At 38.8% G+C, this 72,089-nt stretch overlaps 1 protein-coding gene and 1 long non-coding RNA gene across 14 annotated transcripts; one reads left to right on the forward strand and one right to left on the reverse strand.

The window, feature by feature from the left end:
• Positions 1 to 1,830: 1,830 nt before the first annotated feature.
• Positions 1,831 to 16,847, reverse strand: LOC111922972 (uncharacterized). 13 transcript variants are annotated; one of them, XR_015286231.1, is made up of 4 exons: positions 16,160 to 16,226; positions 12,121 to 15,595; positions 11,646 to 11,761; positions 2,156 to 9,723 (listed from the first exon to the last, which is right to left on the reverse strand). It is a non-coding gene; the product is annotated as an uncharacterized LOC111922972 (long non-coding RNA). The 13 variants fall into 13 exon arrangements; XR_015286227.1 differs by having other exon boundaries at positions 2,156 to 10,472; XR_015286221.1 differs by having other exon boundaries at positions 2,156 to 9,405; positions 9,546 to 11,761.
• Positions 16,848 to 16,994: 147 nt separating this feature from the next.
• On the forward strand, positions 16,995 to 29,987 carry GPR37 (G protein-coupled receptor 37). Its single transcript, XM_023918568.2, has 2 exons — positions 16,995 to 17,773; positions 28,177 to 29,987. The coding sequence occupies exons 1-2, from the start codon at positions 17,090 to 17,092 to the stop codon at positions 28,993 to 28,995; spliced, it is 1,503 nt and encodes a 500-aa protein (XP_023774336.2). The 5' UTR covers positions 16,995 to 17,089; the 3' UTR covers positions 28,996 to 29,987.
• Positions 29,988 to 72,089: the final 42,102 nt, after the last annotated feature.

The raw sequence follows: 72,089 nt of genomic DNA on the forward strand, positions 1-72,089 counted from the left end.
TCCTTTTGGCTAAACTTGAACATCTTGGTTCCGATTTCACTCATGGTTATTTGCTTCAGTAAAAAAAAAGGAAAAATAGCCTGGAGGTAGTGGAACAAACAGGTGTCAGATCAAATGTCTGATCAGTCAAATCCTTTCCTTTTTTGTATGGTTTTTCTGGGTCTGGGAAATGCCTGTTTAGAGTGACAGGTCCTGAGTTCAAGCTAGAAACAAATACCTGAATCTTTGAAAGGACCCTCAGGAGAGCACCAGTAGCCAGCAGAGCTCCCTCATTCCCAGGGAGTCAGGACTGCCAGGATTGCAGCTCCCCATTTCAGAGAGCAGCTGACAAGGTTTCTCATACTCTCCATCCAAATCATTTCCCTTTCCCATCCACATTAAGAGTTACATTGTCAGTCCTGCTCAAAAAGGGCTTCCTCCTCCCAGTGGATGCACAGGCTGCAAACTGCTCAGCCGCTGCTCAGCCACAGCAGGTTTCTGTGGCACTGGTTTTGCCCTTGGTGCTAGAGATCACTTCTCAGTGAGTAGAGAGTGGAAGGTGCAGGAATGCCCAGGGGAGCAGAGATGGGGGCTATGGTCACTTGCTTCCCAGGAAAGTCCTAGCCCTAGGATGCCAAGCAGGCTGAGTCAGGTGTCTGAATGACCCCAAGCAGGGAACTGAAGGTAGGTTGTTATTTCCCTATGGAAGCTACTAGTCTCTAACCTGTAATTCAAAAGATGAGCGTGTAAGCCCTCATTTTTGGAGCCACTATTTCTTCCTTTGTTTTCCTGAAATTCCCACATCCCTGATACACGAAAGAAAAAAAAAAAAAAAAAAAGCTCACTGGTCTGGAAATGGTCATCTTCTGGCCAAGAACTATAACCGTTAGAATATAATTGAAAAATTGTCTGCTACTACCACAGTATCATCAACTTCCATTGGTTTAGATGAGTCATTTAATGCACTGCTACCTGTCAGCTTCAGAGCAACTTAAATCTCTTGTCCCTTCAATAATTAATTCTCTTTGCTGCTTCATTTCTTCAGCCATCCATTAAAGCTGCCTCAACATTCACACTGCATGCTTCTCACTCATCTCTCAAATACCTGTTGTTGCCTTCTGTTAGTTACAGCTATGAATTTCTATACTGCAGCAAATTTGAATAGTTCACTTGATATCTCATTGTTAAACACTTGAGTTGCAGCTCATCAGTTTAATTTTTATGCTGCTACAGCAGGACTGCTGAGTTTTCAATGGCAGTAACAGTAGCATCCTTAGAAGATTTTCAGAGATGGTTACTGCTAATGGTACTCAAACTTCATCAGTTTTGCAATGAAGTGAGTATATTTCTTTTGAATTGACAAAGCACATGAAACTTTCTCTTATTAAAGCACATGTCAGCAGACGTGGTTAAAACCTCTCACTCTAATTCTGACTAAGGTGCTGTGGTATTCAAAAAGCCCTTGTGCATTAATGTGGTCTGATCCTAGGGAAAGAGAAGAACATGTTACTCCTCCCTTCACATTTTACTACTATTTTTATGTCAGACTTCTTTTCCTTAATTCTTTTTTCAATGATGACAAAACATCTTAGGCACAAAAAATCAACAGCATAATCACTGCAAGTAGGAGCATCTCCCAGTAGCCCTCAAAGATCCTTGATTACTTGTTGAGAGGTTCTCTATTTTCAACTTTTTGTAGCCTCAGGAAAAAGAGAACAAAAACCACATGTAGAATGAAAAAAAAAAGACTTTACTGCAGGTGTATTCTGTTCTCTCACAATTGTTCTCCGTTATGATCTGACTAGTAAGAAATGCCTCTACCCAAATTAAGCTGCAAAGGAGACCATATGGTGAAGTCAATCATATGGAATTTATTTAACAATAAAATGTGATGGGGAGAGAGAAAGAGAAATAGAAAGGGGTGGGGGTGGGGTGGGGAAAGAGAGGCATCAAGCAAAACATAGTCAGAACCTGTGGATCCAGCAGTGTCTCATTGGTCCTTCTTCATCCTCGGCTTCTTTGTGGTGGGGATCCTGAGGACATTTAACACTTTCTGCTATTTATAGATTTGTAGCAAACAAAGGAATTAGTGCTCATTGGTTACACAGTTCTCTTAATATATTGGCTAATTTTTTCCCTCTCTTCTAATGCTAAACAGTCCCATGTTCAGTGTATCTTTTCTTTTGAGTTGGTGGGTTGTGAGTCAGTGGGTTTCTGGAGTTGGTGGGTTGTGAGTTGGTGGTCACAGTCTCCCCCCCACCAGAATTACCTTTCACTCAATCTGGGCTAATTTCAAAATTTCAGCACAGTTGCTGAGTTGGGTTTCCTTGTGTTCCATAAATTCTGCCATTATCAGTGATACATTCCTCTCCCTCAGCTTTGTTAACCTCCCCCTTGGTCTGAGATAACACCTGGAAAACAGTGCCACCTTTACCTTCTCTCAAGCTCCTGTCATGGTGCTTAACTTACAGTCCATGTTTCAGGTATGCATGGAGGGTACTCATGGGGGCTTCAGTGGTCTTTGGTATTCACAGGCACCATCTCTCCCATAAATTGGGACACTGATATGTGTACCAACAGTTGCTTCTTTACACGGTTTGCCACAGTGGGAATTTTTGTCTGGATGTGTTACCAGGAGATGCTAGGCAGACCTCATCACCAGAGCCAGCACCATCCTGCCACTCCATTCTGTGCTTATCCCATGGCAAAGTCCTTCTGCATCCTAAACCGTGTTTGAGACAGGTAACTGTGGTCCTTAAGTGCTTGCACTCTCCTGGCTTGAACATTACCTTTAAGCAAACTAGAACAGGCTCCCTTAACATCTCAATCTAAAGCAAATCCTGTTTTCTGAGGCTGCTCCCATAGAGGCTGGGAGGTCTTTGTTGGAGAATTTTATAAACATGCCTCACAAGTATCTGCTGGAGACAGTTGTTACTTAACCCAGAAAATTGCTGGAGAATGAGGTCTGTTTGAAGATCTTTCTTCAGACCCCAGATCTAGAGAAGAGGATACTACAGTGATATTCCATCATAGCAGTTTAAGACAAGAGTGCTGTGTCTAGTCTTCCCTTACACTGTCTAGATATTGAGATGTCAGATACAGAAATATTCTGGTAACAGGAGACAAAAAAAGAGCTGCTTCTTCACTTGTTATGATTATATGTGGCAGGGGAAATCAGCAAGAAAAACTAGGAATTTGGGTGTCTCAGTTATACAGAACCACCCATGAGTGACACAACATGTCACAGCAGAAATATGATAGACATATTTCTGAAAAGGCAATGCAGCATTCATAATTTTGTGTGTGTTTGTGTGGGGTAAGCAGCTTCCTTAGAAAAGAAAGCACTGAGGAACATGCTAATGAAATGACATTACCATTCCTAAAAGTCTTGCCTCTCTGAGCTGGGTTGTCTGACTTGACAGTGACTCTCTATAGTAACAAATTACTGTAGACAGTGCACAGTTGGTACCAAAATTTATCACCAAATATAATTTTAGAAATTTGCTGTGAAGCACATAAGTAAAAAAGCACTAGTGTTCTGAAAAATATGAATTCAAATATAGAAAAATATGAATTCAAATATACTCAGTAAAACTTTCAGCTGGAACACTTTGTTACATGAAGGTACAATATATTTACCCTGTGGCTATTCTGTGAATACACAATTAACATAATAGAATTCTTATATTAATAGGCATAGATAATTTTCTCAATTGTTGTCTACTTGCTCTGATAATCTACCAAGCTATTAGTCCATGTCAGTCTGATATGCTAGGCATTCCAGAACAAGTGGACAGAAATACATCAAAAAGTGGTAATCAGAAACAACAATGTGTTAGATTGAAAACGTAGTCACTTATTTAACATGCTGGTCCATAAAATACTAGCAAGGCTTCCCTTATTTTATCCATGATGCTGTTTCAAGGAAGTGCTGTAGGAGATGTTAGCATTCAGACTTTTAAACACTTCTCGCTGCAGGCAAGGTTCTGCTGCTTCTCCTTCGTGCTGACAGCCATGGCCCCTCCCTTCTCCTTCACTTTGTGAATACCAATCATTTAGATGCAAGAAAAAGATCTTTAGCAGCATATATGGCTGAGATCAAGAGGCATTTTGCTCAGAAGGGGCTAGACCTTATATCTGACGTCTCACAAGCCATTTCAGTGTGTTTTCACTGTAAGAAGCAGGTACAGGGTGAAGGAGTTGCTGCTATTGGAGCCTTTGCAGTTCCAGCAGGGCACACGGAACAGCCTTTTACACCTGTGCTGCAGTGCTCACCAGCATCACCTCCTCTGATTTCCCCTGCATTCCTTCCTCCCCTGTCCCTGGTGACTAACAATTGCTATCATCCTTACCAGCAGACACACGGAGAGAAAAAACACTTCTGTCACTTGCAGAGATAAAAAACAGCCCCAGCAGAGTAAGATTTCACGGAAACAATAAAAGGGAACCTCCTCTTTCTTTGCCCTGTTGCAATACATTTCGTTTCTGCTTGAGAGCTTCCAAGGGAAACAGGTATCAGCATTTCATAGTGATCAAAACAATAGATAATTTCCTTAATTCTCTACCTAGGAACTTTTCAAGAAAATGATATAAAAAATCAGCAAATAACCCTATTCTATTTCACCAGTTTCTAGAAAATAGAAAAACTCTAGAATTAAATTTGAGGGAATCATCAATTACAATCGTCACTACCTGGACAGTTCCTCAAGAAGTTCAGTATTGTTTAGTTTTCCCCAGGATTCTTAAATAAATAATATATCTAATCCATAATATTTCCTTTTAGCAGACAGAGGAAATGGCTGGTGTTTCTAAAGCAGTTCTCCAGAAGTCTTGCTCACTGCTCATTTAAAGGAACTGCATGCAAGAACCATGTGCTTGGAAGCGCATGCAGGTCCAAACAGCATCAGAACATTGTGCGCCTGATTCTTTGTAGGTGTTTTGTGTCAACCCACGGGCCTAGAAGTATCAAGAAAATTAGAAGACCAGAAATAGTCATTCTCTTGTAAATAAGGAGAAAACAGTGGCCAGTTGAAGAACTTATTAAACAAGCTCTCTCAGAGACAGCTACTGAGCTTGTATTTCCCAAAATCTTACATGTAAGAGCATCCTTCCTCTTCCAGCTGTCTGAAAAATAGGAGGTAACTGGCTCTGCTGGGTAATTATGTGTCAGAATAAAGGAATCTGATATGTGACACCCTTCAAGGCTCTTTCCCTTTCCCATACTGTAAATACCAAATCTCTAGGTGAGATCATTACTGAACACAGGACAGAGTATTACCAATCATGCTGATGATGCAAGATCTTTTCCTGGCTTTGTAGCTGCAGGGCCTGATCCATGGGAAATTTTGAAAGACAGGTAACTGAACGCATCAGAAGTTATTAGTGCCCTGTGTTCTACTTGCTCTGATAATCTGTGGAGCTCAGATGCCTCAAGAGGGTACTCAGGAGTCTCCAGCCTATTGCCACACTGCACACACTGACAGAGCCTTTTTTATTATTTTATTCAGTTACATCATTCCAAGACCCCATCATAGGGCTCTCAACAGGGCAGCTGACATCATTGCAGCTGTACATTATCTCAGTGTGATGGGCTATTGTGACACATTAGGCCCACCAGCAACTTTTTTTTATTTTTTTTTTTCATCAGCTGCTGCTTATTATTCCTAAATCTTTCATCAGGCTACGCCTCAGCTATATTTAAGAGATATTCACTGAGCTCTAAAGTGGTGTGACTCTGTGCTCATACACCACCCACTGCTGAAAGTTTCTACCACTGAAATGAAGTCAGCTGGATAGCTTAATTCTGTTATGACAGCCCTCCAGAATAAAATTCCTTCTACATCACATCTGTTCCCATTACCCATTCCCAGTGTTATGAATTTAGACTGAAAATATGCCTCTACTTTCTTGGTTTTAACATTAACATACAACACAAAATAGAAAGTGTGACATATACTTTAATAAGTGTATGACAGAGCATGTGTTTGTGTGAAACAGTGCATGTGCATATGTGTAGTTACAACATACAGGTTATAAAAATGTAATTAATATTAAATTGGAATACACAATATGTAAAGAAAGCATTTCAGGATATCAGTGTTTTGCATTTTTGTATTTCCATAATGATTTTATAATTATAAATTAATATAAATAAATACATTTTATTATTAAAAATATGTGTAAATTTTCTATTTGCCTCTTCTGTGTGCACAATTGCATTCCAAATACCATTCAAGACTACAGACTCTTGTACTCTACAGATGTCACAGAACATGCAAATATTTTATTGCACAATGTGCATACTGTAACTTGTGCCCCATAGGGTATTTCCTCATTAATAATATAAGGGCTTGATGAAGATGTTTAGATTTCATTTGATTTAATTTATTTTTGATAGCATAGCAGGAAACCTAGTGTGCAGGGGATAACCTTGATGGATTTGCTATGACAGATTTGGTGCTTATAAAATCTTCTACCCCACAGAAATCTGTTTTTCCTGCAATGATGGCTCATGGGAAACTCGGATCACTTCCATCAGCAACGACGCACTGGTAACATTACTGTATTCAGATGTGGAGAACTCAGCTTAAGATTTCTACACTGAACACAGAAAAAGGAGGGTGTTTACTTGGATGGACTCAGAGCAGCTGCTGTGCATTACTTTCCAGCACAAAGATACCTGCAATATTTATATATTTTTTCCTTCAATTTTTCCAGCCTTCCTTCAGAGTTGCTCAGTCAACTCCCTGTATTTTTCAGGGAATAAAGCTACTCTCATCACCAAGAACACTCCAGGGCCTTCTGACAAGAAACCCCTTCCCCCACACATGGCCTCTGAGTCTCACATCTGTCTGTCTGAAGTCATTAATCCAAAGACTTCTATGGAGGCGGGAATCTCACGCTAACAAGCTGGCAGCTTGGGCTGTGCTCTGTTTTCTGGCTCTGGCTAAAGCCTTCCTTGCAAGAGGTTAGAAAGAGCAGCCCTTCATTTTAAGCAATGTTCCAGTGAGTGACTCGAGCTGAATGATGAGTGCTTTTCAGACAGGCTCAGCCTGAAAACAGAAGGATCTTTACAAACATAATAGCTCAGCCCTTTCCTATTTAAAATATTAACTAAACATGTTTTGAAAATTCTTCACATAAATCACTGCTGCTGCTCCTTACCTTTATAGGGGATGTGGCAGAAACCTTAGCTCACAGCAACACACAATTCAGCCAGGCTCATATATGATACATGTGTGCCACATGAAATGCATGTGTTTCACTCTACAGGAAGCTAACATTTTGCCAGCACCCAGATGAAATACAGTTTTACAGTGGATGCTAAGGGGAAAAAAAAAGGCATTATCAAGAGATAATATTCATTTCACAATTAGACTTTAATAACCCTTAACTTTCATTCTGGAATGAAAGGTAGAGAGAAAAATGATTGCCATTAGCTTTCTTTCAAACCACAGTCATTTGAAAGGGTATTCAAGATTATTTAATTTGGAAATTTGAATTACTATTTTTTAAAACAATTGCAATAACCTCTTCCAGCCAGTAATATATTTTTCTTCCAGAAAACATATGGCTTTCTCTACTGTTCAGGCTTCCACGGAATTAAGTTCTTTGGGAGGTCAATAACATATTTCTAAAGCTCTTTACAGTGATCAGACTGGATCCTTGACCTTTTTTCTCTGGTCTCCTTGTGCTATGAACTACATATATTAAAAAGCAGCTAAAACAAGGCAAGTGAGTTTTCCCTGATTTAAGAAAGTTGCTGATTGCCAAACATCATCTAGCATGGCTCTGTGACACCTCTCAGGAGGAAAGAGGGCTGCAGATGACAGTCCAGGGCACTATTTCTGTGAGCATCCCTGAACCTCAAAGCATTTTTAGAAGCTTTAGAGTCAAAGTAGCTAAAAGGAAATTTACTTTAACTCTCTGTATCTTTGCTGGCCTGGTGAGCAAAGAACAGCCACAGCCAAAAATGTGTCACACTGTACAAGTAATTTACTTACCACTGAAGTGAAGACATTTCTGCTACGGGAAATGACCATGCTCTCAGTGTCAAGATATTTTCAGTCTTGTAAAAAGTATCCCAGAATTTATTACTGAGCACAAATAACAAGTGCCTTCTAATGATATTTTACTTGACAGACACATTCTGGTACCAAAGGTCATTTCTTAAATTAGGGTATTCACTGATGTTTTTAAGAGAAGAATATACTAATGCATGCAGTAAACTGAGGTTTACACCTATACAAAGAGAAGTGCTGATGCTATTTCTGTAGAAAAAGCACAGCCTAATTTAACATCACCACAGGCAGCTTTTACCAACACCCTCAGATGCCTTCTGTGGTCCTGGACATCTGTGATTCAAAAGACCAGTGACAGAAGAGCTGGCATCCCTGACTGCTTCTTCTCCTTAATGACCTGCTGACATTACCAGTGACTTTATACTATGTCCTCATTAACAGATGCTGGCAAATTGGAACAATGCTATAGAAGGCAAGGATTTCAGCCTTTGAAACAAATATAGATTTTTTTTCTTTAATACAGTATATCTACAAGAAGTTGCAGAAATGTTTCTCACAAGGTCATAACAAAAATGCACAAAAAGTAACCCACCAGCTGCTGAGATGCAGTTAGCTGATCTTCTTATTCCCTGTCATCCTTCAGAAGCTATCAATTCATCATGGAATACAGAAGGGGGAGAGAGGAAAAAGAAAAAAAAATAGGAAAAAAACCCCAAAGCAAATCAAAACAGAGAAGAGAACCCTAAGCCAAAATACGACATTTGACAAATAAGAGTGTGATAAAAATTAATTGTCTACAACTTGGATCTGACCTTAATAGCGAACAAATAAGTCATGAAAGGGAGAACGTGTATGACATTTATCATAGTTTTAAATAACTCTTCTCCCTAGGGTGCTGTGATTACTTATGCAGACAATACATACAGTGGCCTACTCTTCAGGAAAAAGATGAACTGTAGAAGAGCTGTTGTATGAGCAACAGAAAAACATATAATCTTGTGCTTAACTTGAATATATGAATATTCCCAAAACTGGGGAATCTCCAAATTCCTGCAGGATGACTTGGGCAATGAAAAGGAAATATATTCTTACAGTTACAATAGACCTCTGTCAAAGTGTTCAATGGCTCTCAGGATAAAGCCAAGAACAAGTTAATGATACCAAAGGGGATTGTTAAAATATATAAAATTTATGCAAACATGGTTCAAATGTAGGGCTACTTTGGTGGGAGAGAGGTAGGCAAAACTCACGTTTCCCACATGTATTTCTTATTTGTTCTCATTGAAAGCAGGTTTGACTGAAAACAAGTTTCATGGTTTAGTCACAGTTGGCAACACAGCTCCTCACTCTCTCCCAAGCCTCCTTCCCTGGTGGGATGGGAAAGTGGATCACAAAAAGGTGCAGCCTAGGGGTTGAGACAAGAGCATTTTACTAATTAAAATAAAGTAAAATATGATAATAGTTACATAAGTAATAATAATGATATAAAACCAAGAGAGGAATAAAACCCAAGAGAAACAAGTGATACACAAGACAACTGCTCACCATCCACTGACGAATGCCCAGACCATCCTCAAGCAGCTCCCAGGAAACTTCTCCCAGTTTCTACACAGGGGTGATGTTCTATGGTACCAAACATGTTCAGGTCACCTGTCCTGGCCATGCTCCCTCCCAGCTTCCTGTGCAGCTCCTCAACACCAGAGCAGGAGCCAACTGAAAGGTCCTTGACTCAGGGTAAGCAGTAATATGCAACAATTAAAACATCAAAGTGTTAAAACAACGTTCTTCTACTAAATCCAAAACACAGCACCACACCAGCTTCTAGAAAGAAAATTAACTCTATCCTAGCCAAAATCAGGACAAGAAAAAAATTGCTATGGATAGCACAAAAGTAAGAAAATCAGTTGTATCCAGTCAATTAGCCCATGTTAAATGCATTCCTGAGTGCACAATGAAAAGAGTAAGCCCTCAAAAACTATCTGTGAAAAGTCATATGGAATAGGAAATATAGCCTCAAACATCAATAAAGGGAAGAAGTGTGCTTTATTAAACAAGGAGTTTAATTTCAATCATATTCTGTAATGAGAAAGAAAAGAACATTTGCTGAGGGGAAAAAGAAAATAAACAGAAAAAAGAAACAAAACTCATGACTCCAAAATACTCTTCTAAACATTCAAAGGATAATGGTACAATGAGCAATAAGCAGCATGGGTTCATAAGGAACACGTTGTGCCAAGGAAACGTGATTGCTTTTTTGATAGAACTGCAAAAATCCTGGATGAGAGATACACAGCATGATTTTAATAAAGGATTCAATACAGTGTCTTACTAAATCTCCCAAAATGAATCCAAATTGCTTTGGACGTAAGCACTGTCATGTAAATTGAAAACAGGCTGAAGGATCACAAACACTGGCTGATGAGAAATGGCAGCAGATTGCACTAAGTTGTGGGCAAGTAGGCAGTGGGTCTCCTGCAAGGTATGAAGTGGTTTCTTATTTTAATAACTTCATTAATGAGCTCAAAGAAAAGGTAAACAATATGTGAGTTACCTTGACAGATGAAACAAACAACTGAGAGTAATGTGAAAATGGCAGGAAATAAAAACCTAAAGTCTAAATTAAAAAAAGAAAAAGAAAAGTAAAGTACCAAGCTACTGCATTGAAGAAGGGAAAGCCCACAGCAGAAAAAAAACAAGCATCTTCTACACTCAAAGCAATGGCCTAGACTTAGCCTAGCAATGAAGGGGTAATTAATATATGCTATTTATGATACAAATGTCTGTTTGGAGTGCACTTCATTGGACTCACAAGTTAATGCATGTCCAAACCACATATTTAGTAGTTTAATGTGGCACAGGAGAAAAATCACCTGCCTGACAAAAAAATGTAAGGTTTTGTTAACTATTAAATACATTTTATCATATCAAAGTACAGAAAAATCTTGAAATGCACATGTAAGGGAGACACAGGGACCATAATACCAGGAGATAATAACAGGGACTATGGACAAATAATCTAAAGATGTCTGCTCCATGATTCCAAGGGACGAAGCAGCACCTATACTACAGTCTCTCCCTTTTCCATTCTATTCTGTAAGTTGTTCTTCTTTTCCTCACATTCTCTCAAGAGAATACCTTCTTCCTTACTCATGACTTTTTTTTTATCTGCTAGCCTTCTTGACTTCTCTCCCTCTTTGTCTTTCAGAGTCTTTCTCAGCTCCCCTTCCTCTTATTTTTTAAATTTCTCTTTACAGCTGCACAAGGCTGCTTAAAACTAGCTACTGAGATGCCACTCAACTACCTCTGCCACTCTGAGACACATGTGATCACCCACTCTTGGCTGGACTGCAGGCTGGATGAGAGGAGGTGCTGCTGTGCTGGGCAATCTTGGCCATCCCAAGGACAGCAGTGCTGCCAAAACCTTTTGAAAATCTTTGGAATTTGTCACAATGGCTGCAACTAGAAATGGTGGAGCTCCCATTCTTCCATCAGTTTCTCCACAACAGCCGTGAAACCTTTATTATGGCCTCAAAGATCTTCCACAGTTCATAGAGCATAACTGAGAAGTTACCACAGTTCAGATCTTAATTTCCCTGTAACTTCGGGTTTGCATTAAATAACAAACTAGGGTAAGCAGTGACTCACAGGAGCAGTGGTTGTGCTGAGTATCTTTATCACAGTGGCAGTCTGACTTGAAACTTTGAACACCAGTTTGTGCTTTTTAGGGTTTATGGCTCCAAATTGGTTGAAACAGTCAAACTCTAGTAAATACAGAAAAAAATATTTTGTATAAAGCAGCTAGTAAAATTAAACAAAACTCCAGGCAAACAATCAAATTAACAAATATCTAAGAATTCTCTGAAACACAATGATCAAAAGAATTTCACCACAGTGGATGCTTAAAGAAAAATCTCTCAGGCTGAACATGACCCAACACTTTCAAAGTCTGTAAAGGTTTAAACTGTGTCTATATGACTCTTGTTGCCTTTTGACATTTCTTACCAATTACAGAGTGAAAAACGCAGATAAGCTTTTAAGAAAGAAAGGTTTCATTATTTTTTTCACTGATCTAAATTTCATTGCCAGGCAAAGAAGAAAAAAAGAAGTCTTTGCATCTCACCTTTAGTATTGAGATCTTTACTGTCTGAGCACTTTCTGTACAGAAACTTGTGAAGATGATCAGAAGAATATGATGCTAACAGAAGAGACTGAAATAGAATGAATTGTTGAATTTTTGTGGATGCACATCACACATTGGCTTCACCCTCATTTCTTAAACTATGTTCTAACAAGGATAGATAATAGTTACTTTCCCACAGTTCTACATCATATAAATATAACTTATTCTTCAAGTCATTCACCATGAAAAATTAATGACTTCTCAATCCCATGATCACTGTTGGCAGTCAATACATCACTCGGCTTTTTGGATAAAAAAAGGACAGAAAAGCAGCAATGCGAGTATCAACCACGTCACAGTTTTCCATGTAACATATATACTTGCTTTTTTATTACTAATTGTAATTGAAGAGTTGCTGAAACTTCTCTTTTAAATCAAGGATAACTTATCAAGCAAATCCATTTGGACTGTGTGACATGAGCACTGACATATATTCTTTAAAACAGAATTCAAACTTCTGCAAGTTGAAAAGGTTAAAGGGAAAAGCATTATCATTTAAAATGTGAAACTAGACAGAAAGAGCAATCTATACTCAGGAGCTAGCAGGTTTCCTACTAGATGTCAATAAATGCACAAAATACTAATTAAAAGAAACTTACAATATTATCATTAAATTTAAAATTATTTTAAATTTCAATTGCAAATTTTTCAGCATTTGTTTATTGTTATGGAGCCTGGCCCAACCACATAGGAAACTGAATTCAACAAAAAAAATTCCTCTGGTTGATTAAACTATGTTTATCTGTCTGAAATAAAAAGCCCAATGATACCAGATTACAGTAATCATGTTCTCTTCAAATTCAGATTACTATAACAGAATACATAACAAAATCTAGTGAGGTGTAAAAAGACAGCATAAACAAATCTACCTCTTTCAAAAACAAAAAAGTTGTCCTATTAAATCTGCCTAATGGAGAAAGAAGAAATGAGTGTAAAGTCGCTAAGCACACTGTAGTTCAAAACCAAAAAGACAGAAGTTGTTTAGGGAAATACACTCTTTCTTCTTCAGTGATGAACTGCTGAGCACTGCTAACAGTATTCTGGGCTGCACCCAAAGTGTGGCCAGCAGCTTGAGGGAGTGGATTCTGCCCCTCTGCTCTGCCCTGGTGAGGCCCTACCTGGAGTGCTGTGTTCAGCTCTGGGGACACCAACATAACAAGAATATTGGCCTGTTAGGACTAGTCCAGAAGTGGGCCACAAAGATAATTAGAGAGCTGCAGGCCCTCTCCTACCAAGACAGGCTGGAGAAGAAAAGGCTCTGGGTAGACCTTAAAGCAGCCTTGCAGTACCTAAAGAGAGCTGGAGAGAGACATTTCACAAGGGCATGCAGTGATAGAAAAGGGAGAATGGCTTCAAAAAGAGTAGTTTTAGATTTGATCTCAGGAAGAAATTCTTTACTGAGAGGGTGGTGAGGAACAAGTTCCCCAGAGAAGTTGTGGATGCCCTGTCCCTGGAAGTGTTCAAGGCCAGGTTGCATGGGGCTCTGAGCATCCTGGTCTATGGAAGGTACACGGCAGGAGGGCTGGAACCAGATGATCTTGAAGGCCCCTTCCCACACAAACCATTCTGTGTTTCTACGAACCCTGAGGAGAGGCAAAAAGAACAGCAATAATCCCTTCTCACTGAAACAGAATAACATGTTCAGTATTACTTATTCAGGTAATGAATACTGGAGATGTCAGAAAATCCAGCAGTGCAGGCATTGAAAGCCTATTGATTTTTTTATCATAGATGAAATATCGTAGAACACCAACAGAACAGAATAAATGTATTTGGAAACCTTTCAATTTTTATTTTTTTTTTTTTCATGTAGGAACATGCTTATTGGTGTTCCTTTTATAGATTTTGGCTGCAAAAACATCTATGAATTTCAGTTCCCCCATATAACAGAGAAAAATGTTTTGGGTTGGGTTCTTTTTTTTTCTTTAAGCATGTTATAAATATAAAAGTCTGCTTGTGCTTTTCAAGATTGTTTCTAGGCTGATGCATGAATTCGTAGAAAGACTGTCAAAACATGTACAACTTCTTCAGCAGAGTTGTGAAAGCCTGAGTGAACTGTAGGCTGTATCAGAAAGTAATGGAGTAGGAGCTTTATCCTAAAGAAATATCGTAAGAAGTAACAGAATTATTTGAAAACATGGGACAAATGCATCATCAGCCTCAAAATACCCCACAATGAACTCCTTCCCTAAAAAAACTCAAACAAACAAAACCTCAGAAATTACATGGACTGCAGCAAAATTTTAAATAAATATTTTGGACCAAAGATATTTGAAAAATGTAATTTTCAGACACTAACTTTCAGTATTTAACAGAGCAGCAATAGTAAACATGACAAATCAACTGTTTTAAAGACCTTCTTAGCTTGGCTGAATACAATTGACAAAATCCAAATTTTCTGTACTTGCTATTCTTTGCAACAAACAAAATACTGAACCAAAAAAAATGTGAAAAAGATAATAGTGTATAAGACTTTTCTTTGTCTTCAGACATATTTTTTCTCCATTACAAAGCATGTGATAGGCTGACACTGGAAAACCTATGCATACCTCAGTTCTTATCTCACCGTTACAGGATCAGTGATGTCAACCAAACATTGCTTAACCTTCTTCTTGATGATCCATATTTTTGCAGAAGTATGTAGAAGGGCAGTATGTCTGCTGGCTCCTGTCTGCTTCTTTCACATAAAAGCCAGCAGCAATAATCCCCAGTACCCTTTAAGAACAAGCAGTGAATTTATCATATCTACTTGTAATGCCCTTTGGGACTCTTCAGGAAAGAGGCACTGTAAATGTAAGCTCATTATCATCATTAACTCCTTTTATACACCAGCTGAGCTCAGAAGGAACAAATGGAAATAAAATGTAAGGGGAAAAAAGGTTAAATACATTTGCCATTCTCTTCTTTTCCTGGTAGATTTTAGCACTTCCCAGTTACTTTTTAACATTCATAAATACCTTTATTAGACTAGACTTATTATTTATTAGGAATTCTTAAAATTACCTTGGTCACTTTTTTTCATGAGATTATATTTACATTGCTGAGGAAGAAGAAGGAAACGGCTTGACTTGTATTTAGGGATCGGGAACACAGCAGTGCCTAAATTACTGCACACTCCCATAAGCTTAGAAACACTACCGTTTCCACAGTTACACCTCACCTAAATGAGAACGGTTTGATGAAAGGAAGAACTCTCTGTTTATCCTGTTTGTGTTTTCTGGGTAACTGTCACGGACATTCTTCAAAGGAAAAATAGCACAATACCTCAAACTGCTTCGTGGGAAAAACATTAAACTTTTAAACTAGTTGGGCATACTTTACACAAAAGCGCCACAAAATGGCAACTGGCACGGGCGATGGAGAATCCTTAAGCGCACTTACAGACTTACTGCATCAAAATTCGGCAAGCTGTCACCTGAACGAAATAAAAATCAGAGAAACAAGAAGAAAGAACTATGAAGTTTATCCGACAGTACAAATGCAAGAAAAAAAAAAACATACACAAATGCCCACAGCAGGAAAGAAACCTGTGGAGACGCTTCTGATGCTATTCTGATGATGTATGAACACCACCTCCTTCGCTCAGCCTGCTGCTTCGCTTTGCGCTCTGCCAGGGGAACACGCTCCCCTTTTCCCCCCGTCCGCGGCCTCTGCCCCCGCAACAAGGCGCCCTCACGGCCCCTCTGCCGCCCACAGCTTCCCGCACCGCCTGCCAGCCACCCTCCGCTCCCACCGCCCGCCGTTCGCGCCGGGGCGACACTCCTGGGGCCAGGGCAGGGCGCTTTGCTCTCCTGTGGCTTCCCTCGCTCCCGCTGGCACCCGCGGCCCCGGCAGGGCAGCCAGACGCTGAGACCGGGGCGCGCCGGTGGGCTGCGGGCAGCGGGGATACGCCAGCAAGCGCCACAGCCCTGCAAGGAGAGCTCGGGGGCTGGCGGGGAGCGCAGTGCTGGGCCCGGCCCGGCTCGGTTCGGCTCCTCACCCGCGCCCGGTTCGGCTCCTCACCCGCCCCTCGCCCCGGCCGCCCCGGCGGGCGGTGCCTCGGCCCCGCGGCTCCGCCGGGCGGCGCTTGCGCACTGCGGCCGCCGCCCGCCCGCCCGCCTCTCCGGCGCGCCCCGAGAGCCGCGGCGGAGCCGGTCCGAGCCCGGCGAGCCGCACCGGGCTGAGCGGGGCCGGAGCCGCGGGGAGGCGGCAGCAGGAGCAGAGCCCACCGTACCGCGGCCCCTGCCTGCACGGGCGGCCGTGGCTGCCGCCCCGCTTCACCTGGTGCCCGCAAGACTCGGGAAGCGAGAGCAGCCCCGAGGGGTCGGTCCCGGTGCTTGCCCGTCCGGCGCCGGCAGCGTCCTTTGTTGCCCCGGCCGCGCTCGCCGTCCCCTGCCCGCGTGCGAGTGCTTGGGGGTGCAGTGATCGATCCCGGCAAGAGTTTTGCAAAGCTCTGCAACACCTTGAGCTGCGCGCAACAACCTGTGTTCTCCGAGGTGCTGGAGATGAGGAGTTAGCGTTCGCGACCGCCCGGCGAGGGGAGGTGTTTTCCTCCAGGGACCTTTCCTGACCCGTAGAGCCACCGCCTGCCCGCGGCGGCCAGAGGACGCAAATGGGCAGCACGAGAGCGGTGCGGCTGCTGGCGAGGAGGCAGCGGTCCCGGGAAAGGGCGGAGCGCCGGGGGGGGTTTCTCCCGGCGCTGCACTCGCTACATTAACTCGGAGCGTCGGAGATAGCGACACAACTTTCCGGGTCTGCTCCGGGCGTCGGCGACAAGAGGCTGCTCGCCGCTCCGCTCGTCGCGCCCCCGGCGCCGGCCGGGTGGGCTGTCCCCGGGAGCCGGGTGAACATGTCTCCAGCTCCCAGCCCCGCCGAGCGAGGCGGCCGCCGGGTCTGAAGGAGAGCGGGTGAGCCCCGTCGCCTCCCGGCCATGCGGCCCCTCCGCTCTCCCCTCGCCCTGCTCTGCCAGGTGCTGGGCGCTTGGGCCGCTTGCGCCCTGGTCCCGGACCCCGTCGCAGCCTCTGGGCCGCCGGCACCCCCGCAGCGCGCCCGCTCGCCGCCGGCCCCGCCGCCCCTCGCCCCGGGCCGGAGGGCGGGCGCGCCGCTCCCCGGGCGCGGAGCCCTCCCTCGCGGGGCCGCCGGCGGAGCGGCGGGGCCGGGCGGCAGCTGCGCGCCCCGCGGGGCGGCGGGGAGCGGGCGGCGGCGGGCGCGGAGCAGCGAGCCCGGGGCGGGCGGGGCGGGCGGACCCCGCTGGCTGCCCCTGAACGGCTCGGCCGGCGGCGAGGGCGGCCGCGGGGGCCGCGGGAACGCCACGGGGCGCCGCGCCCGGCTCCGCAACCCCTTCTACCCGCTGACCGAGGAGTCGTACGGTGCCTACGCCGTCATGTGCCTCTCCGTGGTGATCTTCGGCATCGGCATCATGGGCAACATGGCAGTGATGTGCATCGTCTGCCACAACTACTACATGCGGAGCATCTCCAACTCTCTGCTGGCCAACCTGGCCTTCTGGGACTTCCTCATCGTCTTCTTCTGCCTGCCGCTGGTTATCTTCCAGGAGCTCACCAAGAAGTGGCTTCTGGAAGACTTTTCCTGCAAAATCGTCCCGTACATCGAGGTAATGTCCGTGGGTGGGGATACGCGGACCCCGAGCTCCTTTCCCCGCCGCAAGCCTGAGCCGTGTCATTGCTGCCGGCCCGGGGATGTCCCGTGGTTCGGCTTTGCTGGGTGCTCTGTGGCGGAGCGGCCCCGTCCCGGCGCCGCAGGGACCCGAGTCCAGCAGCGGGTCCAGCGGCACCGGCGTTTCTGTGGCTCCCGCTGAGTGCGTCCGGACCCTCGTGCGACCTCTGCCAACCTTTCCTTGTTGCCTGCGACTCTGAAAAACAGAATCTCAGAACTAGATTTCAAGTTTTTTTGCTTTATTTAATTTAGTAAAGTGAAGATGAAGTGAAGATGAGGATGAAGGGCTTGAGGAGATCTCTTGTAAGGACGTGGTTGTAAAAAGGACCATCAGTGGGATGTCTGGGCTCTTATATTTCAGCGTTCAAACCTCACGTTTATTTAGCTGCTTTTTTGGGGGGCTTGTTTTGTTTTGTTTTTTGGTTTTTTTATTATTATCTTTGAAAGACACCAGCTCCGTTTAGACTGCAGCTTCTTGGCAGTTGTTCAGAGGCTCTGTCAAAGAAGCTCTCAGACAGCTGGCCACAGTCCTGCCGGCAGTGCTCAGGTTGGCTGTTTTATTTATTTACTGGAACTGAACACTGAGGCTTGCTGCTAGGGTGGTAGCCTGGAGTTCTGCTGGCTCTCCTGTATTCCTAAAACCTTATGTCCAACATTATTCTGTAATAGAGAACTGAGGAAACAACTGGTGGTTCTCTTGTCCTAAGAACGAGCTGTTAGGAAACAAATCCAATCAAAAAACCAACCCCCTATCCCCCTCCCAAAAAACCTTCAAATACCCAATCTGTTATTAATTCAGAGAGTATCAGTTTCAGCAGCACATTAGTACACAGTAACACAGAATTACCTGTCAAATGATACTGCAGTATTTTAAAGTGTTAAGAAAGGTGTGTGACCTGTGTAGCCATAAAGTTGACACTGTTTCTTTCGTCTGTTTAGTTTATTACTGTGGGATTGGACAAAGGGTGGAGCTGTGCTACTCTTAGTTGAATTCTAGGCCAGTACTATACCACTGCATTTAAAAAACTCAGAGTACACTTAATTGATTTGCATTTAAGAAGACATGATGCAGTAAATATATATTTATTGAGAAACTGATAGTGCTTGAATCCTTTAAAATTCCTGAAATGGATTCTGGGGCTGCTGTGTTAACCAATAAAATAAGTAGCAGCATTTAAAAAGTAACCATTTCAATTAAAATAGATAGCCTAGTTTGTGTTTCAAGGACTTTCATGTGACATTTCATGCTTCCTAACCCTTTTTTAGTGCATCCACATGCAAAGTTGGAATAATTCTTTGTAATGTCAATTCTAATTAAAGATCAGTAGTTTAAATTATTTGTGTTGCCACACTTGCTCAAAATTAGTTGCTTATGCTTTGCAGCTTTGGGCATTAAAGAGTTTGTCAAATTGAGAGTAGTTTAGCTGAAATGTAGTTGTTGAAATTCAAAACTGTAATCCTGAAAAATATTCAGCTGCTGCTATACCCCATTATAATTTAATGTTACCTTGTTTTTTCACTTTAAAGTTCTGTGGATGTCAAGAGTTGGTATTATTCAAGAACTGGCACCAGTCCAGTCAGGATGAACCAGTAGCTTAGTCCCTGTGTTAGGCTTAATTATTACTGGTGTCTAAAAGTAAAGCATTTTCCTTGTCCTTGAGGAAGTATAATTAATTTAGTTCTAAGTTACAGTTATAAAGAAGTATAGCCTTAGGGTTCTGTGTTGCTCCCAAAATTGTATATTTTTTGTTCAGAGATCATTAAATATAATACTCATGTATGTAAAGTATATTCATCACCCTGAGAGGAATAAGTAAAAGGCTGGATTTCCTTCCCTGTAAACTGTGGCAATGAGTGGCAGATACTGAACACTAGTGGATCATGACTCTCCCCAGTTCACTTGGAGCCTGGAAAGATGGACACTGTCCTATAATCAGGATTTGACCCTGCTGAGGCAGAGAAGGCAGTTAGAGCAAAGGTTCAACACTTTCCAAGTGTTGTTCTAACCTCAGAGGCATTACACATTGACACTGACACCACCAGGAGCAATGCAGGTGTGTAGCATGGCATGAAATCCATCCCATGCACGGCTGCTGCTCCTTGCTCTGTCAAGGATTGTTTACAGAAGTGCATTCATCTGACAGCTGGACAACACTCTCTCTTCCTTTGTAACTCACCTGGGCAGGCCCATCTCCTTCTCACACGGTGGGAGAAGCTCCTTGAGAGGAAAGCTTGGACAGCTATCTTCAGGAGAGGTTTCCAGACCTTTGTGGAATACAATTAGAATCGTCTTACTGAAGATGGACACATTTTAACCTCTTGTCTGTGTTTTCTATAAGTTTGCATAGTGTGTAGTTCTTTTAAGTGTCTCTTGGTTCCATCTGTTCTAATCTCTTTTTTATTTGTTTGTTTGTTTGTTTTGTTGTTTTGTTTTGGTTTTTTTTTGCATATGCTGTTTAGAGAACTACATGTCTCACCCAGGTTTATAGATCCAGAAATACCTCAGGCATCAAAACCCCTTATTGGCCTGAATCTTCTGTCATACCAGCTTTTACTTTCAGAACTAGAGAACAGGGAATGGCTGATTATCCACAGCAAGTGATGTGGTGATCACAGCATTTTAACGTAATTCAAGCATGCTTTGTGTTGTTTGAAGTGATCCCAGAAAAATACTTAGAGTTTTCTTAGTTCAGCCTCTTGTGGCCAATTGGTTTTTATTTGTGCCATTTAATGGATATGGTGCAGAATTCCAACAAAGCATCTGTTGCTAGTGATAACACATATATACACACAGTCCAGGGAAAATGTTTTATGATATTTTGCTGCACATTTGTGTAGGTAAAGACTGAGCTTCCAGCAGTGGAATGTCTCCACAAATTTAATTTAAAGGGAAGTTTACCTAATAAAGATCTTCTGTGACAAGTACATTAAGTAGTCATTTCAGCCATATATAGTATCACAGTATGGCCACTTGTAACTACTACTTTTGAGTGTACTGAAAAGGAATTGAGAAGGGAATTAGAGCAACTGATGCAGCTACTCTGCCTGTAAGGATGTGTGGAGATGTGCTTCTCTACTGTTTTAATACTCTGCTCAGTTTCTGCCACTTTTCTGCAGGGTTCAGAAGTCTAGGTTTTGGCATGCGTGTCTGAAGTGTTTACCTGCACGCTGTGTTTATTTTGTCTTTTATATACTTTTGTCAGTATTACTCAGAGTCAGGAGACATGAGGTAAATGACAATTGAAAAACAATGACTATGGCTAATTCCTGCTGATGTGCAATCCTTTTGGTTTTGTTCAAAGCACACATGGAACAATATAGTTCCAGTTTCCCTACTTAGATTTATTCTAGGCCTTAATAGAAATATAAATGTAGACAAAATCTGTACTGTTACTGTATTTTAAAATATTTTACAGCTGTTAGTCATGTGACATTGTGGGTTTTTTTATTTTAATGCTGAAAGCTGGTAATGAAGAGATTAAATAAATTGTTTAAGGCCCAGACCAACTTGCACAAGATGAAAAATGGATTCTGTCAGGTAGGACTAGAAGCCTTCTTCCAGGCTTATGAAAGAACTTTGCTTGAGTTGTGTGCATTTTGCTCTTGGAAGTTACATTGGAAGCTTTATGTGTTTTAGGAGGTCACATTCTATGCCAGCAGATTGAATCAAGCTACTTATGCCAAGTAAGGATTTAGAATTGAGGCATGGTCTAGCTGAGGGTTTGCAGAGGCTGATTTACCATCCTATGCAGTCCAGCACAGAGCAAGAAGTTGCTGAGGCCAATGGATGGTACACAGCCCTGCATTCAGTGCTAGTAAACATGAGCCCCTCTGCCTTTCCCACACACCTCACAAAGAACAGAAGGATAAAGTTTGTGGTGTCCTCATCTGGACCATGTCATGCATACAAGGCTGGTGTGATTCTGGAGCAGGCTGACAGTAAAAGCCTTTGAAATCTGATGCCAAATCTCTGCATGTGCTTTTGGCAATGAATTTGTGGCATCATTCCTCTTTCTGGTAGGGAAGTTCCAGCTCAGGAAAGTTATCACAATTAGTATTCTTAGTGGAAAGCATAAGGATTGATTTGGACTGAAATACAAATTACTCTCTTTCCCTGGAGCTGATCCTCCAGGGCAATTTGAGGTGAAGCTTTTTCCCATTTCTCTCTAAGACTTGACAGAGGTAGGTAAGAAGCGCAGACAGGGAAAGTGGCCGTTCTCTGCCTGTTCCAAAGCTGTCAGAAGAGATCCCTATTTTAAATTTCACTTGAGGGAAGCAAATACATTTTTTATGGGAGTTTATAAAAGCTGTGTATTATCTGTCTTTTCTGTGTCTTTTGATGTGCGGCATTTTCTTTTTGTCTCTTCTTTGACTCTAGTCAGAGCTGTGCTCCTGAACCTCCAGTGAGTCGTCTGGGTCATAGGCAAAGACACTCAGAGATGTTTGCAGTTTCAAAGCTTCATCATGAGAGTTTTCTAGGGCAATGGCTAGATGTATCTTCTGATACATCTGGGCAGAATATCTTCAGTGCTTACTACACAATAAATAATTAAAACAGAAGTGTTAATATATCTCTGCCCTTTAGGTATTAATGGTTCAATGATAGTAGCTGTCGTGCTGGTTGTTCTGTCAGTCTTTCTTTTCTCTGTAAATCCTGCCCTTAGGATCTTCTAAGTTCTTGCTTTTGGCTAAACTTTGTATGTGGCATTTCAGCATGGAAATGAATATGTGTCAGAGTAGGTTTAAAATTGGGTCAGTAATATTTAAGTTGCATATGTGTGGAGAGGAAGAGGCAGCACCTGTGATCCCAGCACTATTAACTCTGCTCTGAACACTAGCATGTCATTTCTCTACATGACAGGAATTTTCCTGCAAAAAGAGGAAGAGGTAGATTTCTAGCAGTAGTTTCATACTGCTGCTATTAAGAATTTGTGCAGGAGTCCCTTGTGTAGTGTGATGAGAACTTGATCCTCAGTGGAGAGTAGCACAGAAAAAAGAAAAAATAAATAATTTTACATTTTTGGTAGTGTGCTAGATTGCAAATAAGAAAATGAACAAAAATGAAATAATTTTGTGGGTTTTTTGTGATATTTCCAAGCCCCTGGATAAGCATGTCATGTACTAGGGAGTAATTCCAGTGTCCTGATAGTCTGCTTTGTCTTCCAGCAGAACTCAAGAGTGGTGCGTGGAAGTGGATTTTGATTCTAAGCAGTATATCTTATACAGTATATACAGAAATATATCTTAGGATATACTGAAGAATAAATATCACATAAAGCATGTGTGCTTTGTGTCTCCTTGGTGTGAATGTTGATAGTGCTTCAAAGGAAACAACAGTATTGTACCTGTTATTCCATGTGTGTAGGATCATCTTCATAACAGTGGATTTCAGAATTGTCATCTTGTCTTTTAGACAGGTGATACAGATTTTTATTCAGGATGCATAAGTTAATTGCTAATGTCAGAGCTGTACCCTGGCCCCAGATCTTCTTAGCCACTGAATTATTCTTGCCACACCACAGCAGTGTTTTTACTGAGTGACTTACCTGTTTTAATGTATGGAGCCATTAATTTTTAATCACACTTCTTCTAAGAAAAACAGATACATTTTTCCTTTTTTAAAATAATGACTCTTTTTCTTGGTTTTGTTCTGGTTTTTTGGGTGGGGGGGAGTGGAGTGGGACATTTTTATTAAAAGAACAGAAATCTAGGTAAATATTACATATTTGTTTGCAATGGGTTGTTCTTTTATTTTGCAGGAGTCTGTTCTTATTACTGGACTTTGTGCTGTAAGTGTAGAGTAGCACAAAAAAAAAAGTATTACAGTCTGTGCTAAATTTATTTATTTATCTTAGGCAAAACTGATAAATCTACAGGAGTCCCTCTGGTATGTTGCATTAACATGTTTGAAAGCTATGAAGTTTTATGTTGATGTGTAACACCCATAAGAAAATTATGAACTATAATGGCTTGAGGAATAAAAAGTCATTTATATTATATAACAGGAATGGATATACAGAGTCTATGGGGTATCACTGATAGTTCAGGTGTGGATTGGGTGGTAGCCATCAACCTCTTCTGTAGCTTAGCTTTCCTATTTTAATGGGGAAATGTTTTGAATACCCATCTTGTCTTGTAACAAAGGAACGAAGAGTGCCACGTAGTTTTAAGAAATTGTTTGCTATCAACATAAAATATATGTATTTTTTCTCTGTCTGAGAAAATTCAGCCTCAGCTGGTAGAAGGGGTCTACTTCTTATAACACCTTTATTTTAACTTGTTCAGTATAAACTTAATCTACATTGTTTCCACTCACTTGCCCATCCCAGTGGTCACTCTCATTTCCAACCTGGAGTTGCTGCTGGCTGTTTTATTTCTGTTCTGTTACATTCAATGTCTTTTGGTTTAAGTAACTTTTGTATCTCATAATAGATTTTTTTTGTAGATAGCATAAATATTGCTTCTTGCTCTTTGTCTTACTGGATGGAATGACCCAAACTCTCTTTTATATTCACTTACAGAATTTGGCTTTTCACCCAAGTCACCTTTTCTGATTTTGTTTCTGGTTTTCGTTATTTTTCACTAGAAATTAGTGGGACAAAATTGAGTCTTATTTCCACAGCCATAACTCACTGTAATACATCTACCCTGCTCTGCTGGTCAGCCAGAGGCTCTACTCCTGGAGGCCAGGGCCAAGAGCTGTGGGACCACAGCCAGGAGAAGTAGGGCAGGACAGGAAAGGCCTGGGAACATTTTGGTAATTGTTAGAGTTTGTGAAAGGGGAACTGGTATGTTGGAAGGATGGACAAGAGAACAGCAATTATGCTGAGCATTTCATGAGTTTGCTATTGTCCTCTGTGGCCTCAGTTCCCCAAATCAGTTTTGACATAGCTGACTAACAGCTGGTGGGTGAATGACCAAAGGTTTATGCAGTGTCTTGAAGGGGTATCACGGTGCCAACTAACCCTGTCAAGGCATTTAAAGAGCAACAGTATTTAAAGAGACTCTTATAGCAATAATGTCCTTCTCTGTGTGTGTATTCTGCAGCTGGTATTCCCTTTAACAGCAGTTTTCTGCCCAAATGGTGTAGATATCTCCTCAAAGCAGGGGCTCCTTCACTTCCTCAAAGCAGACTGATGGTTGTTCAGCTGAAAATTTGGGGACTTTTCTGATTTCATGTAGTAAGAGAAGGTTGTAAAATGATGTCATCCTGAATGTCTAGAGACTGCAGGAGAGTCTTCGGTGGACAATATGGAAATAAACCAGATATCCAAGTGATAATCAAAAACTACTGAGCCTGAGTTGCCCTTACCTTGCCTCATTTCCCACAGATTCCCTGGTATTAAACTTGCAACAGCGTATCAGACACTCGGCTGTTACAAGAAGAGTGCCATTAAACTCCATGCGGCCTTGTGCCACTTTACGATTTGTTAATTCGTGCTTTACCTTCTCCCTGTCAAATTAATGATCTTAATTCTGTAGTTATTTCAAGGCAATATAACACTAGAAAAGAAAACTTGTTGGAATTTTTTAGCACATTCAGCTTAATTCTAATTATTGGTATGAACACACCTAAACTGAAATTGTGTGAACATGCAGAATGCATGTCCCAGTTCTCACCCATAGGTTTTGAGCAGCACCCGTTGATTTTGCTGGCTATTACTCATAGTCTGCTGTGTGGAGTAAGTAATCCAGCCCTTGAATTGCTCTTCTGCTTTTAGGCAAGTCAGCTGGAGTGAATCCGTGATCATCTGCCTGAGTATTTTTGTTTGGTTTTTGCAAGCTTTTCTGTGGCATCACTAACTCCACTAAACTGGAGAAAATAGGAAACTGTTGCTTGTTCCAGGGAAACACCGGCTTTGTTAAGCTCGTTTCATCAGTAAATCCACAGGAGGGTTTTCCAAGCCACCTTCCAGTATTCTTAGTCGTTTCCTCTTGCTCTATTTCCCTGTTTTAAACCTTCAAGTTGTTGGTCAATTAATGTGACAGGAACCCCGTAGGTTATGTTTGTTCATGGCAGACATGTCTTCTTTCATTAGTCCAGCCCTAGCAGCTGCAGAGTTTTAATGTCTCGGGTGCTGTGTAACAGTCTGTTTGCAATGAAGTGCTGAAGCAATACAAGTGTCTGCGTTGGGGTGAGGGGGGAGGCTCAGAGCTGAAAGGGAACATCTTAATGTACAGAGACTCAGGTTTTCTTCTGTTTTGCTGACTTTTATTTCAATCCCTATTCTTTTCCAGATCTCAGTTATTTTCCTGTCTCTTATCATTGTAGCAAGCTGAGTCCTGACCCTTTTGTTATTCATGTTGCATGTTAAGGCTAAAGGTTTTGCTGTCACTAAGAGCTTTGAAGACCACACACACAATTAAATGTTTTGGAAGCAAAGTTGCTAATCTTGAATTGAAAAATCTGACTCTCAGCTGTGATACGAGAAAATCATATTTCATTATCGAAGTTTATCAATGTTCATCAAGATTTCCCTGTAACTATTTTTCTTTAAATGTTTTTATTTTTTTGCTATATTTACCAAGCTTTCTTTGAATCTTGGCAGACAATTTAACTTCCAGATCAATGCTTGTCTATTAAAAATGTTTACAGAAGTGCCTTGCCATTATTAAATGTTTCTGCAAGTTAATTAGTAAGAGATTGCATCTTACTTATTCCATCTTTAGGAAGCTGCTTCAAAAAATTCTCCAACCAAGCCAACATCTTACAGTTCTAATCCCAAGTGCCTAATATTTTTCAGTGATAGTCAATTTTAGCAATCTGATACGGCCATTAAATATTGAAGGCCAAAATTAATGATACGTTTATATAATTGTGCATAATTGTGCTATCTGTCTTTGCAGAACTTTTTTCAGAGCTGCATAAACAGTATTATTTCAATATTATGGTGGAAATCAGAAAGGGTTTCTTAAAGTCTGCCTACATGAAATTTCAATATAGCATTGCACATCAAATTTTGATAAGCAAAATTATTGTGAACTACCTAATACTGCTTTAGATTTCCCAGTTAATTGCACAAATATGGTTCATTCATTATAAAAGTAAGCATTCTTTACATTTCTTAGCAATATTATTTTTTCTTTCTGCATCAACACATTTTCAGCATAACACATGTATGCAAACCCAAGAAAATAAGTGAATTAAAATTCAGCAGGGCATTTAGTCTTCCTCCAATTGAAGCTAATAGGCGTTCTGCTTTAAATTTAATCTGAAGTTGAATTTATTGTAAATAGAATTAGGTCAAAATGTATATAGTCTTCTTGCGAATTTCTTGTAGGAAATTGAATTATAAACAGGATGCAATGATAGGAAATGATGTTTCATGACAGCGCAAGATTTCTCTTCATGCATAAAATAATGATTATTAAAGCTAGAGAACATAAGCATTACTCTGTACTTATTCCTCACGGTATATAATTGACAGCTGTCTCCAATCCATCTTTAAATCATTTAAAGAATTAAACTTCTTTCATTTTTCCTGGCCTGTAGTGCACCCTCCCACAGAATGTTTCCCATGAAATGAAGCTTGGGTTTTCCTCAATTTTTTTCTAAATTAAATATTGACTATTGGATATATAGTCTAACTACTATAGTGAAGATTAGTTTTTCACAGGCTCTGGAAGTCTGAGGATTTCAAATACAGTTTCTTTGAACTCATGGTGGGGATGACTTTGTGTGTCTACATCCCATCAAAATTTCACTTAAAATCCTAAGTCCACAAAAATAGTTGTTGTATCCCACTCAGTTCAGTAGATTCCTCATCCCCAGGGTTTCTACATTTTGTAGATATGGAAGGTTTAATGTTTTGATCCCCTGCATGCATGATGAACTTGTTATGTGGTCATAACTTCTGCTGAAGGAAGACTCTCCTATGTCTCCCATTTTGACTTAAAATTTCAACCCCCATGGTGGACCCACTCTGTCTGAAAAACACTCCTTAAAAAAAAGTCGGGGAGGAAGCAGTTTAATTTTAAATTTTAGTCAATTCCTCTACATTTTTTTTTCCACTCAGTGTTGCACAGATGCTTACTTGGATCTCCAGGAGAAGTTGACACCAAGCTGGAATAAGAATTTCTAGGCGAAAAAAATAGAAGCATGTACCCTTTTTGGATACATGCATGCTGTGTGGTAGCTCAGCAAACACTGGAGGCTAAGTGCCATCTGTGATGCTTCTTTTGATGGTGTTCAGCACCACGGTGCTCAACTGCTTCTCTTCCTCCCCCTTCCCCACCTTTTTTTTTTCTCATTTTCTTTTCCCTTTTTTCCATTCACTTTTTTATTTCCCCCCCCCTTGGACAGCCTCTGTCTTGACCCGTGTTGCCTTTCCTCCTTCCCAGGTGGCCTCTCTGGGAGTCACCACCTTCACTCTGTGCGCTCTGTGCATCGACCGCTTTCGTGCCGCCACCAACGTGCAGATGTACTACGAGATGATCGAGAACTGCACCTCGACGACGGCCAAGCTGGCGGTCATCTGGGTGGGCGCGCTGCTGCTGGCCCTGCCGGAGGTGGTGCTGCGCCAGCTGGCCAGGGAGGACCCCGAGTACGGCGGCAGCCCCCCAGGCGAGCGCTGCGTGGTGAAGATCTCCACGGCGCTGCCCGACACCATCTACGTGCTGGCTCTCACCTACGACGGCGCACGGCTCTGGTGGTACTTTGGCTGCTATTTTTGTTTGCCAACCCTGTTCACAATTACCTGCTCCCTGGTGACAGCCAGGAAAATCAGGAGGGCAGAAAAAGCCTGCACAAGGGGGAACAAGAGACAAATTCAGCTGGAAAGTCAGATGAACTGCACAGTGGTGGCTTTGACCATTCTGTATGGATTTTGCATCATTCCTGAAAACATTTGCAACATTGTGACTGCCTACATGTCCACAGGGGTCTCTCGACAGACTATGGACCTCCTCCATCTCATTAGTCAGTTCCTTTTGTTCTTTAAGTCCTGTGTTACCCCAGTTCTCCTGTTCTGTCTCTGTAAACCTTTCAGCCGGGCCTTTATGGAGTGTTGCTGTTGCTGCTGTGATGAATGCATCCAGAAGTCTTCCACAGTGACGAGTGATGACAATGACAACGAGTACACCACAGAACTGGAGCTCTCCCCGTTCAGTACCATCCGTCGTGAGATGTCGACTTTTGCTTCCGTGGGGACTCACTGTTAATTGACCTTAGGACTTTATTTCCTGTATCTTTCTCCTTTTACTTTTTTTTGCTTCATATTTTTCTTTTTGAAGCAAAATGCAAGAAAAAAAAAATCACTGTTAAAAACTACTCTTGAAACCAATCTGTATTAACAGTCATGGTTTGGAAAATAATTTGTTTGGTCATTAAAAGGAAAGAAAGAGAGAGAGAGAAGGAGAGCCAGCACTGAGTTTTAAATCATGAGATTTTTGTATGGTGCTAGGATTTCATTGGTTGAGGAGGAGGATCCATATCAATCCACTTTTTTTTAATTCTGTAGTATTTTTTTTGGTGATCACTGTAAAATGATTATATAGACATTGTGGGCTTTGCAAGGTGTTTTCATGTAAAAGACGTGGTAGAAAGTATTTGAAGGTAGTTTTAATCCAATTACTGTACACTATTTTTAGAGGACTTGGGCTTCAGAAAATTTATAAAGTAGGATAAAAATAAATGAGGTTTTATTCTTTAACTTGATTGTCAATCTGCATTTAACAAAGAGACCTATCAGTAGTATTAAATTCCTTTAATAAGTAAAAAAAAGAAACCTTTACATATCATGATTTAGGTGGCCATATTTAATTAACATTTGGGTACTGACACTTGGAGGATATAATTGCAGTATTTAAGGAAGATGGTTATAATGGTATTAGATTTATACATGTGGGCTTTTTTAATATTCTCTTATGAAGGTTCAATGTGCCTCATTGAAAATTTTCTTCTTAACCTGCAGGTGTACAAAATCTTGAGTTATTTTATACTTCTTAAAGAGAAACACTAGCTTTATCACCGAATTTTGTCTCATGTGGTTTCAAAATCAAGATTCTTTCCAGCATGCTATTGGTTTTACATTGAGTTTGTCCTCCATCTCTGTATATATAGCTCCTACCGGCTTCAGTGAGAGTCTCTTTGCAGAGAAAGGCATTTTTTTTTTTGCCAGAGGTTTGCTGACAATAAATGTGAGGGACTGAAACATGTGGAGAGTGAATTCCTTCTTTAAAAGGTATAAACACACTTGCACACCTGGGGCTTGACCCAGAGTCATGGCAGTCAATGGAGAGGTTTCCATCAATTTCAGAGAGCTTTGAATCAGACTGGCATCTCCTATTTGTTCTGGGATATGTAGCATGAATATTAATCACAGGGGCTCTGAATGCTAGTTCAGAATGATGCTGCTCTCACAGAGCCCTCTATTCACTAGCAGCTCACAGCTCTGGAGCTGGTTTCGAGGGCCACTGTGTGTTTTGCTGATGGCTTCTTGCTGTCTGCAGAGCTGTTGAAATGAGGGTATGTCAACACTGCCAGCAACAGTGTGATATAGTAAAATCCAAAGTTGTTAGAAGCAAGCCAGGTTGGAGACTGGAAAGTGCCTATCCTTACCAGCAGAGCTTATTTCCCCACTCTTGGCTGAAGCAGACATTCTGTTCTTGGCAGGCAAGCCAGCTCATATTTACACTGGGCAGCAGGCTGAAGTGTAGACACATGCTGAGGAGCTGAATTTTTTATAGATAGCTTGTGTTTTAATACTAATTAAATAAATAATGCAGCTTTATTGAGCAGAAGGAAAATCTCATGCATTCATGCTTTGGAATTAACAGTGAATGTAGCTGATGTAGTCTTACCTTCCTCATGGTGCCTGCCTCTGTATGTTAAAGAGATTGTTGTAACTTCTGGGAAGGACTCTATTTTTTGTTTGTAGATTGAAGACTTAATGTATCTAATCTTGGTATCTGCTTGGGAAAGCAGTACTTATTCTTTTTCTTTACCATTTTAACCTATAATAATTTCAACTGAAAAAAACAGTTGATATTAATTGATATGAGTATGAATCCAAACATATATGCATGTGAGTTCTTTTCTGACTTTAGAATCAGATATTGAGCCCTAGCAAGGCAGTCTGCTTTAACCACAGACATTTGTTTCTGCTTAGAACTTGAGAAATTGCCTAAGTTTTAAAAATCCTGTTTAACATGCTCAATCACTTCTGAAGGTGGGAACTGTTCCTTCCTTATAAAACCTTTCATTGGCTTGGCTTTGCTCAATTACATTCAATAAAGTATGAAAGGGATTAAAAAGAAAAGATGAAAACAAAATCTTCCTCACTTTTGGGCCTGTGTTTCCTCAAATACATGATCCTATCTCTGCATTTTGATTTTTGCTGTTCTTTTTTACGTGCCAATATTTATAAAGAATGGGAATAAGAGTCCATTTTTGTTCCTTGCTGAGAGAATTGTTTCCCTTGGCTGCCTTTTGTGCCTTTTCTCTTAAAATAGGGGCTCAAGGATCTTGGAAAGGAACAGCAAAATGGGAGGAACACTTTAAAAGAAACAGATGAAAAAAAAAAAAAAAAATAGAGAATTTACTTGGAAATAGTAAGTGATCACATTTTGCTACTTTAGGTGCAACATTGCACCAGGACACAAAATGTCCTCACTGCTTTGGATATAAAGTGCTTCCAGCTTTCCACTGGGCACTGGGCATGTGTCAGCTCTGCTAAGAACTGTCACTAGCTCACAGGTTACATGTTCTGTGTCCCAGAGAAATGCAGTTTGCTTCTGCATTTCCACAGTATGTGTATGGTAATCCTGGAAAAATAACCAACCAACCAACCAAACAAACAAACCAAACAAAAAAAACCAACAAACCCAAACCAAACCAACAAAAATCCCAACAGCAACAACAAACCACTACTCAGCAAAAAAATCTGCCTGCCACACAAAAAGCTGTTATAAGTCATTGGAGAAGATAGGATGTGAAGATCAGTAATGCTGTGTTTGTAAATATATCTTCCTACTTGTGTGGCAGAACATTCTCCAGCATTGTATTCAATGGGGCTTCTTTGTACCCTGTATAACCTTGACTTTTCTGCTGCTGAAAGAGCATTTTTCACAGCTACTTCTCTGCCTTGCCATGGATAACTGTAGCAATTTGACGTGCAAGACACCCTTTTATTCTAATTTGTTCTCTAAATTGGTTAAACTAATACCACATTAGCAATTTGTATTGTCACAGCCATTCAAGTGTCATGATAAATGATTCCTTATGTTAAATGCAGTACTGCATTGCATTTCTTCCAACATTTGGGGTTGATGCTCTGAACTCTTGAAATTTTCTTGTGTCTGCTTTTCTTACTTTCTTTAATATTCTTCAGTATTAAATAATGATTCTTTATTATTCTAATAATTAATAAGCTGCTTATGTCTGGTTTGAATCCAGTTCTGTCAGACATTTGCCTGTTAACAAGAGGGCATTTGATGACTAAAGATTTGCTTATTGCAAAGATTTCATTTTTTTACCTAAACTAGAGAAACTTGCAGAGCATAGTGATCAGCACAGAAGAGTGACGGAATGGAAAATCAGATTGTAAGGTAGGAAAATCTTATACCTTTCAGGTATTTTAGCCTTTAATACATTACCACTAATTGTCCCAACCCTGGTTCCACTGAGGAATTAACACCCATGAAACTCTAGTAGTATGTATTTCAGTACCCCCAGTGAAAACATTTCATGACTTGTATCAAAATATAATTGTGTAGGCCAAAGTAGAAATGGTAAATTATTGAGTAACATCTCTCAGAAGAGAACTCTTATTTTGCCACTTCATAAATTCCTACATTCAACCTTAAATAAATTCTGGGTTTAAATTATGTCAGTGGCTTGTGCAGCTCCTGTTCTGTCATTGAAACCATGATGTAGGCTTCCACAGCTGCTACTCCAGCAGCTCTGGGAATGGCTCCTAAAGACACTGCAGAGCTTTCCAAGCATGTCCTGCATCTCGTCGTGAGAAATTGTGTGATGTTAAGCTCCATAGTTAGACTGTTCTATTGTGCTCATGGCACTCAGAAGCAAACTAGATTACATGAAATGTGAATTGCTATTGAAATTCTGAGTAGCTTACCCAAATTCATTAAACAACAAGAGTATTCAAAAGCTCTCTAGTATCTGTGAGCCATTGTCTTAGACTCAGTGTAAATACATGCAACTTGCCCTGTGGGTGCCTAACTGCTGTTGATGTGCTCAGATACATTGCTAAGCTGCTTCTGGGCTGTTTTTGCCAGGTGGCATTAGCAGAACTCCAAAACCACTTAAATCTTCCCCTTGTTATTGTGCTGGAACCAAGACTGCAGGCAAAACCTGCTCAAAATTAGTCTGTCTCCTTAGCTGGGCTCTGTCTTTCCTGTGCATGGAGAGCACATCTAAAGTTACAGGCTGTCGGTGGATACAGGCTTAGCACTGTAGCATCAGCATATATATCTTTGTGCATGTTCTGATGAATCAAAAATTTAGTTTCTACTATTTCTAGGATGGAAGAGCATGATTCAAAACCCTACTCTGCTTAATTTATAGGTGAGTCTTAAAATTTAGTGGTTCAACATGCCATCAGAAATGCATAACTGCTGTAGTAGCAGACATGCTGGTGTTATTACAGAGGGCAGAATCTATAAGAAGTAAACTGCCTGCAGAGAGCTGACTCACCTTAGTTCCTTAAGAACCTAGACCTAATGATTTGCCCAAATTGCAAAGACAAACAGGGACCTTGAAGTGGATCTGCTATGTCACGACTTCTTATGTCTGCATGCAGAAAGGATCCTTCTTTCATCATATCACTGAGAAATGTGATTAGGAGTTATAACTTTCTTCCTTCTTTTTGTTTTTTCTATGAAAAGCACAGCCAAAGTCAATGTGAGCAGATGATATGAATCATTAAAACTTAATGGTATCCTACATGTACTGCCTTAGTCTTCAGGACCTGTATTTTTTCATTACTCTTTTGTATTTGATTGAGTCATTTAACACCTATCTTTGTCAAATGTCAAATTTTCAAAAGCTGTGTATGTTTTGTAATGAATAAGAAACAATGAAAAAGACACAGACTGAAATACTCCAGGGCACCCAGGCATCTCTGCTACAGAAACACTGACTCATGTTGGGAGCTTAAGGTTCATCAGTCAGGAGATCTGTGTTTAATCATGCACTGCTTTTAACCCCTAAAATCCAGGCTACTTGCTTTCCCTACGATATAATTTGGCTGGTTCAGTTTTTGGGTTTCAGGCAGTAAAAGCTGTGACAAAGACTCCCTGGCATTTTCAAAATGACAACACAGAAAGCCAGTGCTCTGTTTCTACTGGTGGCACATTCCCCATGCAGTGTTACCTGGCATGCCAGGATCCATGTGCCTGGATGTCCCAGCCTCTTTCAAGGAAGAGGTCCAAGATTTCTGTCCTTGTGCACATGTTGTGTGTCACAGCTTCTTATTACTGAAAAGCAGAAGATATTATCCTGACTAACACATTTGTGGGATTTTTCTTCAAGTAGAAATCAGGACTGTCAGAGTTACAGGATTCTCAGTTTAGCATATTAAATATAAGTGGCAGCATTATCACTCAAGGTAGCAGGGAATTTTTAGCTACAGGGAAAGCTTTTTTTTTTTTTTCTTTTTTAATATATATGTATTTTTTCATTAATATTTTATCCTTTATTTTTCTGTGATCACAACAGTTTTTTTTTCCTAAACAAAATGCAAAAATTCCACAAGCACTCATTCTTTTGTCTAGTTAGAGAAATTCCATCATCAGCTTATGTCAGACTTACATCTTCATTTGTATCCACAGTGAATTTAGCCCATTGTTCTTTGAGAAGGGAAACCAAAATACTCAATTAGAAACATTGTCATGACTAACTTGATTTTTAAGAGAAAAGATTTGAATAACTTCACAGTCTGGGATGGTAACATAATTTTTTAAAAAAACAACTATTTTTACCAGCCTACACTTTTTAAGAGATGGGACATACATACAGTTCAACAATAGCTTGTGGTTGAATTTCATAATTGTCACTAGGGACTCCAGAATACATACAATCTAGAATAAAATGATCTAATAGCACCTGGATATGCGGATGATAGTCCATACTGAAGACAATACAAATATTTAAGTAAACAAATAAATTTTAGCCTCTTAGCTATTATACCAGAGCACTAATTGTTCCCTAAAATGTGCTTCTAATTTGATTTAATATACATGTGTGTGCTAGATGAATCTATTTAGTGTTTTAGTGTTGTACAGGGAACACAAAAGCTTAAGAAAGGTATCCTATGTGTAATTGTAGCTAGCAGTTACAATTCACATTTTTTCTTAAATTCTTTCCTCTGTCTGTTTTGAAGCAATTTCTACTGACTGTTCTTATCAGTCTTTTCAGTGTCTTACTCCATTTGCTAACTCTCCCCATAACAAAGGAAAATCCTTTTGTTTTTCTGAAGATCAATTCTTTTAAATTGAGCATGTAAGTAAGTCTCATTCATTTTGCACAATCTATCCACTGGAAGACTTAAAGGTGAACAGTCCTCCCTATGGCAAGTATTCACAAATAAGGAAGCTGCAGTCTATCTTTCTCTAACCTAGCAGAAATAAAAATATCTCATCAGTCTGTACAAGACGTGTGTCCAGAGTATCCACACTACAATATATATTTCTGACTTAAAATTGGCTTACCTAACTACAAATCATGATACAACAGACAACAACTGTCTCTCCTTGCCAAAACATGAGAGGTTTCTACAAGAAACAGGCTCAGGTATCTTTATTTCATGTATTGATTCTCTGTGGAGTCTTTTTTTATCTATTAAAAAACCCACCTAGATTGTAAGATGCCTGTGTGACCCCTGAGTAAACTATTTCTCATTTAGGGCTTCCTTTAACAGGTATGGTTCATGAGCCTTAAGTTAAGGTTTGTGTGTTTAAGCTGGGGGCTGACATTGGTTGTTGACCTGTCTGTGATACGAGACAAGCCTGTGTGCAGACAGCTCTGCTGGGAGCTGCATCTGGAAGGTGAAAGGGCAGGGATTCCCCATGGGCAAGGCAGTGCATCTGCACCCAGCCTCCTGGTGGTCCATGGCAATTTGGTGACAAGTCTGTCAAAAGATGGGACTAGTTTTGAGAGGTTTGCATTACACTGCTTTTGCAAAGCTTCACAGGCTTCAAAGCACTCTTAAACCATTAGCTCCTCCTTAAGACATCTTGTTTCATATAGAGGAAGACTTGCCTTTGGCTTTTGACAATAGAAAAGGGAGAAAGAAGGTGTAAGAATAGGATAGAATCCTGCTCAGATGTGGATAAGCTTGACTTCTGTCTTTGGGGATTGTATTCTGTTATTATAGTGATTTCTTAGCTTCCCCAGATAAAAACTGGCAGTACACTGGATACTCCACTCTAATATAGACCCCACCCCCACCACTGCTGCTGAGGATGGAGCCAGTGACCCAGGTAAAACAAAAACCCCTGAGAGAACACCTGACTTTTGTTTTCTTCAAACACACAGGCCTGTTTGAGTGTTAAGTCCATTTGGATGAGAGCATGTAGGTCAGCCTGCTTTTCCTGATGTCTCCCCTTAGTGATGAAAAGGTTAACAGTGCTAGCATTTAGTCTATCAGAGCCTGGTTTCAAATGAATAGGGGCAGTTTGTGCCTTCTCAGTGCCTGTTTCTGGCTGTCCTCGTCCTGCACAAGGCAGCACTGTATGTTGAGATCCTGAAGGTCCTACTGCCTGTAGGGCTTGACTTTTTTTTGACCTTTCTTTGGTAAATAAAAGGAAAGAAATAAAGTAATTGTTAACTGTTTGAGGACTTTGCTTTGTTTGCTCCTGGAGTCCCAATGCAGTATAAATCAGAATTTGCAAATATATCCATGCCTAGCAACTATACTTAGAAGAAACTCTAGAGACTTGAACTCTACAAATCATATTAAAAAAACTGCAGAATTGTGGGTTTACATTGAATTTGACAGAAGGTAGTCTGTCAAGTGAAAACACAGTAAAAATCTACCTTTTTCTTCTTTCAATGCACCGCTCCCCAATTATAGAATGATATTTTACTGTCAGTCATGGTGTTGCTACTTGAGAATTCTTAAAATGTCTTATTCTTTCTTTCTGTTTATTTTATTTTCTTTTGTCATCTTCCATTTTATTCTCCATCTCTGTCATTCTTTTCAGCTAGAGAATTTTAATTGGTTGAGCTGTCCTCTGTACTTTTTAATGTGGCCTCTGTTTAATCAGAGCTTGAGTTCAGTGAGTGAAAAGTGAGTTAAAGAGAATAAGTACTTCTGGCTCACTGTGTGACCATGTACCTATGTGGTTTGGGCCTTAACTCAATACAAAAGCCAAAAAATAAATGAGCCTGCCAGTTAATCAAAGGCAAACAGAACCTGGAGGCTGGTAAAATGATCATTACTGTGGGCTTCTCTGCTACCACTCAGCAGCCAGCTGCAGAAGTCTGCCTCGGGATGGACCTGCCAAATCAGAGATGGGCGTCCCTTGGAACTAATCTTGAATAGAGTGAAAATAAAATATGAGGAATTTTAAATGAAATATGCAGTGTTCAGCAGAGTAGCATTTCCAACACCAAGGTCTATTCCATCAGAGCATACCTGACCTGCTTTACTCCCAAGCCACTGGCAGGCTGTCAAGCTTTTGGTCCTGCTGATGGAGAAAATCTATTCTGTTGATTCTGGCATCTAACTCAAATATTAGTGTCAACCTAAAAGTATTAAAAAATGAGATTCCTTATGGGAAAAAGTGAATTCTTATGGATAAAAGTAATTCCTTCTTGACACATTTCTAACAATCACTAGCTCAGGAAGGACATTGTGAGGTAAGATTTATGTTGGCCTCTATAGAAAGCTTTAATCAAATTAAGAAAGATGAATTTGAACCAAGATTTGAGCTTATAACTATAATATGCTAACTGATTTATTTTATGTTATATATGAAGAAGAAATGTCTCTTGCTTTATATTACAGCTAAATATTCATATACTGATATAAAGATGTAAGGACAGCAAAGAAATGAACTAGGCTAAATTACTTAACAAGCCCTCCCAATTTCATCCAGTTACTTCAGTGCAAAAATCCTGGTTCAGTTTTGGATATCAGAAGCAGACCTAATTTTTCAGTCATGATGGAGACTCCTGTAATTCTATTTTCTTCTAGTGCTAATTATGCTCATTAAGAAAACAGCAATCTTATGACTTCAACAATCTTTCATAATTTTGATAGTACATGTTCAAATAGATCTAGTTATTTAAATGCAATTGACTCTGGAATAGCTGAACACAAGATTAGATCTCTTTTACACTCAGTTTCTGAAGCTAAACAGTTTTCCTACCTCAGGATGTATAAGCTTGTTACTGGATACTTACATATGGGTTTTGGTGACAATACAAGATAATTACCTGTAGTTCCTTTTTCAGCTGAAGCTCTCTTAGTGTTTCCTTCTCCTCCCACATATTCAATCCTCTTAAAAATGCATTAAAAAAATATGCACATTGCTCCATTTAGCATGTGTTTTTATGTGCTCTCAGGACAGCATATTATTGTCATTTAAGCAAAGTATTTAATATGACTTTCAAACTATCAGCTAAAGATAGCTCTGATTTTTTTCTCACTCATTTTCTGTGTATAGAGTTTTTTTCCTACTTCTGATGTTTACTTTTTAGATGAAGTTCAAGAGTAACTTTCATTTGTTACAGGAAATTATTTGCTGAAAAGGCACACTGTTAATTAGCAAAAAATAGTCTAGTTGTCAATGGGCAAGTTAATATGAATTCATCAGGGGCATTTAGGTTATTTTTAGAACATTATACAGTCTCTTGTCTGCTTTCTTAAAGATAAAATTTACTACATTTCAGCTATCATTTATGTTAATACCAGAGATTAGTGCCAGAGGCTGGTCTCAGTTGTAAGGGTGTCCACTGCAGGGGCATTTCCCCAAGAACATTGTAGGGTTATTATTCCGAGATTCTTCTGATGTAAGAGAAGCTTCATTTACTGAGTGATCAGCACCAAAATTCCTTTTCAGACTGTCAAAACCTCTGCTGCATGCCCTGCTGGTACTGGGTGTTGCATTGCATAGCCTTTCCAGGCAACACAGGGCTGTGGCTCCTGCTGATGGCAACACTTCTTGCATATACAGCAAAGCGCTTCTGTCAAAACCAGAAAATACTGTGTTTCTATGGGGTGAATGTGATAAACCACAGCAAAGGCAAAAACCTCAATTGTGTCCTTCAATCTGCATGATTTTTAGGGTTTTCTGCCTAGGGCTGATTCCAGTCCCCGAGCACACAGAGATTTATTTTGGGGAAAGAAAGGAGAACACTCCTGACTGAACAAGCTGAGTAATTCTGCAGTTGTTATACTTCAGAAGTGCTGGGGTCTTGGTGGAAATATGCACTCAATCCTCTTTCTCTTTGACTCTTGTAATCTCCTTGGGCTATACCTATTCAGACAGGAATGTGTCTACAGAAAAGCAGGTGCCTTGTCACAGTCACAAGGAGCAACCATAGAAAAAGTGAATACATTTTCCATCAAGGAGACCTTAGGTCTCAGAGGAGAAAAAGTGATGCAGGTGATCAGAAGGAGATTGGTGCAGTGGTTTTCTGTCGACCTTCATTTGCATCATAAAGCCATCATCTTCCCAAAGGAGCACCAGGGCTGGCAGGCTGCTCAGCCCCACAGTGATGGGGGTCAGGAGCACTGCTGAGGGAGGAATGGTTCACACATTGCTGCCGTCTCTGCAACACTTGGCTCCAGACACTGCTGCTCGTCTCTCACTTTTAAGAGTGCTAAAAGGTTTTCTCTCCTCTCTGTGGGGGTAAGCAAATGCAGGGTCAGTAAGTGTGTTTCTGCTGAAGCACCAATATTCTTTGGTTGCCATTTGTTGTTCTTGTTACAAAGAAGGAGCTTTCTGTTAACCTAATCTAAGTGATCACTTGAACACTGCAAGACTGTGTGTCGTTTTTATGCTACAATATAGCGATGGCCTTAGGGAAACTCTGCAGATGCCTTGCCACAATCCATTTCTTCCTCTTGAGGAGCTACCAGACTAGTTGCTTGGATTCATCTGCCACAGCTGTTTGCTTCTTTGACCTCAAAGCTACAAAGGTATGGTGCCAGTGGAATAAAGAGGCTGCCTTTTAAATTACTGATAATAAGAATTATTTTCTAAAGTAAAAGAGACAGGAAGCAGTGTTCTTACAGCCAAATGGAACTACTCCTGTGAATATTTTGTCTTTACCTTTTAATATATTTTTCCCTTTCCTTTTTCTGTTAACCTGTAGACATAGATAAACGAGCAACATGATATTAATGTGCTTATTAGTCTGGAAAAATTTAAGACAGACTAATATCTCCCTGACATAAAATTGTCAGCTCAGTTCTGTCACGGCATCAGTCACTGCAAGCTATTAAATTTCTGAAGCAGAGCTACTAGGTAAGTTCCTCATTTTACTTATTTCTGCAATTCAAATATATCCCATTTCCATTTTGACCAGTTATTCCTATCTAGTAGTGCTTATTTATTTGAAGTTATTTATAGGTGATACTGTCCCAAGCTAAAAGCTCAGCATGCAAGAGATTATGAATATTAAAATATAATTTGTCTAAAAACCAAAGACAACAAATCTAGGTCAAAGATATTGCCTTGGGCAAAGTCCACACAAGTTCTTTTGCATCACTGAGTATTACAGCTTCTGTCTTTCTGTTTAAAAATGCTCATACCTCATCAGGCAGGTGCCTTTCTATGCAATGGACATACCATTTAAAAGCATCTCCAGATCTAAGTGTGCAAATCATGAGCTATGTGTTGCAGAGAAAAACAAAATGCTACCCAATAAGTACATCAATCTAAAGACTAGTCTTTGAGATTTGGGGTTGTATTTGCTGCTTTTCCCCTTTTGAGGAAAAGACTTGCCCCCAAACATAAGGTGATTGGTATAAACAAAGAACCAGGGAAATGTGAGGAGCTCCTCACATTCTTACTTGTCACAGGTGTTCCTTCATGTAAAAATCCACTAAATGGCTCTACTCTGTCATTTCACTTTTATTCTGTTTTGCCGCATAAGTCCTAGTTTCCTGGTCAGCTTCTGGTGCTTATATCATGCTATTTGTGGACCCTTCTCTGGAGTCAATTTGTTCTCTCCTAACAGAGGCTAGTTTTCTTCTGTGTCCTTGGAGAGTGTGGCTGAAATCAGCCTTCTGCAGGAGGTATTAGCTTTGAGCAGTAAGAACGTGGGCACATACACACCAGGCGGCTTAACAACCAAGGCTCATTGTGTCACACTCTGCAAAGACCCTGTGGGCACACCCAAGGAGCATAAAGTGCATAGTTTCAGAGCCTGGTGACAAGGATAATAATGTGGAGGAAGAAGAACTGAGGTTTAGATTTTTCAGATGATATTGGTCAAGTAGGACTGTGTTGCATTAAGGGAATAGGAATTTAGCAGAAAATAAGCCCCCTTGCATTCCAAATGGTTCCCAGAGGTAAGAGGGACTGGGTACAGCTGGGTTTAACTTATAGCCAATTTAGCAATATAACTCTGGCCAAGGTCAACTTGTATGAGCACAGATTCACAAACATGCAGTTTATCAATCTGTACTGGTACTGTAGGTCTGATCACATTCAGCAAGGACTTTGCACAATCTAGATTCACAAACTGTGTGGTTCCTTGAAGAACTGGAAAGCAAATTCAGGATTGCTGGTGATAAGTGCACCAACTACAGAGTGTTGGTGTGTGTTGTGACAGAAAGTACAGTAAGAGAGGTCTCACAGATACTCCTAGATACTCCTGGGAACATTCCAACACTCTTGGAGGTGTAAAGCTCATCTACAGGCGTCCCTTCTCAAGAGGAGGAGGGACACTTTGTGTCAACTGATCCTGAGCAAGCAGAGGTGTTTTCCCCCTCCACCTCTTTCTGCCCTGAAAAACCTTCCTTTTACACTATAAATTCTGGCCCATCCCAAGGGAATGGAACAATCACATGTTATAGGTGGGGTATGACTTTGGTCATACATGCATTACATGTCCCATTCTCCCTTTTGTTTGCATCCTGAGGGGTGTGAAAGTTAATATGTTAACAGAGCTTGATGAAGGTCTCTGTTAATTTTGGTCAGAAGTTATAGATGATGAAAGAGGTAGAATAAACACCTTGGTCCTCCTTTATGTACTGAAGGAGCAGTAGAGGCTCTCTGACCTTCATCAGAGGATCTTTGTGCACATTCTCATCTCCTTAATGAAGCAGATTTATAATGAGGCATGTTTTTCACAGTGAAGGGAGTGTGGCTATTGGCTGGTACAGAGGTGAGATGTTCTGTGCCTCACTAAAACACCATCGGGCCATGAAACCTCTGCTTCAGACATCACTCAGTGGTCAGGCCTTGACCAAACCAGGGGCAAGATAAGAAGAGGTCCAGCTCATATTTTTCTCAACCAGTCTCACCAATTCTTCACTGTCTTAAAGCACCACTGCAAAATTATGACACTGTAAAATATTTACCACAGAGAGCTGTAGCAGGAGAGACCATCCACTGCCTGCTCTTGTCTCCCTTTCCATTACCAAAAGCACTCTGCAAATATGGTTCTGGCATTTGTTTAAATGGAGAAGAAACTTGCACCCATGCCATGCTTTACTCTGTTGCAAGAGATGCCATTTGCTTCACATAGGTGTGCTGAAAAATTAATGCTACAAAGAGAAAATCTTTCTGATCCCCAGCATCTTCCTAATTTTTAAGAATATTATCCATATTTCCCTGATATTTTATTATGGAGTTGAAACTTTTCTTGGTTGCATGCCTTCTGTAGTAATTGACAATAGAATTAACTCCTTATTTTGAATTGATAGCATGACTAAAGAGCAGACAAAAGAGATACAGAAAGTATAGTTTAGTTTTTTACCAGTGTAGTGATATTTGTATGTTGTGGAGCATTACAGTGTTGAATTGTTCTCTCCTTGCTGAAAGGTATTGAGAGACAATCATTTTTTTGTGCCTGAATTATGTGTTGATGCTAGTTTAATAAGGAGTAGTGAAGTTCCACAGGTTACTACCCTGACTTCATCTTGACAATGAAAAAAAATAAAGGATGGCAGGACTTACAAATATCAACAAGCATTTTTAAGCATCAGTTTCAGCATGTGTCTTGCAAAGTGTCATGTGGTGTGTCACCAGATGGCACACATTCCCACGTGTTTCATTTTCATCCCTTGAAAAGTAATTGATTTCCAGTGGCTGAAAATGCCTTTGACTGCTTATAAAGAAGCAGTTATAAAATCATAGAATAATTTAGTATGGAAAAGACCTTTGAGGTCACTGGGTCCTATGGTAAACCTAACACTGTCAAGTGCATCACTAAATATATAGATTTATAATAAATTTATATAAAAATAAATGATATTTATATTTACTTGGTATTTATTAAGCATGTGCTGCAAAAGTGGCCCAAACAAATGCAACTTTCAGTTCTGTGTTTAATTTCTTCTCCTTCACTTCACATACAAGAATTCTGGCTCTGAGCTTAACAAGAGCTAAGAATTCATTCTGCTTTTTCCCATAGCTTTCAACTTACACCTTCTAACTTTTTTTGGGTTTTTTATGCTATCTTTGCATGACATTTGCATGACGTGCTTGGACACTAATTTAGTCTTTTTATATTTAGCCTCAGATGTGCCAAGCTAATGTACATTAACACCACACAAAGTGCTACAATCAGATATATCTCAGCACAGATATTGAAGATTCTTACACTACCTGATTTTTAAACATATGCATATATGGCTAATACATAGTTAGGTTAGAGCAAAATATATCAAATCTGGTCAGGACTTATCCCTGGAGTAGAATATGTGAAGATCAAGAAAGGAATTTTAAGTTTGTTTCAGCTTCAGGGGAAGCTGAAGTCATGGGATGTAAAGAAGATGACTGGAGTAGGTAGCTGCACAATCCTCATGTCTAAACAGAATCACTGTTCTTTGCCTCTATGGTTTCTGACTTAATCTAGGCAGAGGAAAGATGCAGAAGACAAATTAGGACATCTCCAAAAATATGAGCTGTGTAACCTAATGCTTGAATCAAAGGCACAGTGCTGGTAGTGACTAATACTAGAGTGAATGAATTTGCAAAAGCAATAGGTTAGTTCAACAATAATTGATACACCATCTATTATGGTGTCTAAAGAATTGAAAGTGTATGAGGGTCAGGAGTGTGTCACTGGGCTATTGAATGGCTTCATCTCATTCTATGGCTCCTGCTTTATGCTGGCCCTTTGGTTTATCATAAATTGGGTGTTGCACATATTGGGTGGCAGAAAAGAACTGCTCTCACTGGCTTTTTGACAGTGCTTGGCCAGCTATTGTGCTACAGAGACTGTCTTCCTTTTAAATAGCTTGTTTAAATAGTTATTCAGTGCCATAAAATCATCCATAAAATGTTTTGTACCACAGATATTGATCTTCACCAGATGAAGGGCATATTTTAAGATATTTGAATACTGATTATGAATGTTTGCACTTGGCTATGAATTTCTTAATTTTAAGTTATTTTTGATAGTCTAAATCCCTGCTGAAATCAAAATTGCATCTGTTTCTTTATAAGCCCATTTGCTAATACACCTGTCAAGCCTTTTCTTCTCATGTATTATTATGTTTTTTTCCTCATTAAAACTGAAGTAAACAACAATAATTATGTTGATATACTTATTTTGATACATTAAAAGCTGTAGTTTGGATAGTAGATATGACTTTCTGGCATATGCATACTTTCCAAGCTGCAACTATTTTACAGCTGCACCCATTACCATTATTTACCAAAGCATATACTAAATTTAACACTCAAAAAACCTGGTATTTTAATAAATTAAACATCATCATGCAACAGAATAAGGTTACATATGATAGTGTTTTATTGTATTACACCTTCTGTGCAGAGGAGAAACAGGTAGTATCTAAGCATTTCAGACATAGATTCAACCATTCACTCTTCCTTAAATCCTTTCCTAAATAAAATATTATTTTTTTTTATGTGATAAAAAGCAAACCACACTTAGGTAAGCAATGTTTTGATGATACTAGAAGGATATAAATGCAAGTAAGAGAACTAGTTACTTTTACCTCATACAGGTGTAGTGATTTAGTTATTTTTATATGCTCACCTAATTTTTGCATGTATAATTCCTGTTACAGACTGTCATTCCCAAATTGTTTAAGTGCATGTTTGATTAACATTAAAAATAAGTTAAATATTTTTAAGTGCTTTTCTTAAATAAAGCCAGATAAAAATATTCCTTTGATAGATAATCAAAACATTAACATCTCAGTGGTTTGAGTGTTTGTTCCTGTCTTGATTGTTGATTGCACGAATCCCCTTCTCCCACAACCACATCAGAGCTTCTGCTCACCTTAATGAGGCAAGATCAAAGCCAGAATTTTTACCAGGATGAGCACATTCCTGATGAGTTTAACTGTTTTGCCCACCACACACAAAATTATAGCAGTTTAGGTTATTAAACCCATTGATACTTGGCGACTGTTATGTCAAGCAGGAAGATTTGTTATGTCAAATGGAAGATTCCTTTGATTCCATAAGAGCTGCCAGAAATTCATGTGCTCTGCTGGATTTCCAGATCAGGGAGCTGCCCACCAAGTGAATAAGTCACAAATGACAGCAATCAGCTGTGACACAAGTGGATTGTGTGTAAGCATTATCAGAGTTTGTTTGTACCTATCCTCTACTCCCAAAATTCTGAATACAGACGACTTTACTATTTCAATTCACCTAACCAAATTGCCTGCTCTTTTCAGACAAAAATGACTCTACATGCATAGACATTTATAACAACAACAACAAAAGATCAGTGCACAAGTTTTTTGAATTAATGATTTTTAAAAAGATTATTCATAGGTCAGAAAACAATGCAATTTGAATGAGAAAATAATTTAAAAGATATTATTTCCTGTCATGGATGTTTTCATTATAAATAGGAGCAAAATTTTACACAATTATGAAGAATATAATTCACTTTAAAAGATTCTCACTTTGAAAAGAGGTCTAATGAAAAAATGTCCAAGAACTAATCTCACAGACTTGTTTCTTTCCCAATACTACTTTGTAGGTGACATCTGTACATTATTGGCTACAATATGCCAGATAGAATTATTTCAGTTTGAGATTTGTATACTTAAAACTGTATTTCTCAAAAGTGGCTTGAAGTTCATCGGCATTAGAAATCTTATGACTCTGATTCACCCCTCTGGCACATAAAACATTTTCCTATTGATGATAATATGATTCTTATTTCACCTTTGGAGCATATTATTAATGTTAATGTTGCTGGGTTTTCTGTCCATATTATTGCTATTTAATATTGTTAAAACTTATACTATAATGAAACCATAATATTCAATAATGTGTGGTGATATGCAGTAATATTATAAACAAACAGTTTTAACAATGATAATTGATAAATAACTCATAAAATTTTTATAATAATTAAAGTCTACAATATTAAAGTGAAGTCTTATCAGATTCTAGAAGCTCCTAGAAAGCTAAGTCTTTTCCCCACAAACCATATATATAAATCCTCCTAAGACAGGGAAAACATGCCAATCTACAGAATTCCTAATCAATGCAAAATGGAAATTCTTTCAACTGTAAGCTTGTTTGGGAAAAAAAAACCCAACAAACACTGATGCGATTAATTTTGTTGTTTTTCTCATCTTTACATAATTTGGTTTTCCTAAATGGCATTAATCCTGCTCTGAGGATGAGGCAGCAGAGCACAGGGGAATTGCTCCTCAGAGCCTTACTGGAGTATTTGTTTCTCCTGGGCAGCCACTGCTGATGGTTTCATAGAGTCTCTCTCTCTCCCAGGTAGCCTGTTGGTCTTACTGAACAATTCTGGCTGCTTTCCTACTGTCTCTTCCTGCCAAAGATAACTGCAAACAACCATATTAAATAGGTGTCACCTTAGGAGTAAGTACAAAAGCCTTTAATTGGAATGATAGGGAATTTTTAAAAGCCTCACAAAGTATTCCATGTCTCCAGGCCACTAAGAAACAAAAAGCTCACAGCTTTCCTAATTGGAATACTAGACTTATTTAAAATGAATACAGCTCCTGGGTTTGTCCTGCCTCAGAATATATTACTTTGAAAACCTCAGTCAAGGGTCTTAATAATTTAAATACTATACTCCTTTTTCTATCTCTTTTAGTTCTGTGGAATAAAAGATATCAAATATCAAATCCAGTGTCAAAAGCCTGATGCATTGAAGACACAGGGGCCTGCTTGACTTTTACCCTTGCAATTTAACTTTTCCTATATGCACAGCAAATGAGGAGGATTGCTTTTCCCTGCTACGGCTGATCACAATGGCTGAATGAGGAGAGGCAGGAGAAAGGGGTGGTGTACCTGTCTCAGGTCATTAGCTGCTCTCCACTTCAGAGCTCACTTTTTAAGGAATTGCCTTTACAGTGAGCTCCTGTGGGAGCACTGGGGATAAGCAATATGCAGAGGTGTGTGTTGTATGTTACAGATACGTTCAGGGTGTCCTGCTGGAAGAGCACCGCGCGTCGCGGGGCTGGAAAAGCCAACATGTATGTAAGCCTCTTGCTCTAGGGCCATGTGTTGTGCTGGTGAATAGAAGAGGACCTCCAAGAGAATAAGGTTAAAACAGAATTGTCTCACTTCTCTAAAAACTCAGACCAACAGAGAATCCTAAGCCACAACTTCAAATCTTGACTGTCCAAAAATCTTGGTAAGCTTCATCCCTGCATGACAAGACTTGGGGCTGCAGGTTTCCCTGTCACCCTGAGAATCAGACCTTTCAATATTGTTTTCATAATTTCTAGCCACTTTCCCAGTGACTGTAAACATAGATGTTTATACATTCCATTAAAGATATGCCTTTTGATGGACGTCTCTCACAGCCAGTGTGGTTGGGAAGGTGTTAACCTGACTACCCAATCCCTGGTCATTGTCAAAAACCTATAAATACTGAAAGAACAAATAAACTTTCTTCTTCTTCTTTCATCACACTTCGAGTTGCATCTGTGTGAATCATTTTGTGTCCAACAGTGACATTTCCCCAGCCCACAGCACTGATGTGAATAAGACACTCTGGCTTTCATTTGTTTATCAGCTGGGGGAGTCAGCTCTAACTCAGGCAAGAATTTCTAAATTACATTTGTTACAACCAAGCTTCTGTCCTTGGAAAGAAAATGTGCTCATCTGATCCTCATGATCTCTCTCCCCCCTCCCCACTCCCTTGTTCCCCCAGCCCATCTCTTCTTGTGTCTGTACCAGCTGGTTAGGACAGCCATGAGGTACAGCTTAGATATGTGGCTCAGATGAAGCAAAGTAAACATCTTCATATCTATGGGAATACTGTATGCCTTCTCCAGGAGCTCTCTAGGCACTAGTAACCAGGTGTTATGCTGCTGTTATGTTTTCAGAACAATCCTGGTCACAATCATCTTCCAAATGTCTCCTTGGGATGACGAGGGAACACCATTCTCTGATCATTCCCATATGCCTTGCACAGGTTTCTGCTCTGAAAGTTAAGATAGTTAATGGCACTGAATAGAGGCTATTCTGTGTCAGCTGGCATCATTGCCAGGGTGTGGTCATCTTTGGTGTCTCATTTTGTTCATATTTAGTGAAGGAGGCTTGCTAGTTGAGGTGTTCAGGAGGCAGCTACATTGATAGAACCGAAGCTCTTGGTTGGAAATATTTAGCTTTCTGATCATAGGTCATGATCTATGGAACTGTAGAATGAGGAACATCTTTCACTCCAGCTTTCAAAGTTTTTACAAAAGTAGAGATGAAAATTAATAAATATCTGTTGTATCCTCTATGGATTTTCCTTTTCTTATGACTCATTCAATCTTGGATGCACAAAGCAATGTCTGGCAGCCTAACATGGGATTAGGGGATGTGACTATTTTCTCCTCCTAGCTGTTTGCAATGAATCTAGAGGGGAGATCATTAGATAAAAGAGGATGGCATTATGCTGTTTTAGGGTAGAAGCAAAAGAGACTGTATTTGTAAAAGTGGGAGAGAATGAGAATTCTTTCACCACTGGGAATGTGAATGTCTTTCAGCCTTGTGCATACATAATGCAAGAGCAGAGGAGAGAAGGTTCCTCAGAACATTTACACAGCTGGTTGTTCTCCCACACTAAATCCCTCTGGAGATTTCGGTTCAGAGCCAATTCCACAGAATCTGGATTGGTTTGAAATTCACTTGGATTCATTTCATCAGCCTTAACAGATTGCCTGGGGAGGGTTAGGAGTCTTCGTCATTAGAGATCTTCACCATGGCTTATACAAAATATGTGTTCAGGACTGATCAAGGTGTCACAGAGTCTGTCTTGGTCCAGCCACTGGACATCTGACCATTTGTAACCTATTTCAGCCCCATTTTTATAATTTTCTATGAATATAAGAATATGAAAAGAAGTCCCTGACTAAAGTCTGAAGAGATTACTCCCCTTTCTTACTCATTCTAGAATCCAGAGTCTAATAGATTTTTATATACAATCACACAGTATATTAATAGCAGATAATTTTTAGAACACACTGGCATTTTGTGGTATCAAGTCAGAGAGACCTGAACTGCTGGAAAGCAAATGCTTCAGTATTTTTTTCTCTTTACCCCACTTGTCTAGTAAAGAGCATACATGTGGAAAAGTAAGATAATCACATACATTTTAAAAGCAGAGTAAAAATAGCTATTCACAAAGGTTCGAAATACTAGTAATTAATTTGGACACTCCTTTGCTTGCTTGTTTTATATATGGATATGCTTTACCTCTATTAGATTACCCCTCTCCTAGCAAGAGACTTTAAACATTAATTATCTAAGCAGGTCGTATGCTTAGCACCTGCCTTACAAGACAATGAATTGAAAACATCAGCGTTGTCAGCTAAAGGATGTGGGGTTGAGATTGTGTCGAGGTTCACAGAAATTTATTGTAATAGTAAGGAGTTAAAAATTTTCTGAATGAAAAGATTCTGAACACAGTTGCAGATTCTCCCTGTTGTGAAAGTTACAACAACTTTTGGCAAAGCTCTGCATCTTGGAATAGACTTAAATCTTTGAAAGCCAAGTAAACATACCACAAAGTCAACAGTCACATTATGGTTAAATAATTGGAAAGCATGCATATGTCTGTTTCTTAATAGCTGTCTTGTGTGCAAACATTCTGTATTAAGAATTATCAGCATTAGAATTGGAAAGTGTTATTAAAAATGTTTGAGGATTAAACAATAAATAAAAAATTACAAGTGTCTCATTTGGTGTGAAGTAGTTTCTGTGACAAGTTTTGCCCTTGCAGGAAGAAAATTGCATTTTAGAGGAGGGGTTGTAAAATAACATTCACTCATTGTGCTACAATAATGAAAAAGAAAACAATGGAAACTTTTATTTGATGCCACTAGCAGGATCACACAGGGTTCAGCAATTTCAGGGTATGTTCACTAAAGACTCTAGAAAGACACCTTGGGAGTCTGCCTCCTAGAAAGACATCTATTTACTGACAGTTTTGGGAAAAACAGTTATGGAGAACTGACAGGCTCTGCCTTATCTCTGAACTGTATGCACATGCTTCTTGCTATCTAACATAATGACAAACCTACCCTGTTTTGAATCAAAACCACAGGAGGTGTAGGATGAAAGGCACTGATGTGGTATGTACTTACTTTGCTGACTCATGTTTATTTTAAAATATTAATAAACTAACTCCATATTGCCAGGCTACCTTCCAAATCAAGTATTATTGGTCTGTACCTCTAACTTTATGCTAGATCAGGCTTTTCCTGTACTTTTCTAATTGGCATAGAATCAATGTAAAAGAGCATAGCTAGCACAAATGTTATACACAGAGAACATCTGCCCGTCCACCATCCAAAAAAAGGTGTGTTGCTGTGTGTGGCATACCCAGTTGTAAATCACACAGGACCATGGTCTCACAAATGCCATCTGGTAATCTCCACAAGTTACAATCATTATTACCAAAGGACTTCTGGAATGACCAGGGAGCCAGGAAATCCCAAAGAGCCTGTGGAAAGGGCCCAAGCTACATGTAACATCCTTTTTACTCCAGTTTTGAGACTCTTTGTGTCCTGATAACTTATAATATTATTTCTGTCCACTCTGGTGTGTGTTCCAGGCCCATAATATATTTTTTGCAATCTGAAGTTGTATAATTATCTGTGACTAAGTGAGCTGGTTTAGAGAGAGCTTGGTATGCCTGCATGAAATCCACTTGGATTTCAGTGAAGTACTCAATCAAGCATAGCAGAGTTGCTCGAATCACTAAAGTGAGTGCAAGAGAAAAAGGTGAAAGCCCCAGTTGCCCACGAGTCCTTTTTTTATTGTATGGTTTGAAGTCCATTTGCACAAAGGCAGAATCTATCAAAAGTAAAGTGTTTGGACAACAGTTCTTAATTTTCTAAAATTTGACTTGCTAAAAGTCACAAACCACAAAAAACATTTAACTCACAGATATGGTACTTGATGTTAAGAAGATGGGTGTTAATATATGTGGATGCACATCATATACGTTCATATATATAATATATGAATATATTACAAAGAGATTAGCTAGTAGTGCTAAGATTCAAGGCCAGCATTCCTAATAGCCCTATATTTAGATTTATTTTAAGTTATATTGATTACCACACTGATGATGCAAAAATCATATATAGCATTTAAATATATTAATAATTTTTATATATATGTTGACACTAATAATGAAAAAATGCTTGTCTCCAGAAACAAGACAAATTTCTGTTTTGTTTCTCAATTCCTTGCTTTATTATAATGATGTTGCCAGTTAGATAAAGTGAAAACATAGCTTATGCCTTCGTGGTCAAAATTGTTTTAAATTATTTTTTATTTAAATTTTATTATGACTAATAAGTCATATATTTAAGTTATTGGTTAATTGGTTAATGTCAAGGAGACAGACAACTTGAACTATGGGTAGCAAAAATATAAATAGTCTTAGCAAGATTTAAAAAAAATTGTTTCCTTATGAGGTAGCAAGAGGTAAATTCCCTGCTATTTTACTTACCTGTTAAAACAAAAGTGACTCTGTGTCTTGAAAGAGAAACATTCTGTTGGAAATGAAAACTCATAAGTTTAGAAGAAAGTTTAACTAATGTGCGTCAGCGCTGGAATAAATATTGCCCTCTGGAGCTATTACAGAAACATAGCATTGCTGGAGGGAGAATTATTGTAGTTAAAAAATTCTCCTTTATGCACCAGTCCTGTGAAAGAGAATTGTGAAGTTGGGATTTTTTTAAAATGAAAAGTCACGACGAAACACTCAAGTACATGGAAGGTGGCATAGGAATAACTGTTTAGGAGTAGACAAGGCAACAGATATCATATTAGAACACCATAGCACCAAGGAATTCAAGTTCCCAATGCTGCTAACATCTTAATATGCTCGGCTCTGGGTAACTGGCTTTTCTTTGCTGTGTGTCGTGGCTGAGAATACAACACTGGCATTAAGCAAATAATGGGAGTGTTGCTCTGGGCTTCTGTCAGAGCAGGCCTTCGTTCCATGTGTTAAGACATCATCCCAGTAATTTTCCTCTTGCCATCTTCAATTTGGTGTAATACATTATCATAGTAAAGGGAGCTGGATGCAGCCAGACTTGATTAAGTGTCAAAATGCTCTCAGAAACTCAAAAAAATTAGAGTTTCAATGACAGTTCTTCGGTTTTCAAAGCAGACAGTGTTTGTACAGGACAAAAGAAAGATGGACAAAAAACAAGTTTGGATCCTGGGATTTAAAAATAAAAATACACGATTAGGTCCTTGAATTCCTGGTAAGCACCTCAGTGCTGGGAGGGATTGATATTCCCATTTATACACATTTGTACTGTTGGGTCTTTGGTCAAGACTCTCAAAAGTGTTCAGGGGCTGGGGTCAAGCTCCTGTTTATTTCAGTATTATGTTAGCACTATGCAAGAGCTGGGGTCTTCCCAAGTTCATGCCTTTACTTATACATATTACAAAATCATCTTTTGCTCTACAATTTTTCAGACTTCTCTTGGAAGTGAAAATAATTATTTGTAATAACATCTTTGAAAATTACTCTGTTATTTTATCTCCATTTTGCTCTTGAAAAATAAAGCTATATAGCAACAGTGACTTGCTAAAAGTTACATTCTGTTTTTCTTCTTTTTTTTTACCATTGGCTCTCCTGAGGAATAGTAATATCCCCTATCTTCAAATACCACTGGAAGGATACATTAATTAATATTTGCAAAGAGCTTTGGAATCTTAAGCTGAAAGGTGCTAGATAAGTGTAAAGAATTATACTGTAAATTATGCATAAGCATTGTGAATGCTGCTTTTTCAGATGTGTCTGCTACAAAGATCACTCAGACATCTAAAACATGGATGAAGTAAGACTGTTTAAGAATTGATTAGTATACCTTTGGGGGTAAAAGAATGGCAGTCTGCAGCAATGCAGGAGACAACAGCTCCTATATCATGAGGGAAATGACATTTTGATACCATAAGAAGTTCCTTACACCTTTGAAGTTGCGTCTTATTTCAAAGTCAGTCTGTATTCTTTATTTTTCATATAATTATAAAAGCAGTTTCACGTCAATGAGTGGTTTCTTTAACGTGAAAACAACCTAGATGGAGCAGATAAAAATTCAAGGAAAACACTCTCACTTCTCTGCTGCTAACAGCCACAATTTGGGCTGATCTTCCCAGACCTCCTGAAAGAGGCTTAGGAAGCTTCTTAAGCAACTCCTCACAATTGTATTGCTTTAAAATTAGGGCTGAATGTGAGTCATAAAAAATTATATTCTTCAAAGGCACAGAGAAATGAGACTGCTAATGAGACAGAAGTGACAAAAGAAGGAGCAAAATGTGTGTCTGAGCAATTCATAATGGAGATTGGTACTATGGAAGTGGTCAAAGAGCTCTGGGTAGGAGGGACAGGTTTTGTCAAAGCCCAGGTCTATGCAATTCACAAACTGTTTCTGGAGAGCCACTGACTACTGATTAGACCAGACAGCCCAATCCAGCTGACTAGGCTGACTTCAGTGCCTCTGTTGGCATTACTGGTGCTAAAATATGATTAAAAGGTCCTGGTGTGGGATTTTTATTCCATAGCAGGAAGCAAGGAACTGCAGGTCTACTGATTATTCCAGTAGCAATACACATCAGTAAATAATCATCAAAAACTGAAAATATAACACATATTAAGAACAAGGAAGATGAAGAGGTTTGCCAGTATTCTCTTCTCCAGGGCACTGGGTAGGTGAAAATGTCCAGTTGATCCTCGAAATACATCTTTCCTTTTGAAACATTTGTAATAGATGGTAAAATTTAAATTGTAAAGTGTTTGCCACCAAAAGAAGAAAAAAGAAAATTCTCCAGTTTTAAAGAAAGCACAGCAGAGCCGTCTTGTTCCCTTGACAACCACAGTCTTTCCTCTACTGGCCATGAACTTTCTTCACCTCCCCAATTACCGCATGGGCTCCGGTGCCTTCAGGGCTTCCATCTCCTGCCAGCTGAGTGGCACAAATTTGGTGTTTCTAGCACAGACCTAATGGCTGTATTCAAGCTAATAACAAAAGGTGACCTACCACGCAAGTAGCAGAATGCATGCGGTCTTGGAGGATTGTGGTGGTCTGAGCTGCAGCTAAAGCCTAGGTTTGAGAAGGAAAATTAAATTAGTGACACTAAGCTTTAAAGTGGGGAAATATGAAAGTCAGAAATCCAAAGCAAAAGACAGAACATTTTAGCAAGAGTGTCAGGTTGAAACAAAATCTTTGCACAGGAGTAATAGGTGGGGAAGGAGGAAACAACAGAAAATAATTCCACTGAGAATGTTGAAAAGAAACAGCCCTAAAAAGAATGGTGAAGAAGTTGGAAGAACCACAGCAGTAAAAAGTCTTGTGCTTCCCTTTTTAATGCTATATCCCTCATGTAATGATGCATCAGTCTACAATTTGAAAAAGAGCATGTGTATTATCAGTTCTTTTATTTGAAAAGCGAAGAGAGAAAGTCTCAGAAATGTGACCCTGCCTGTGAGGTTGCAGCAGCCCTGTGGCCTGCATGGAAAAGATCACTGAGCTGAGAGAGAAATTCTCGTTATGCCCTGCTGTGCCCAATAGCTTTCCACCAGCCTTACATCAACATTGGCAGTGTGCAACAACCCTTCAAATTTCTCATCTCCTACCTGTGGTGAGGTAACTTCTTCAGAGGATTTTAAAGCCAGCCTAGAAATGAGAACAGCCTGAGTCCTGAGTCAGCCTTTCACGCAAACCTTGTGTTGTCTCCTCAGCAGAGGTGAGTACAGGTTATAAAATCATCTTGTAAGGGAATTTTGAACACAGCAGCACTTCCAACTCAGGAGACTCAAATTAGTGCTGAAATAAGAAGTTAGGTTCTTTCTTTCAGAGATGCCAAGCAAAGACAAGGTGGAGCAGCATTATATTCCTGTCAACAAGGCCAGTGAAAAGGATGATGTCCACTTCTTTGGATCAAATTCAAAGTATCAAACTTTGGCAAATAATTAAATGTTTTCAATGTGAATACTTTAAAAGTAAAAAAGAAAAAAATGTGCAACATTTTTTGCCATGGCCTTTCCAAAAGAGAAAGCAATTTGTCCTAGAATCAATATTATGCTAAAAATTTGCTTAATGAAAGTGACCTGAAGGACTTACAAAAGGGAAACAATGAATATACAGGAAGTTCTTTCTAAAGTCTTTAGAAAGAAATTGGGACAGAATGAACTAATCCCTCTTATTTTTATTTCTCTTCATGAATGGGATGTTTTGGATTAAATTTAACTGGACTAGATTAGACCACATACTAGGCAGAAATTACTATTTCACACAGCCACTGTATAATCTACAAATAAAGATTGGCTGAAAAAAATTATGATTATTACTAGCATGATTTACTGTGATGGCATATTTTTTTTTTTTATTATACATTGAAAATTACCTACATTAGTGATCTTAAGAATTTACCAGCAGATGCAGACAAAGTGAGAAGGATAGTTTTTACTGTTGTGGAAGATATTTCATTGGCCTTAAACTGCAATTTTTTATTGGAGATATGCATGTGAACTGGAAAATCACATTCCCTTGCCACTAATTTACACAGGAATTTAAAATTAATTTTTCATGCAATGCCAAATTCCTTTTTGTGCTAATAAGCTATTAGGCCATATGCCACACATTATTTTGCCAGGTGTTAACATGGTACAGACAAATTACACACCCCCTAAAATAACTGAGGGATTTTCAGAGAAAAAAAGTGAAGGACAAATATAAGACAAAAAAACATAAACTTTTGCAAATTACTTATAAAGACTTGACTAGACTTTAAAAAATTTTCTTATGACTTCAGTAAGAACCACCATACTTATCTTAATCCACAGACTGAAAAAGATACAGTGGATGTATAGTGTTGATGAAAGATCTAATTTGACCTAACTTGTCCAACAAAGTTCTCAACTTACCAGCTTTGTTTAAAAAATCCATCTTTAAATATTTGAAGTGAAAAGTGTAGAAGAAAAGATAGTCCAAATGGATTCTATTGGAACAGTAAAGTTGCATAGTCTCGTCTATATTGTGGGTTTGCCTATTTAGTATTACTGATGATTCATTCAGGAGCAGGAGGGAAGTTAATTAAATAGGCATGTGTTAGAAACTAAGTGCAGTTCAGAAGCCTATGTCCAGTCCTATAGAGTAACTATCAGATCCCCAGTTCTTATATAATTTCTAAATGGCAATGTCAATAAAATAATTGTTTTAATTCCTCTCTGGCTGTAGGTCAAATAAAACTATGCACATAGATCCACAGGCAGCGATATAAAAGTGCCACACCTCTATTATTTCCTCTTAACCATTTGATCATTTGAAACTCATGCATATTTACATGAGGCCTTTTAAAGATGCTAAGATGAGCACAATAGCATATCGTTAAAATAGGAAAACAGATAAACATATTTTCCTATTTTAGCATCGTTAAAGTGGGAAAACAGATATATCTGTTATAAAGTAGGAAAGATAAAGTAAGAAAACATATCCTTCATGCATAGAACTGGTACAAACATACAACAGAAACAAAACCCATCAGCAGAGGTGTTAAATAGTTCGCTCATTGGAACAGATTTTCATCCTGCTTTAGCACCATTCTCCAGCCCTTGCCTAATCTGGAATTATTGTAGTCATTAGCATATAATAATTTAGTTGTAGCATGCTGTGTTTGTCTGCCACTAAAAAGCCAAAGCACTACTCCAGGAGAAAATAATAGTTAGGACACTCATTCCCTGTTCACTTAGTAATGTCTGCTGTCAGGTTTGAATCACTTTGTCTCCAGGCAAATATTTGCAGTTAAAGATAATATTCACAGCACTGTCTGAGATGCAAGCAATAAATGCTTAACAGTGGGGACTCTCTTCAGCTCAGACCTCTGCTAATTATTCTGTGCATGTGCCTGCCCAGTCTCACCAGGTTCCCCCTTCTTTCCCCACTATTATTTCAGCAGGGTTACTTTCAGTGCCATTATGAAGGCTAAAGGACACTAAATATCTCCTTTATATCATTGGCCACACTGGTGTTTTATCAGCTGCTTCAATGCTCTTTAGGCTGTGATGCTGGGCAAATTGCTTCAGCTCGAGCAGAGGCTGTGCCCATGATGCCATTTTTTCTGTATGAAATTCTGCTCTCCACATCATTCTAGAGCCTTCTGGGCTTGCTTCTGGGAATATCCATACAAAAGGAGTCTCAGAGTCTTTGAACCTGACTGGTTTTTATCCTTTTGAGTGCTGCTTCACAAAAGCTCCTTCGTGGGGTCCAGATGAGTACTGCTATAAATGAGTAACAAGTTGCACTGCCAGACCCTAAAAATCAGAGCAATAATACAGAAAAATGTTTTACAAAAATACTTATTACATGATGTGTTTTGGTCTTGCACAGAAATTGCAGGTGAAGGTTTATGCAGGAGGTGGCATTAAACAATAGTTATCAGATAATAGAGAAATCAGCAATGGTATTTATTTACTAGCAGTCACAGAGGAGAGGATACATTAAAATCTGGGTGTGAGTTCAAGCCAATTTTTACATGGAATTTGGCAGTGTTTTACATGATGAGAGGCTGCAAGTGAGCCCAAGAAGACAGTTGTTTCCACAGGCACGGCTTGGGCAGTGGCATGGCTCAGCCCCTTCACCAGCTCTGCCTTCTTGCTCTGCCTTGGCAGGTGGGAATTCAGCCAGAGCTGGGAGCAGATGGGGGGTCACAGGCACTGTATCTGCAAGAACAGGCACCACAGAAACTTTGTGAAATTAGATAAGGCACCACCAGGTAGACAGGGACAGAATGGATATACAACCTGGCCAAGATTAGGTCTGTTAAATTAGCGGTTTATTATCAATCAGTGGAAGTGATTTTCCCGAGAATTCAAGAAAGCATGAGAGGACAAGTCACTTCAAATCCTCTTTTCTTTTTCTAGCACTGAGAGTAGCAGCAGAAGTGCTATTTTTGTGGTGTGAGGTTCAAATCTTTCTACAGCTGGCAACTTTGAGAAGAAAAATATGTCAAGATTCTCTGTCATTTCTTACTCAAACCTGAATAGCTATTGTCCATCATTGTTTCAACCTTTAACCTCTCAATCTAATTAAAAATTCTATTAAATGATAGATGGTTTCAGTTAAATAATAATTTACCAGAGAGAATCCCATTGCTTGGGACAAGACTTGCCACTTTTCTTTGCAGTGCAGTTTTGATCTCAAATATACACTTTATGAATCACGAGTATATTATTTATTGGGCAAAAGGATAACTGATTTTAAAAAAGATTTCAAGATGAACACTGGAAAAAAGAGGACCAGATCATGTTGAAATTCTCTACAAAGAATGAAAAGTGTTTTTCCCATATTTCATGTTTCAAATTATGATAAAAATAACTGTATGTCACATTGTACAGCCTTTATTCATAAGGCCAAACTTTTCTGGTAAACCTCTGTGCTTTGACATTGGTAAGGTCACCATAGGTATATGTCAAGGTACAATTTGTGCTGTAGTATTTACCACTGAATTTTTCCACTGCATTTAATATAATTAGGTTTAGTGTTGCAATATCTTTATATCAACAAAATGTCACAGGGACCTAAATCCCTATGCCCTTATGTACTGCAAACAGAACAGATATGTTGGCACTTGTTTTAAAAGTAAGGTACAATCAGCTGTGACAGCAAATACAAACTTTGAGCCTTAGGACCATGCATCAGCATGATTAGTCTGACCATGATATTCATGAAGCTCAATAACTTCCTTTAGTAAAAGACCTTTTGGTATGTCATTACTTTCAGGCATTTTTGTTGAGGGAAAAAAAGTCCATTATTTAATATATACTGATGTTGAATTATTGGCATATAGAATTCAACTCCAAAAAATGTAATATTCAGTCAATGCCAATGGCTGAATTAAATTTAAAGTTGCATTTTTTGTTGTTCAGTACCTTCTATTTTCAGAGAGCATTCAACAAATAGGATACCTACTGTTGATGTTATCCCATTTCTATCACCACAAAATATTATGCATGTACTACAAACTATATTGTCTAAGCAACAGCTAGTTCCACAACTAAGAAAATATATTTCCTGAAGTTGATGGGGGAGAAATTCTATAATATATATAGTTCTGTGCTTCAGGAGATAAGACAGCCGTCAGATGGAATTCTGTTAGGTGATTTTTCTGTGTGAGGTTTCTTGTTAATCTCTGGTATAGCCTGTACTGCTGACAGCCAGGTTGACTGTATGGACCAGAATAAGCATTTGTCTGTTCTGCTTCAAGAATTCCTTTGTTCTTTGGAGAATCTTATGCTTGTCTTAGATGTCCCATATCTGACATTGCACCTATCACCAAACTGCCTTGTTACCTCTGGGACACCCTGGAGGATTTTACTTGTGATGGCCATGTTAGGTGTCTTTCTGAAGAGACAGTACAAAATAGTACAACTTGTTTCAAGGAAAGCATTACAGCAGAGGCTGGTCAGTGACCAGACTGAGATTTAGTTTCCATCTTGCTTTTTGAAACCAGTACTTCAGTCCTTCATTGGACAAATCATTCAGCCATGTGTGCCTACTCATTGTCTCTCATTCTTCATGGAGGAAAGCTACTCTTGCCACTTTCCACATTATTCAAACTTTTATTCTTTGTCTTCTGTTATCTTTTTTTTGGGATGTGGAGGTGTTGGGTTTTGGTTTGTCTGTGTTTGGGAATTTTTTTTGTTTTGTTTAATTTTGTTTTGTCGTAACTGGTATCCAGAGTAAGGAAGTACATGACATTTCTGTGCTTTAATAAATTCAGTAGCACCCTGCAAAATACTTTGCTCAGGTGACCTGAGAGACCAAGAACAAATCAGCATTCATTGCCAAAAGAGCCTGCCCCTGCAACCTGAATATTTCTGACTTCAGAAATACTTAACATCTAAGCAACACTCCCTGAGAAAACTCTTACTAAAACTGAAGTGGAGAGACAATGGAATAAGGCATGGTTTTTGAAAGATTGGTACTTGATCTCAGTCTGTATGTTAGCATAGGTAAGAGGGAAGAGATATTCATATAATGAACATGCAGCTGAGAAATCCTTTGTGTGAACCCAGTTGCTTAGTGGGTTTCAGAAATAATTTTTTGTGAAGCTGAAAAATACGAATCTGGCAAATGGCAGTTTTCTTTTGTGTGGGTTGACTATTCAATAAGGAAGAAGCAGTTTGAGGAACAAAAACTGTTTTTAGACAGTGAAAATTTTCAGAGGAAGATATAATTTTGTGTATGAGTAGGGGGAAAACAGAACAGCAGGGAACTAGAAACTGGATGTGATCCTTTGTGCACTATGAGGAAAGGATAAGTAATAATGCTGATGTTAGTATGGTAAGGACATTTTTACAAGTAAATTCAAGATGTTGGGAGGGATAAATACTTGTTAGTTTTGTACTGACATTTGAAAAAGCCTCAGGCAGAGGGTTTGGCTGAACAGGAGGATGCTACTGGTTGCTCCTTGCATGCTATTCAGAACATCTCTTTCTTCCTTAAATATTTGACTGTAATTTTGGGGGGAAAAAAATATTACCTTTTGACTTCAGTCTATTTTACTACCTCAATCCTGAACACACTTCCTAGGGAAAATTTGAAAATTTTATATGGTTATGAGCCATACAGGAATTAGTTAGAAATCCTATAATGTAAGCATTGTAAGTAATTAAATAAAATAATTCTGATATTCCAATGATAAATTTGATGTAGGGTCTTGTGAATTACTGCATTTTATCACCATGTAGCAAACTTTTACTGAACACTTGGAGGATGCTGTGAAACATACATAACTTATATGCAAAAGTTGACATTGAAAAGGATCAAAATTATTTTGGAAGTTAGGATTAAAACATGGAATATTATTAAAATGGACCAAGTTGCTAAAATCGATGAGGAGAATCAGTAAGGACATATGGAAATAAATTCACACAACTGAATTATCAAATTCAAGAACACACTTAAACTGGACTCATCAGTGGGTATGTAAAGATTGAAGTACATGTAAACCAGGAATGAGTCAGCAATCATAAAAAAAGCAGGCCCAATGCTGGGTTGTATCAGTCAGATTACCACAGTAAGTCAAGTTTGCTGGAATGCCTGTATAATAGTGCTGCTTTGGCTTTATGTGAAATAACACCCACATTCTGGGATGCTGCATTTCAAAGAGGAATCTGCAGAAAATCAAAAGAGCAGAAAGCTTCTTAAGATACTTAAAATCTTGATCCGTGAGGATGGGATAAGAGAGCAAAGCTATATGAAAAATGTGAATAACCTAAAAAATTAATTGCAAACCCCCCAAAATATAAATATTACAATTTTAGAAGCAGGAGGACTTATGTCACAAAACAGTATCTCTCATTAGGACAGACTAAAGGGAGTTGTGCCCTACGATGGGAGAATTTTATTAATTAATAGAGGATGTCTAACCATTATTTCTGGCAGAAGAATCAATCACAAGGAAACTGATTAAAGTATATGGAGTAAGTCACATTACATCTCCCTGCCTTGGTAGATTCAGTAGCACTCTCCAAAAAACTTTGCTCAGGTGACCTGCAGAGGCCAAGAGCACTAAGCACACTCCCAGGACCATGGTCTTTTCAAAAAATATACAGGCTGTCTCTTTTCTTTCACAACTTGCTTGTAAGAGTACGTATGTTCTCCACTGCATTATAAAAATCAGTATTACTGAAACTTTTGAGAATGACTCCTCTGAGAATTCTTCCATGTTCCTTCCAGAAGGCAACTGTCATAGAACCAAATGGAAAGAAATAGTGTTAAGGAACATGATGTAGTATACAAATAGGTAAAACACGTGGCTAAGAGAGAGGATATGTGTTTCCATTGCTCTTTAAAGTCTGTTCATATTTTTGGCATAAAACATTTTTTGGAAAAAAACTGAATCACTATTAGGAGAATGTTTAAAAAATATCGAACAGCCAAAACCTCTTCAGTGAAGGAAGAGGGTACCCCCAAAGAGAAAGTCAGAGTTATTCATTCCATATCTGTAGAGATGTCTTTCTGTACGTCTTCAGACTCACCTTGGAGTTTTCATATTCTGTAACTGAAGGTGACAGTACAGCTACACTGTCAGGCAGATATATATAAATCATCCAAGTCCTTGTTCAGTGTTTCTTGTTTTGACTTCCCTTGGAGCTGCTGCTGGCCAAGCCTAACTGTGGGAGGATGTTCAGGAATACTCTCCTCCTCAGGAGGAGCCTGGGCTGTGCCTGCACAAGGTCATTTCTGTCCTTACAAAAGGATCACAGAAGTACTTACCCAGGAGGAAGTTTGTTACACACATCCCTAATCCAGACCATGCTATGATCTGCAATTTCCCAGAGTACTCTCTCTGTCCATGCAGAAAGGTTCAGCTTAAAGGCCAATCTTCAACAAAGTCTTCAGATTTTTATTTCCTAACTTCTCTAACTTCTTTATTCAACAGTAAGTGAAATTAGGAATTCAAATGTGAGTTAAGGGACTGTGTATCTTCAATTTGTACCTGAATGACAATGTGTTTCTTAACTTTCAGATGCACAAGGCTTTTATTGAACTGATCTGTTTGAGTTTTTCTTTATAACTATCAGGCATCTTTTCTGAATTAATTCTGGAATATTCTGAAAATGAAAATATTTCTTCAAAAACCCCTCAAGAAGCAACTCTTATGGTACATATTGATAGACTACAATTCATTGTTTTTCTTTGGATTTTCAAATCCAAAGTAAAGTAAGGTATAATATTTTGCAGCTTTTTATACTGTTAAGGATTCTTCTCTAGAAGTGAACAGTTCTCTTGTCCTTTACAGTATGTATGAGAAGATGAGTGAAATAATTACCTATTTCAATATTTGCCTAATAAATAAAAATTTTTATTAGAAATTTCATGTTAAATTAAAAAATAAAAATTGAATTTCAGAATTCATAAAAATTGCTGTTAATATTAAAGAATAACAAAAACCCTTTCCAATAAAGGATGTCAATGAGTTATTTTTTGAAAGAGTAACACAGTAAAATATTTCAAGCCAAAAGTATTTATTTCCTTCAGTGTCTGACTGACATAAAGGAAGATTGATGTGCATTTGAATGTAAAAGCCAAGATGTGAGAAGAAAGTATCAAAGCTATTCCATAGGCAAAAAAATAAATGCATTGTTTTCCTCAAAATATTTGTTTCATTAAGGTAGCACAAAAGTAGTATCTTCTTTTAACTTAATGACTATTTGTCTTCAAAACAATTTTTAGTAGTCAGACTTGTGAGTATCAACTCTGTCACTGAAACTGTGTTGATAATGTAATTCTCCAGTTTTGTGAGCCACCCAACATCCAGTGTTTCTTTATTTTTACTAAATTATGAGTTTGGAGACAGAGACAAAGCTATCTCCCAAATCTAATTTCCTTCTGAACTAATTGATAACTAAGGACTTAGATACTTGTATGAAAACATCCAAATTTTCAAATTCCTAGTTATTACTAATGACATTTTTCCCCACAACTTCTCTGTGGATAGGAAGATAATATCCCTAGCAAGAAAGGAATCTGGCAATGTAAGTGGCACACCCAAATTTATGAAGGAAGCCAGATGCCTTGGTATAATAAAACATACCAACACTCTTTCTCCAGGTTACTCTTCTCTCTGTTAGAAAATTTTGTGGTGTTCCTATGAACACACTGTACCAAAGAGTTTTTAAATTCTTGACTTTTATTTGCACAGTAGCTATTGTGCCTGTGTTACCTTTCACACCACCCTACCTCTGGCTAAAAGTGCTTCTGGTTTCTTCTTATTGAGTGTTTCTTAGCTATTAAGATTCCTTTTTCAAACTTATTGGCCTAAGAATCACAGGAAAGACTGAACTGTAATGTTCTGGGCCCCTCACCACAAGAAAGACACTGAGGTGCTGGAGAGTGTCCAGAGAAGAGCAGTGAAGTTGGTGAAGGACCTACAGAACAAGTCCAAAGAGGAGCAGCTGAGGAAGCTGTGGGTGTTTAGCCTGGAGAAAAGACGGCTCAGGAGAGACTTTATCACTCTCTAAATGTACCTGAAAGGAGGATATAGTGAGGTGGAGGTCAGTCTCTTCTCCCAAGTTACAAGTGACAGGTTGAGAGGAAACAGCCTCAGAGTCCTTCAGAGAAGCTTTCACTCATTATTAGGAAACATTTTTTCATGGAAAGGGTTGTCAAACATTGGTACAGATGGTACAGATGAATCTATTGCTCACAGAATTGATAGTCACCATCTCTGGAGGTATTTAAAAGATGTGTAGACATGATGTTTAGGGACATGGTGGTGGACTTGGCAATGCCAGGTTAGCAGTTGGACTCAATGACCTTAAGAGTTTTTTTCTGGCCCAAATGATTCTATAATTCTATAATTTCCTTTGTCCACTAATGTATTTTTAAAAGTTGTGTCCTAATCATTTAGCAGGTATAGTTTTGATGCCAAAAATTACATAGTGACATTTTCTGTATGGCATTTTGAAAAAATGGTGTTAGGTGATATTATTAGCACTTTTTCTTGTTACAACATCTATCAGAAAGAAATACATATAAGTCACAGGAATAATCAGGCTGTCAAGGCATGGCTGAATGCCTCATGCTGAAAGTTACTTTTATAAATACTGCCATCTGGAAAATAAGTAAATTAAAACTATCACAGCTGATCTCCCAATCCAACTAATCCATCATTTTTCTGGTCTGTTATATTCTTATATTCTGATCAGGTGTCAATAGGTTATGGGGCAGATGCACCTGCTTGGAGTGATGTCTTGTTTGGAGATGAACTAAACCACATTAACATGGGGTGAAATCTTATTAAAAGGTGACTTTACACAACTTTCCAGTACTCTTTATTCCCTACATGACTCTTATCTCAGTCTGATAGCAATTTAGGGTAGTTTTCTTTGACTAAGGGCACCAAAGAACGCTGCCAGACTCCGAAACCTTCACACCAAATTTTCACCTGCCACCTAGCATAGCTGCTTCATTCTGCTTTGAAGCAGAGATGTACAAGAACCCAGATCTGTGTTTCAGTCATGGAATATTTTACCTCTGAGCGGTAAAGTCTGATTCCAAACTGGAATTCACAAAGCTGAAGACATGAAATCCCAAGAGCTATGAGGAAAATAACCACTTGTCTTTGCTATACGCTATAATTTTCTACATTCACTTCTGTATTCCTAAAATGAGGCAATAGAAATAAAAGAGTGAGTTTTGTGTTAGAAGCATAGTTTCTAAAAGCATTTTATAAAAAAGAGACTAAATTACAATTACTTTGTAAAATCTCATTAACTTTTTGATAACAATTTTCAGTTGCTATTTCTACTCCCTATGCTGTCATATTTTTGATCTAAAACAGCAGTGCTAAAGAAAGAATCATAATCAGTGAACATGAAATGTCCTGCCTTTGAATAATTGTGTACCACGAACAGTTGTAGATTACACAAACCTACAAGTCCAGCTTGATAAAAACATGAGCAGGAGAGAAATATTTAATTAGAGCAATAAGTATCAAGATGTCAGGCAACTCCTGGAAATAAATGTCTAAGAGAGGTGTAAAATTCTAGACAACACTTTAAGCTACTTACCCATGTTATTATTACCTGCCAGGAAATTCTAAGCTAGGATGTCCTGGCTGTTACTTAAATATTTTGATATTTTAGTCTTTGAAAGAAGACTAAGTCAAAATTATGTGCAAATGGAAGGAGAAGTTTAATGTAATTGAAAGTGTCAAGAGACGGTTTTATAGGGATGTGGGCATAATAGAAATTTTTACTAAGGTTACTTCAGGGTCAGGGTCATTCTCACCCACTCAGTGGGGATATCCTGATTTCTAAAAGCCATGTAGGTGGTTGCAATATTTTAAGCATCACAAGTAAGCCTTTAAAACCATCTGCTAACTTAAATCAACAAAAGACATTAACTTTGAAACCTAGGAACTCTTCCTAACAGCAGCTATGAAAGTCTGCCATACACCAGTGTTTCACCCAGTGCTTCTATCCATAAAACTCCAGGGAGAGATTGCAGATTTCTTAGTGCGGAATGGATTGGAGCTGTGATTCGCTGAATTGCTTTCACCAGAGTTGTTTGACAGTGTAAAGCAGTCTATATTACCTTTCTATACTGCTATAGAAGTCCAGGCCATAAAAGGAAAAACTCTGAAGCTATATTTTTGATGTTAAAAAAAAGTTGTTTATTTGGGATACCTTTGTAACTTGCTCTGGCTAACAGACATGTAAGGGCTTGTCAAAGTTACTGTTCTCCATATATTGACTAAATATCAGTTCACCTATTTACACTTTTAATCCTCTGTTCAGCTCCTTGCTGAAACTCATGCTGATGAAGATGCACCTGAATAACTTGACAGCACAGTGAGCTCTTGATTATTTGTACGTAGGTTACTTGGTTTGGGAATAAAAAAAAGAAAAGGAATGTTTGTTGCTTTTATCTGGTTGTGACAGTTTCTAAGTTTCTAAGGTAAATTTCATCATGATCTCAGAAGAGTTTCAGCTCAGGAAAAAAAAAAAACAACTTACAAATTGAATACCATAGAATTATTAATAATTATTAACAATCTCTGTTGGAATTGGGATTGGAATATTCTCACAAGCACTATCTTTAAAGACACCCATTATCTTCTTATTTTTCAGAGAGGGAAATTTCCACCCCCTTCATTCAGAGAGGGAATGGAAGGCTATCCAGATTGAGCTAGCTCAGGTAAAAGCCTCCAGTAAAATAAACTCAATCCTAACCTCAGAATCAGTTTATCCAATCTCTAGGTGTCTTCAACACAAAAGTAAATTGGAGTTAGACAGTGAAGGGCAGTCTGAGCTCTTTGCTTTATTGAGTTTAGTCAGACTTTCACTTATATATCAGTGTTTTTACAGCTGTAATATAAGAATCTCTTCATTGACAGAACTATTTCTAATTCATCCTTAATCACTATTTTTGAAATATGAACTGAACTTTTCTACATATTTGTGTCTGAAAAATATATAGGGTGCACTAGACCAAAACTGTTACAGGAGGAAAATCAGTTCCTGTGAGCATATGACTTGCTCTTCTAAGAGTTTATGTTAAACCATTCACAAATTGCCCCAAAATGTTGTTATCATTAAAGCAAGAAATGTTCTTCTATAAAAGCCTTATTCTGAGTTTTATCATGCATTACTTCTCTCCATATGCTACACTAGAAGAAAGTGTGGCAGTACTATCTTATAGTAACTTGCATAAAATAATTACTAAGCCTTTCTCAGCTTCCATTGAAAATATTAGCATTTTTAAACTACCTCATGAAGCATTAAATGCAGTCTCACTCAAGAATTTCAAAATGAAACCCAGGGGGACGTGGTTAATCTTTCTTGTTACGTATAAATTGCAAAGCATGGATTTGATTTTTAAATACCCCACAGTCTACAAAATCAATAATTTACCTCAAAAAACTAAACAAATAAATAAGCTACCGAACCATAATATTCAACCACTATGGTACTAGCATTATAACCTGCCTTGTAAAGGCTGTCTGCCTCTACTGGTTAGTTATCACCTGAAAGACAAAATCATTTTCATACAAAAAGAAAGAGAAAACTGGAGAGAATCTGTTAAAACTTTCTTCAAATTATACTAAGATGAACAGCTGAAGAATAATACAAAGAATGTTTTCACAGGAATTTTAGTAGAAAAATTTAATTGAAAGTTTTTCAGAACTTCTTTATGACAACCTGAAATCAAAATGTTATTTTTTTAGAAAAATAAGATGAAGCAAAACAAAACAAAATACCCCCAACCAAACCAAGAAACCTACTGACACACTTTTCTTTTTTTTTTTGTTTATTTTTAAAACAGGGTGATAAGGGACCAAATGAAATCAAAATTCCTTTTTTTCTATATAATATAAAAAGGACATATTTGAATTAACACAATTTTGACAGAACATTTGCCAATGTTCATCTCTATTTTTGTGGAAAGTTAGCTTATTTCATTGCTGCTGTTCTGTGCAGTCCTCCATGGATATTCAACCACGGGCATGTAGAGGTAATGCTATTTGGATCAGTAATGCAGCTGCCAAAATGATTTTTTTCACTTATTAAAGCAAAATGTAGCCTGTAATTGGCACTCAGTTTTCTGTGCACTGCTATGCAGATGTACTGCAGTGATGCCAGAATGATTTTTGCTTTTGTATTTCCTTCATATACATTTGTAGCTCTGCAGATTATTGTTGTATAACAATAGTGAGCTCCAGTGTTTCTCCCTACCTTTTCCCTACCCTCACAGGGAGAAAGACAAAACACATTCCAGAGGCTCCAAACTCCAGGGGCTCAAAGGCCCCTATCCTATCTTGGTTCTTCCTGGGAGCCAAGGTTGAAACCAGCTCTTTGAGAAACACTTTCATAAACAAAGTTCAGTTCCTGTCTAAAGCGGGGCTACAGGAGGGGTGGAACCTAAAAAAGGGAGTTGCCTCATCATTTGTTCATCAAACTGGGTATTCTTGGCAATCATGCTAATTTGCTAAACTTTAAAACTGTATATCACCCTATGTGGGCTGGGCATTTTTCCATATCTGCCCTTGGAGGCTTCCAATAAAGACCAGCCTTTACACTACCTGTTACAATAACATTGACTCAAAACTGTGTTTTATTTCAAGGTTCTTTAAGGCATCAGCAGGATGGTAAAAGTGCTTGTAAATGTGGTTTTTAAGTCACCTGAAACATATCTTAATAATTATAACTTTCCAGTAGTGTAGGTATTCAATCAAAGTCTACTTTCTTTAGGTTGTATGGTCCAGGTATTTCATGGCCTTTAAAAATCTTTTATCCAACATATTTTAACAGACAGGTATTTCATGAGAAAGTATGAATGCAATACTTGACCATGAGTTCCTGGATGTATAATGAAAAACAATATAAATATAAATTGTTCATTTGAATTCATGAACATTACAAAAATATTTACCTCTGTCTGTGCTCTCTCTATAATACCACACGCAATAGGGACAAACTCTTCTTCTTTCCATTTCTGTCAAACTGACTGTGACTGTACCAGTCTCTTCTGAGGTCTCCAAAGACTTGTGCATTACTCTGAATGATTCTAATAAAGTATCCATGTCATTACCTGCTCAAAAGTATCCTGTGCATTCCATTTTCCTATTCATGTACTGTAATAGAATAGCTGGGGCTTTTATGAAAACTAAACAATTTTGAAGTTACAGCCATGCATGCAGGACACTCTTTAATACCAGGATATAAAAAGACAATTTACTCACTTTTAAAATTGATTTTGACACTTATAGCACACATTTAGCTCACATATTATCCATAAGTAGGGAAATAATTGAATACCCCAAGCAAGTGTGTTAATGCATTTTCATGAATATGGATGATCATATTTTGCTTATTCTTTCACAGTCTACATAGCTTTGGTTGACTGTCTTTTGACTGAAGGCTATTGAAAAGTTATATTTTCCTACACTCCATTAGAAATCAATAAATCATAGGCTGGAAAAATGTTTCTCTGCCTCTGTATGCCAATATGTTGTCAGTGGTGGATCTGGGACCAAATGTTTAGAATAAAGGTAAAATAAATTCTCCATCAGAGAGGAGTTATGGAAGAATAAAACACAAAGGGAATTGTCATCAGTTAGGGGTTACCTTCTGCATTGAAGCCAGCTGAACTCACATTGCTTTCAAAACACTTTTTGTATTTTTTTTAACCTTAACTATTTTAGAACAGGGTGTTTTTATTATCTATGTAAATGTCTAGCCATTTAGAGACTTATTAAACCTCATAATACCTTACAGCTGGCTTTTTAATGCATGCCCATTAGTAACAGAATTTAATGGTCCATTAGAATGACAGGGATCACCAGGACCCTGCATCACTGTAGGCACATTCAATCTCTGGGCACAAGCCTCCTTGACATCTTATGCTGAGAATGTGTTAGAAAAAGATGATGCCACTTGGCTTGGGTTTTGGTTCATGCATTGATAGTAATGATTTTTCAGTTAAAGGCAACAAGTTTGTTTTCTATAGCCTTTTTGGGTTAGCTTTTCAAGGAGTCACTGATGTTGGAAATAATAATCTACTTTTTTTTTGCAGTTTCTACATAACATAATCTTAGGAGGTGAAATAAGTATCTTTATGCCCTTATTTCCAACTTTCCTGAGTAAACAGCAAAAGAAAATGGTGCAACCATGTTTCCTACATTCAAAATTCAGATAGACGTTTCCAGTAATCTCTGCAGGGTCAGAATCATAGGCAGAAAGCAGAGCCATGGATGAGAACAACCTTCCTGAAGTCCAATACTGTGAATGCTAAGGATTATTCTTTGTTTTCCTATTTTCTGGTTTTCTCAAGGTCGTCTGAAAAGATTTGCTGTCTTTAGTTTTTCTGTTTTAAGACAAATGCTGAGAGAAATAGTATGACTGGAAAAGGTAATAATGTGCCCAGAGGAAATAGAAGTCCTTGGTTTTTGTGCAAGTGTCCAGGTGGAATATTTCTTGTCTTAGACTGAAACTCCTGTCTACCACAGGATGGCTGCTATAGCTGTCTATACAACATGGTCTAGAAGGCACCCTGGGAATGTCATAGGTTATGGCCTGAACCCCTGGATCACACTCTGGTACAACCAATAATAACAATCTACACTTTGTCTTATGACAGAAGATGAATGGATGATTCATGGAATTTGTCTTCAGGTACTAATCCATCATGAGTATCTGTGTACACCTTTCCTTTTGTGATCACCCATTCCTGTTGGAGACTGAAGAGTACACTGACTGGTGCCACAAAAGGGGAACAAGAATTTACATGCTGGTACGTGTAAAACATTTAAAAATGTAAACTATATTATCTTAGAAAATAATATATGCAAATTATTAATTATTTCTCTTCCAGTTGTTAAAGCCAAATTATCTGGACCTTGTTCCAAAGATTGTAGGAGCTGTGATGATGGTGCTTTGGAATCTTTGTGACAAGATATGCTATCTGTGCACACATGCTGATAAAAGAAACTCTCTGTGAGTTTCTGTATAAAATGTTTGCTCTAGAAGCACCCTTGCAAATTTAAGTGGGATTCAAAAGGGACACACATGGGATGCCCAGCACAGAGAAACAGCCATTAAAACATGCACGTGTTTTCTCAGAGGTCACACCTTTTAAAAAGAAATGCAACAGAGACCCCTGAGTACTTTTTCCAGTGCTGAGGGTTATATCCCAAAGCACACACTTACAATAATGATGATGTGAGTCAAATTAAAAAAATGTTGAGGTATAATCCCCTGCCCCAGAATTTGGATCTTGTATTCTATAACTGATAACTCATATACTTCTTTTATTGTTCTTTCAGCTTAATTACTGGGTTTATCTAACTTGCTTTGTACCATAAGCTATATATATATATATATATATATATATATATATATAATGCCTCCTCACTATGGAAAAAGACAAGAGTTGTCTCATATTTAAGAGTTTATGAACCAAAAAGCCTTCTGCTGAAATGCTTTCTTTGTTCCAATGGTCTTGTAATGCATAACACAGAAACATTAGCAAAGAATCAGAGGCTCTTTTCTACATTTATGTTACTTATTAATAGAATGTCAACAAAATAATTATTCTAACTACTGTGACTTTTATGGCATAATGGCAATTAAAATCCTTGATTAGGTTCAGAAATCTCTTTTTTAAGAG

This window comes from Cyanistes caeruleus, chromosome 4 (genome assembly GCF_971803275.1).
Source record: "Cyanistes caeruleus chromosome 4, bCyaCae1.hap1.1, whole genome shotgun sequence".
In the NCBI taxonomy this organism is placed as follows: Eukaryota; Metazoa; Chordata; class Aves; order Passeriformes; family Paridae; genus Cyanistes; species Cyanistes caeruleus.

Excerpts from the sequence above, each read along its gene's own strand:
- GPR37 (XM_023918568.2), top strand. The coding sequence starts at position 17,090 with ATGCGGCCCCTCCGCTCTCCCCTCGCCCTGCTCTGCCAGGTGCTGGGC. Across the intron at positions 17,774-28,176 it reads AAATCGTCCCGTACATCGAG|GTGGCCTCTCTGGGAGTCAC; the intron begins GTAATGTCCGTG and ends CCTCCTTCCCAG.